The following is a 72,089-nucleotide window of genomic DNA, read 5'->3' as shown; positions in this document are numbered from 1 at the left end:
GAAACATTATCCTGCTTTCACAGTCACTTCCAATCTGCCTTTAATCTGTCACTTCAATCGCCTAATTATTTAGTCAATGACCTGAGGACGCAATCTTACAAAAGAATGAAATGCATGCCATATCATTTTCCCTTTCATTTACGCATGATATCACTGGTTACACGTTATGTTCCCTTGAGCTAAATTTGCAAGTCTTGCTCGTCCACAGATGAATGTCTGTTTTAAGTCTGTGCACGTGTATGTGTGGCACGTGTGTGTTTGAGCGCGTGCATGCACTGTTGAGTTATTTATTGTCCTTGCAATGCATCCTGTACATGCAGCATGTGGATGTGTGCTTCAGTGTGTGTCAACAGTAGCTTGTTTAGAAGCTGCTGAGCTGTGAATGCCGACTGGCGGTAATGCAGTTTGGCCCCCGAGTTGGAGAACCCTTTGGGGAATGAGATTCTGCGGGGGAGTTGTGTTATTGGAAAGGTCATGATTACAGTAGGGGGTCAAAATAACTCGCTGACACTCCTTATACACAAGTGACTGCTACTGGGCCTCAGGGTGTCAAGAACTATATTGAGTATTGATTATATGTCATAGCAATAAAAAGGGAACCTGTTCTTCATTGGTGAAGGTTCTACCTCTAAAATGTGAAGTCAGGACAAAAGGTAAAGAAAAAGATCTTCATTGTCAATAAGGCTGTCATGTTGACATGATAATTTAACACCAAAGTCAGAATAGAAACAAATATGCTGTAAAAATGAGCAAAAAATTACAAACAGGAACTTCTCATCAAATGAGATTATACTCCATGCCTGCTTATTAGGTATCCTTTGTGAGTACCAGGTTTCGCTGCATTTTGACTTCAGAAGTGATTGAACTTTTGGTGGCATATATTTAACAAGCTTCAGGAATTCATCTGAATCTCTGGTCCATACTGAGAGGACAGCATCTCATGTCTTTTCAATGCCTCTATGATTTGAATCTCTTGTTCCACATCCTATGTGGAATAAGAGATTCAACAACAAGTATCAGCTGCACAAGACATGTTTACCTGTCTTGTGCATTGAAAGGAGGTATAGCTTATAACGAGAAGTAATGTTTGAGTTACCCTTTGAGCCTTTCTATCATCTTAAGCATCATAGAGATATGGTGTCTTTTTTAAACCTGAGCTATCGCTTATATAGATCCCAGTAGATTAGCATTTTTTTATACACTCAGATCAGCCCAACTTGCATAGACAATCAGGCTGATGCTCGATTTGAACTTTACTTTTGGAACCCAAAATACATTGTATTACTGCCATGTGATTGGTTGATGAAAATCTTCATAGATACCTCCAAGTCAATAGAAAAAAAAAAAAAAAATATATATATATATATATATATATATATATATATATATATATATATATATATATATATGTAGTTCATATCATTGTAACCTATAATGGCAAAGAAATGCACATAAAACTAGAATACATGAAATCAAGTAGTTTAAAAATCTTTCCATATATGCTGCCATATTTATAACAGTTTAAGATCCTAGCCAATGAGTCTGATAAAGGTTGAGAGCAGAGTCTACCTTTCATCTCTGAGAGCAAGGTCTTTTCTCTATTTGTAGGTTCTTCATTGCCCTTATCAGCTTCCGGATTCTGGAAAGCCAGTATGGTTATTTGCTCCTGACACCCAACACCCTAATAAATCTGGACGGAAATGTCCTTTTAAAAGTGTAAGAAAACATTCCAAAGTCTGGCTGTAGAGCAGCTTTTACTTCCCACCTAGCCTTTTGTTAAAACCAGCATTTAGTACATTTATCCAATGTTGCAAACATCCCAGCAGAGGTCATGAACTCTGGCATCTTGGCGAGCACATTGGCCATGGAGATAAGTGTCACAAAAAAGTAATAGGACTGGCAAATTAAACACTAAAATTTGTCGTTTGTGAGTTGTTATTTTTAGATTTCAAACTCATGTTAGTTAACTACCTGATAAAATGGAAATTTTGAACACAAGTAAATCACTACAGAATAAATCCTTCAAAAATTGTTTGCTTTGAATCCCTGTTTTTATATTCAAACATTTTTTTGTTTCCTCAAAGACATTGTTCATGTTTCACCAGAAGCTGTGTCAAATTGAACATTTAGAAAAATAAGTAACAATAAAAAAAAGTGATTTCATATTTTGTTTTGATTTACAACAAAGCGTGACAGCTGTTATTGACATCCCTGGTTGGTAAATACAACGGTAAGCTGACAAAATCTGTTCTGATGCAGTAACATCGGGGTTGAAAGTGCATAGCAATGGGCATAACTTTTATATCAGAACAAATATTGACTATTTCTTCCGTCTGACTGGCAGAGAACGCGATCAGGCTATAATAACAGATGGTGCTGTAACAGAGAGAGGGAGCATGGCGGGGCAGCAGGGGGTTGGTGGAGAGAGCTGATGTGTGAGCTATTTCAGGAATGCCGGAGAGGAAACGTATTGATCGGGACACTTAGACTTGATAAGAACGTCAGGTTTAAGAGGAGCAAGGCAATCATTAAGTACACAACTGGCCGCTGTTGTTCAAAAAAATATTTGCTGCTCTCCTTCCTTTGCTCTTTTCTATTTTTCTCCCCCACTTTATGTCTCTTTCTTGCCAGAGGTGAAAAGAAAATCTCATCTCCATCAGGCTAAATTGTGGTGGGCAGCGTTATCAGTTCAAAAGACCTGGGGATTTGACAGCTCCCACTCCATGGTGATTAATTACTTCTCAACAGTGGTGGGCTCTCCTCTCCCCTCTCCTTCTGAGTGAGCTGCTCCAGTGGAGGTGCTGGTGGCTGGAGGCAACACACGATAAGTGCTGCCCTTATTACTGGTCTCTCTGGGAGAAGACAACACTGGACTGAAACAGCTTAGTTCACACTCCCTGCACTGCATGGGGACAATAAAGCATAATATGGGCTTTTCATTTACTTGTTAATTTGTTATGGCTTCCTCCATGATTGTAAACTTTTTCTTTCCTTTCCCAATCACTTTACCAGTCAAACATTACAGACTTCAGAGCTCTTCATTATCATCAGCCAAGGAGAGGAAGAAGACTCCTCATCACCTCTCTTATAGACAAAATTAATCACTTATGGACATAATAGAGGAGAAACCATCCATTACACCCAATGTAATCACACAAGAAAAGTAGCTGCAATCAAATGAGAGGCCTCAGTACACATTAGTAAAGTACTTAGCTGTGTACATATTTGTATTACAAGCCTGTGGCAGCCTTTTTCACTGTTATTTTGCATTCTGCTGTGCTCAAGGTTCTGCACACAGCTGGTCCTTGAGGTTCATGTCTCCCTGTAGGCTCCACTGTTTTACTTGTGCGATTGAGTGGCACTTTCCCTGAGGCTGTGACTGTTAGCGTGTGCCTGCATGTGTATTTTTTTTCCTGTATGTTTCACCGTACGTGGCTCCGTGTGCATAAAGGTTTCTGCACATGTGTCTAAATAAGCCTACATTGGAAAGCTTCATTATTGGACCTGTCAGTGCTGTAAGTCTCCCTGAAGGCAACAAGGTATAGATGAGAGGCAGAAAAACACATGGAGGTACTGTGTGCGCACACGGCTGCCACACGCCAGTCCCTGTCAGTGGGCACCCGGGCCATTACAATGCCTTCCAGATGGACACATCTATCTGATTCCTGGGAACAAATAAAAATGAAAATCCTGAAAATGTAAAGTTAATCATGTAGACCATGGACAGTAACTTAGTATCATGATGTTGTGTACTTCATTGTTAACTTTTTGTAGACGTCACTGTTGCATTTCCAGGATCTAGAGCCACTGGTCCAAAAGTATCCATGCCACTTTCATCTTGTCTTATTTTGTAACATTACAACCTCAAACTTTTGTGCTATTATTGGGATTTCCACATTTTTTTCAAAATCAACAGAACATTTCTGAGGTATCAACCAAAATGTTTGCCAAGGTTTCTATTACCAGAACTGTTGAAGTCCTGGTACAGACTTCACTTTTTTTTTTATCTGGGCTTTGGCTTTTTTAAAATTGATTTAATAATTTTGATCAGAATCATCAAAATTATTTCTGTGTTATGTGCCACAAAAATGAGAGCAATAGGAAGTAGGTGAGAAATGTATTTATTTTATTATTATTAATGCCTTCAAAATCGTATCATTTATGTACATTTCTTGACCTGGGTGAAACATTTCAGATATCTGTCCACAATCTTCTGGCCCATTTCTTCTCACAGAACTGGTGAAACTAAGGTTTGTAAGCTGCCTTGCTCATACACATCTTTTGAGTTCTGCACATACATTTTCTACATGACTGAAATCAATGTATAACTACTTTGGTTTTATGCTTACAGTCATTGTCCATTTAGAAGACCCATTTTCACCCAAGTTTTAACTTCTGAGCTGATGTCTTCAGATCTTGCTCCAATATTTCCACATAACGTTCTTTCCTCGTGATTTCATCTAAATCGGTTACATCATCACTTGAGCTTTCTCTAGATGGCATTAATTCTTTAAGTGAACTTCTGATGAACATTTGAATATATTAAAGAATGTCTGATATATTTTTCTGTCATTATTGTGGAACCTATTAAAGATAAATACATTTGTTATTCTTATTCACCTAAAACGAGGAATCTGGACTGATGTAACCTCAGACAGTGGGAAGAAACTATATTTATTAATTGGTGTATGTAAACCTCTGGTTTAACTGTATGTCAAAGTTTTGCACTGTCCCTTTTGAAGTCACAGTCAAAAGTGTGGGACACATTGGTGAGTCACATACAATCCAAATGAAACACATTGCAGTTTCCTCTCGCAATGTGAAGACGTAAAATTGATAAAGAGTTTTGACAAAAACCATTGTAACCCTAATTAACCCTCTGGGATGACAGTAGGTTTTATAGAAAGTACAGTGTGGCATGAGATCTGACGACTACTTTCTTTACTAGATGTTGCCTATCATGTAGATTGTTGGACCTCCACTAATCTCTCTTCCCTTTTCAATTTGAATTGAGAGAATGGGAGTTGTCAGCACAGACATGCGAGCAAGGTGAACCTTTCCTAAACAGCAGACCTTTTCCTGGTACGCAGAATTGGAACAACCCCGTGCTGCACGTCCCTATAATCTCTGGCATTTTGTTTTGATGCGCCACAGCATGAAAATGAGGGAATATGGCAATGTTGTGGCATTTGAAGTCAATATGTATTATAAAATCAATCTAGATGAAGATCTGCCCATCCCTCTAATTAGACGGGGTGACTGGAGATTGATTTTTAATTGCAAAAGTAATTACATGGAGCAGATACCCAGTGACATTTGATTATCTAGGTGATTGATTAAAAGGCCTGGCTGCTGGGGCAGACTGTCAGCCAGCTGAATCCAGACAAAAGAGAAAATTAAAAAAAGTTGTCCCGTTTGTAATCACGAATTCCAAGGGTGAAATTACAAAGCCAAACATCCCCTCAGAGATACCCAGCATCCTTCCATGGTGTGCCTGTTTGCCCTCCTATCTCACCCGCTCTGTCACAGCAAGCACAGCACTCAGGGACATGTTAAAAGGGGATAACAACATGGTGAAAATGAATAGAGCAATCGCTCTCTTACTGGACACATTTAAAAAATTAAATAAAATACAAAATACAAGTTCCGTACAAATAGTTTTCCCCTGTGAAGACTTCTTCAACTTTTAGTATGTATTATTAAGACATGTAGTGTCATTTCAAAGCACAATCAAATAATTATATTACCGTCAGTTGTTAATGCTGCATATGTCAAATATAAGGTAAAACAAAACTGACATTACAATTTGATGCCTTGAAATTGGCTTGTTTCTCTTTAAGAAGCTCCAGCTCTTTCTGTCACTCTGGCTTCAATACTGCGTCACAATAATAACTTTCCATTAAACCCTTTGGAAATCATTCTTAGGAGTGTTGAACTGAGAAATAGTTCATATAATGAGCTCAGCAGACTTGCAGCTTCACTAGGTGTTTGCTAATTGATGCTCTGTGCAGTAGCAGCATCAGTTAGCAACACTCCAGGTATGTTTTTGATGGGGAAATAACATTAATACTTGTCTGTATACAAAAGTGTGCTTATGTCTAAATAAACCAGATCTTTTTTTAAAAAAAAGTTTAACTTTGATTTGTTGGGGACTCTCGAAGAAATATGTTTTATTCTTCTCCTCTACTGTCATTCTTATGGGATCTTCCTTTTAAAAAATGAATGATGACAAGGAAACTGGTGGGGAGGACAGCTGAAATGTTTATGAGACTGACAAAAACTGTTTATGTGGCCATGATGGACAGTGATGTGTGATGACAGTTAAAATTGAAATACACTCATCTTTTCCACTTGCTAGAAATAAGTGATATAAATATATTTATATATATATATATCCCACAGCAAGTGAGAGACATAAATATATTTCACCTGCTGGGTGAGTGGGCGTACTTTGTAGTGTTGTCAACACATACTTCAGGTTAAAATTTTCTACCATTGTCAGTTCTCACTTAACAACAAAAAAACATCATTTATCTCTATTTTCACCCAGTAGCTGACATTTTCCTTTATACTTGTTGATAAAACCATTGCTTCCACGCATGCACACACACCCACACGAATCTAAACACACACACAAAGCAACATGTTCTTTATAACCAGAAGATACATTTATTTCTCACCACAGGATGCCCCCATAAATTATGCTTGCTTAACGTATCATTTAGCAGGCTCTGTTAAGCCATTCCTGTCATTTTAGCGGAAGGTTCACTCTTTGCGCTTACCACGAAGGCAACATTTACGCCTTTAATTTACAGCTCCTTGCCTGGAGGATACTCCTTGGCTTTATGAAGTGGTATTAGGGGGCCTATTTAGTTGTCATGGCAGAGCACTGCTCAGTGTGGTGTGGCCAGAAGAAGCCAGTCCCTGAAAAATGGGAGACAAGGGAGCAAAGGCTGCGATTTCAAATGAGTATTGCTGTCCTTTTAACTCAAAGAGCTCTGTAGCCTGGCAGGAGCAGCTGAGCACAGCCTTTGAAGAGAGGTAAAGAGAGGAAAGGGAGGGAGGGGAAATGAAACGGGATTGGACTGGCCCTACATATTATTCCCCCTCAGGACGTACAGAGTCTATATTGGCTAGAGCGGCACAGCCCCTGGGGTCACAGCTCCCTCTCTGGCACAGAGAAAGGCAGCATTAAGAGGGACTTCCCTCTGTCTGCCTCAGTAAAAGGCCGATGAGTGTCTGCGGGTAAATCATTACACATGTGCCTCCCAGCAACAGGCCTGGGTTCTGTGGGTAAACACAAAGCAGTGGCACTTATTAAATTTCCATGAAGCTTACCGAATTTGTGGGATCGGCGGTGTGAGGCCATGAGGGAGCACATGGCAACACCTGTAGCTTCTCTTCACCACTAAACCCAGTGTGGTTACTGGTCAGCCTCATCCCACTCCCTCTTCTGTCACTCTTGTTTTCCTTAAAAATGAAAGACTTTGCCAAACTGAGTCCTGTAAAATGCAAAACTTATTTCTTACCTTTCAAAGCAACAGCAGAAACATATGGTGTATTTTCAATGTACAAATGCACATTTGAAGATTAAAAGTTGACAGGTCAAAATTGAGAAAGTCTTTCAGATCTTAGTTGAAAATGAAACTAAAAGAAAAATCTGAAATAAAGATCTGCAGGTAGAATTGGCATGTCTTAAAAGACTTCAAATCCGTGTGTATGTATATATATATATATATATATATATATATATATATATATATATATATATATATATATATATATATATATATATATATATATATATATATATATATGAACGCAGTCTGACCTGACATATATATATATATATATATATATATATATATATATATATATATATATATATATATATATATATATATATATATATATATATATATATATATATATGCCATTATTTTGTGTATTTGTCTATTTCTCTCACCAGTTCAGACACGTGATGATGTTTTTTTTCTATTTATCTTTAGGGTAGAATACAAAATTGTATTGTATTCTACCCTAAAGATTACTCGATCGTGAATATTTTTCTTATGTTAAATGATTAAATGATCACGCGTCACACAGAACAATCGCCTTGTATTTATGTGAGGTATAATGGTTACTGACATTTGTGAAAGCATCCATCTTTGCAATACATTTGTTATATGGATATCAACACAATCACTTAAGTACTGATTAAATTATGACATGGTCTTTTTCCAAAGCTTTGCTGACATGTTTTAAATACTCTTTCTGGTAAATAAATGTGAAAGAAAAATGTTTTGTCTAGACCTAGAGTGAGATAAACAAAGCATATTGCTCATGGGAGTAAATAAACAGGTTATGGAACACAGATGTGGTCAGTGCTCCAGACTTACAGTTAAGACAAGCGGGAGCCATTTACAAATACTTTGCTTACACATGCATAAATCACAGTTTATGCTTGTGTTGTTGTGTCTTTTATGTACTAGTCTAAACTGAGACAAAATTCCTAGGTTCTGTTGCCACATGCAGCAAAGGCTTGTGTGATTCAAACGTGCCACTTTGACGCTACAATGAGAAGATATACACAGACATAATTTTGTGATTGCTGGTCAGGACACAACAGACCACAACGTTTTCCAGGTGCAGCTCTCTGCTGAACTGTGTACATTATAGGTTTAGCAAAACTGTGTTTACTTCCACAAGCCTCACTATATAATTCCTTTATTTTGACAAAGATTTGCCCATATTCGAGTAAATAAACTGTATGAGTTTGTTATTCACACGGCCAGGTGATCTTTGTGAAAAATAAAAACACCACTGCTTGTGACATTTTAGAAAACTATTTATATGTATTGATCTTTCTCACATTTTGTCTCATTTTAACTGCAAACATTTGTTTGTGGTTTTTGTGTCATTACATTAAATGTAACAGTAATTTTTCATGAACATGTTTGCGTCAGTCTTGCAAAGATGTAGTATACTAATTTTCATCCATACTACCATAAAACAAGACAAATAGTTGGAGCACTCCCTAAATGAGACAGGCAGGCTCCTACACCTTCATTTGATGAGACATTATCCAAAGAGGAGGATTTACTGAATTGAATCTCACAGTCCCAGTGGAGGTCAACCATGTTCATATTTATGCCATTTTTATTTTTATTTTTTTTTTGCTTTTTAATAAAAAGTTTTGGCACAGCTTTACCCATTATTGTTGATAAATGAGAGAGTTGATTTGAAATTATTTGAAATCCTCAAATAGGTCAAATATTTATCTAAAATTTGGCAAATTATCAAACATTTTTATGTTTGTTTTTTAAAGAAATTTAACAGGTTTGGATGTAATAATAAATGACCATGTTGGTATTCAGTGCGTGATAAGATCATGCAGCGGAAATAAGATTTGGTAACCTTTGTTCAGATAAACAAAGGTTATCTGAACAAACCTTTGTTAAACTGGTTAAAGTTACTTAATGCTTCTAAAACACAAAGTAGGAGTGTAAAATAATACAAAAGTGTTCTAAATGGATGACTACTTTGAATTCCTCTTCCTCCAGAAACACAAAAGGTTTCTTAGATGGTGTTTGTCGTTTGGTGAGATTGCACAATACAGATATTTTAGTAGTTCATGCAGTCAGTTTTATTGTGTTCTGGAGAAAACTGATATCTTAAAGATGCAGTACTTTCACACCTCAAATAATGCAAAGAAAACAAGTTCATATTCATTTAGAAGTAGCAATACTCAGGAAGAGTTCAGAAATCAATATTTGGTGTAATTACCATGAGATTTTTCAATTTTTCAAATTAAGTGGTCTCTTAATTTTGTATTGTATTTGAGCATGGACTGGTGACCCGTCCAGGGTGTACCCCACCTCTCGCCCTTTGACCTCTGGAAATAGACACCAGCACCCCTCTCAATCCCACCATGGATAAACGTGTAAGATAATGAATAGATGGATTTAAATGCAACTCAGAAGGACTGTTATCTGTTATTGGTCAGTTAAATTTGGCGTTGTCTATTTGGTTGTGTAGAAACATTTTCAGATTGTAAATGTGACATAACTATTGTGATGGATGAAAGAACATATGGTACATGTATGCCTTTCTTTAACCTTGTTAATTCATGCCTCAACTTTAAAGATGCTATTTATCCAGAGCAAAAAAAAAAAAACATTTGGGGAACACTAACTTGACTGATATGAAAATGGCAATAAAACACTTTTAAAGGTTCATATTCTTTTTATCTGACAAATCTACCTTTTTGCCAACAAATGCTCCCAGGTGACATCTGTGCTTACGCAGAGATGAATGATGTGATATTCAGCTCAATGTGGCAAATAGCTGATAATGATGTGTGAGAGGTGTGTCAGACAGGAAGGCATGCTGGATTGCCAAGTGCTGTTGGACCCAGGTCAGACTGCGTTCATCTTACTAATGAGATGTCACACAGAGAAGATGAAGCAACCAGAGTGACCAAGCAGTCATCGCGGACTAATCCTGCCGCCCATCACATCCCTGCTTTGAATTATGAAAACAGTCCTAAATTCAGTTTGTAAGGGCTGCCAACTGCCTACAGTAATCTAAAGGTAATTTTTTAGAGAGGTATTTAGACGTGGGGAGCTAGTTATGTCCTATTTGGCTTGGAAGCTATGCCTTTATTGGTTGGGCAATTGCAGCAGGTTATCCAGTGCGCCATCCAGTATTTAGCCCCACTCTGAGGAGATAACTTAAAGGTAAATCAAGACTTGTCTTTTTCTTCTTTACAACTAAATCTGAGAGAAGTGAGATACACTCCTTGGTTCATCCACCCCCTCGGGTTAGTCTCACTTCTCTTAAATTCTCTGCTGCATTGCCAGTGGGCCAGGTTGATCCTCCCCATCATTGAAACTCATTCGGGGGGCATTAAAGTGTAAACCAGATGAAAAAACAAAGAGCTTAGGCAAATCAGATGGCTCAAACAACAACAACAAACACACACTCTGTAATCTGCTTAGGGAAATTAATGAGGGGGAGCCCCTTGGCCAAGGTGGATAATGATCCTGGACCACGGGGATGAGAGGCTGCAGTGGATCAGGCAGAAGGTGAGAACGGGAAGGGGGGATTAGGGATGGACTCCCACCAGAATCAAACAGGACTCTGCCAAAGGGATCTCTCCCCTCCTATACCCAAACTTCAAAAACTCCAGCCTAAGCTGGAAGTAGGTGTCTGTAATCCCCTCTGTGGCTGTAGATCTATGCGGCCAACTCAGGCCTAGCTTTCATCCTGCAGCTTGTTCGGCATGCTCTCCCTCCATGTCCTGGGAACGTAAACTTTTGCACTGTGGCCCCCGTTCAGATAGCAGGGATCTGCTGTCTCATTACCTCTTCATTAGCGTGCAGCATGTTTAGCTGCCAAGAGGATCATACTATGCACAGTGTATAACTGCATTGACTGCTCAAAAGATCTGGCCACTACAGCCAGATGGAGAGATGCATCCTGCTGGAAACACAAACGAGCAGCTCATACTTAGGTGTTTCTTTTTTTGATGAACTTTTGGCGTAGCACATTTTAAAGACTTGATTTATCCTTATCTGTAGTGCTTCAGTGGATCACTCTAAAAAATATTCAGGGATTGTCAGGATACTTGCTCTTTGCTAACATGGTTGTCAAATTTGATCATCAGAACGGAGGGAAAGGATTCTCCTTATATTTATTTAAAATCGTATTTATTAACTTTTGAGAATTAGTGTCAAAACTGTCAGTTACAGCTTTTGAAAATGTTCTGAGGTGTCTTTGAAATATATTGCAAGATGTCTTCGGACTTAGATTTCCGAGCTTTTTCCTTTCTCACAATTCATAGACTGCAGAATGATTCAAAGAGAGGTGTGGAATTGAGAAAATAAGCAGGCTTTGTAGTGCTTAATGGGCCCCAAATCTTTCTGTTTAAGCCCTCCCTAGCATCCAAAGTAGTCACAGTCAGAAGTCAACCTGCATGAAGCTGGGTTTCATCAACCACTCTCCCATCCTCTGGGATGGGCTCTTTGCACCTGCCGCGTCGTTACTGTTACGCTCTGGGCTCGTTGTGCTTCGTCAGGCTCCGGAAGCAAAAAGCCTGAACGTAATCTGTCCCCTTCCTGCGTTTATTGTCGTTAATAAACACACGTAATATACTTGAAAATAAGGTACAAACATTGTCCGTTTGAATGGATGAGAAATGTTTAGATACTTAAATAGCAGATTTTTACAAGAAAAATGTCCGAGAATATCGCCTACTAGCATAAGCTAAAGCTAATGTTAGCCACAAAGTTTAAAGAAAGTAAAACTCACCTTTTTATCTGTGAATGTATAACGAGGCGAACATCTTAAAACCTTTCTCCAGCTTACTTGTTGGGGCTTCGGATTGATGTACATTATTAATTGTTACCTTGGAAAAGCCCTGAAAATACCTGGTGAAAAGTACAATTTTCAATAGATCGGAAACAATTGAGCCATTTTTCCCGAACGTGGAAGCTGAGGTGCAAAGAGCCCATATAGCTGGCATTAAACCTTGCATCAAGAAAAATGTCTTTTTAGTTAAAATGCTTCACTATTTTGCAAAAATATTGACATTCCCTTGACTTTAAAATGTTGCAAGTTGCAACCACAAATTTCAATATGGAGATTTTATGCGTGGGTCAAACACAAAGAGGTCCATTATTGTAAACAAAGAAATGAGCAGCGTGTATTTTGGGATAGGTCTACTCGCTTTACACTTCTTCACACATCTTTACCCATTCTTAGCGCCATACATCATGCCATTTGTCTGACCAGATTTCTTCTGCCACTGAAAGAAAAATATTTATTTTACAGGAAAGAAATCCATTGAGAATATTAGTTTATTTTACAAGCATGTATCCTCACACCATAAATTTACCACCACTATGTTTCACCATGGGATTTGTTGAACTCTCATTGTTCAACATAAAACAAGACATGTATTTAGGCCTGATTCATTTAGTAAATGGGCCTGAATACAAGTACAAGACACCAACTTAGCTCCCTAAAATATCTTAATAAAAAATTTTCATCCGATTTCACCTCTGGAAAGAGAAACCAGAATCTGCTTGAACAGTGGAATAAACCAAACAAAAGCTACAACTATAATTAAAATAATTATATTTTTTTAAATTATTAAAGTTATTGAGCTCCATGTCTAATTTTTCTTTAAATTAAAAATGAATCTGTCATCAGTGTGTCAATTTCATTAAATCTTAAAAAAATACACTAAGTTTGTGATTCTAAGTTCACAAAATGTGACAAAATTAAAAAAGGAATGTGAGTGCCTTTACAAGTTAAATAAAAGATCTATTTTTTTACTTTAAAAAAATTTATGTACATGTGCACATCTGCAGTATGCACATTTACATACTGTATATGTGCAAAGTTTGTACTCCACAAAATATGATGACATTCTGTTATTTTGCTCAGCTGCTTGTGTGATCCTAACATCTAAATTATTCAGTTTCTTATCTGACAGTCATTCCCAATGCAGTGCAAGCAGTATGGTCTCATATGGTGTTGGCCAGGTGTAAAAGCTTGACCTCTCTGTAGGACAGCAGAGTGACTTTCATTAGCACACCCACCGCCTGGTTCCCACTGAGCTCACACATAGATTTAACAAAAAGACTGCATTTAGGATGAAATAATGGGTTATTTAATTTGCTGGCGATAGTTTATTGCCATATAATCACATCTTTAGATTATTATAATAAAGTACTAGTTTTATCAAGTCATTTAAAATAAAAACAATGCCAATCCAACTCTAGCACTGTTTCAGCACTGGTGTTGATAGAAAAACAGAAACCTCTTTGTAGTTGCAAAATCAATGTAGTGAAAAAGGACATATGATAAAAACAGGTAAAGGAATATACAAGAATAATGAGAAAAGAATGGACAATTTAACAACTCAAGTACAATAATTCGATATTATTTTATGGCGGTCATTGATTGTAGATTTCAAGACAAACATTGATAGGTCAAACCCTATTTTCATCGTGGGAGAAGTGCAGGTAGGAAAGGAGAGGAAGTACCTCAGACAACAGATTAGCCTGGGGATGCAACAGCAAAGATATCCACAGGAAGGGACAGAGTAGACTGTACTTCTTGAGGAAGAATAGGTCATTCTACATTAGTAGCAAGATGTTAACGTCATCTTCTACAAGTCTGTTGTGAAGAGTGCTGGGGTAGCAGTATGAGAGCCAGGATTGTAAAAAGGCTAAACTACTCGATAAAAAGGGCTGATTCTATTTTGCACATTGCTCTCAAAAATCTGGAGAGTATTATGCAAAAAATGTTTCCTTTAAAAATTAACAAAATGTTGGATAAACTTGATTTAACAATTTAGCAATGAAATTTGTTTACTGAGGAAAAAAAATATATATATATATATATATATATATATATATATATATATATATATATATATATATATATATATATATAATGGCAACAATTAATAAAGCAGTCAATTTCATAATCAATTGATTATGATTTTTATTCTAACATGTTGAAATCAAAACAAAGGACACTGGTTCTTTGCCAAATTTGAGACTCATCAGGCAAACTTGAAAGAAAAATTGTATTTCTATTTTTTTTTTTTTTGACAATTTATTGAGAGTTTTCATACGTATTAAAGTTATCTAAAGATCTTTTGGGTAATTGGTAAATTTAATTCAGTTCATGGGAAATACTTTAATCCTCACCCAACTTAAGACTGATTGATTGATTGATTGATTGATTGATTGATTGATTGATTGATTGATTGATTGATTGATTGATTGATTGATTGATTGATTGATTGATTCATTCATTCATTCATTCATTCATTCATTCATTCATTCATTCAAAATTTTTTGGCTCTAATGACTGATATGTCTCCACATACGATGTGTTAAATTTTACGTACGTAAAAAGTGGAAAATAAGGAGTTGTCTGTAGTTTCAGCTTGAATGGGCTGAACTGCTGTGCAGTGGCCTCATCAGTGGCCCCCACTGTGGTGCCTCATGAAGACATATGGGCCTAAAGAGCACTTGATGTGGCTGCCATCGCCTTGCTTGTCATCTACAATTTTGCCTGCCCTAATCCCTGCTTTAATTTACTCCACTCCACAAGGCAAGCAGTGACTAACTCTGTCCTCAGGGGTCCTTTAACTTATGCTACCAGTGACAAGGAATATGCAAAGCCACAATTTCTCACCAGGAAGGGTGACAGAGAGCAGTTCCGCTGGGGAGCACACCTCCCGCTTTTGAGTTTCTTTTAATGTCACTCACAAGAGCACTTTGTAGAAGCAAACTATTCTTTGGAGGCCCCTTTATTAACATGTTGATCTGAGGGGTCATTAGGTGAAGATTGTTTGGTGCAGAAGGTGCAGCTATTGATTTGCTGAGAGATAGACTTTGCTGGAAAGTTTGTGACACTGTAAAGAGACCACAGAGACTCCTTCTTCAGACTCAATCCACAATATTTTCTACCTCTTTATCCCCTTTCCCTACCTTATTTTTCCCACTTGTCTAATTTTCTCCAAGAATGCTGTGTGGAAGACAACCCGCTGACGGGCACAAGTAATTGCTATCAGTCTGTCATTAGGTTTTCTTTCTTGCTCTCCCCACTATTTTTTCTGTCTCCCTGCACAGGCCTGTGCTCAGCATTGCTTACAAATAAGACACTTAGGAGACGAGTGGAATTTGCTCCCCAAAAGCTGTGATGTATTGGATTTTTTACGGTCAGAGCAGCTCCACCAAGCGCCTTTTCATTCTCTGTTGTCCTGAGAACCATTTTCTCTGTGTTTGCAATATTCACTCTCTCCCTCTCTGTCCTCTCCTCTTTGCCTTTCAGGGTATCATTTGCAATTTAATGCTTACCTGGGGTGAGCCTTGACAATAGCCTCCACCATGAAATGGCCTAGGCCCTGCCTGCATGCCTAATGAGGTTGATGTTGAGCTATTTAGGTCATTGTCCCTTAACAATATCTACTTAATGCAACTCCATGGGAGTGGATTGTTGGAACGGTTAAAGATTCTATTAAGTCTTTACAAAAGCCATTCCATTCTGCTGTCCACCACATATTACCAGGGGCATTGCTCTGCTTCAGTTTTGCTTTGTGAGAGACTTTTGTCAGAAAGCAGAAAAAAAAGGTGCCATGTTGCTCTGTAGGGCTTGCCCATTGGTATTTGTAGCGTTTTAAGAGTTTATTTTGTAGGTTAAGAGGCAAACACCCGGCAGCTCTTTCATAAACATATGAAATCTAAACTGAGCCTACAAGTTCATATTAATCATCACACAAAATGATCTGCCAACCAGACGGCCAACACCAACTATTAATCAGAGCAGAACCCATGACAGGCTTTGGAATCGGAAGGGAAGGAGTCAGAGGGGGGGCCTCTTTCAGAGAGCACTTGATATGAAAACTGTGTTGTTGTGCTTTGTACCAGCCTGTGGGAGTTTTTAAACAAGCCCATATGGTGGTAGCCACCAGCTTTGGAGAAGACGGGTGGGTTGGGGGGTTGGGTTAGCCAGGGCCAGGATTTCACACAGTCAGTATTGAGTGGGATTGAGGAGGCGAGCTCTTAAGCTGTCTTTTCAGGCACAGCAAAAGCCCTCCATCTGGCCTCCCCTAAAACTCGGGGCGAGTTTACTCAGCTCCCTGTTGGCTGATTGGGCCTCCTGAAGCAGAAGTAACAGCATCAATAGTGTAAACCCTTGCCACTTGAGAGTATTACATTTCTTTTCATGCTTGACTTAATCAAAAGTGGGGAAGTGAAATTTACACCTTTTTGATGTTCTTTTTTCTCTGCTCACTAAGAGGGGCGATCTTAACCCATTTGATCTTCACAAGCACACACTAAATGGCCAAATATGCCAAGCAGACGGAAGCAGACGGTTGGCACTTGCCAGTTTGCGCAGGGTCACTGTTGGAGCACTCCATGTGGTGGGGCAGGCAACCTCACAGAAGGCTCCAGTCTTTACAGAATTCAGCCAATCTTCTGTCTGGAGGCCCGCTGTCTCTTGCTCACTGTCCACAACCAGCCAAAAATCAATCCACCCTCATGGTGATTCTCTCTGCTCTGTCTGAGCCAGTGTGAGGCTTGTGTTGACTGAGCAGCACCAAGTGAACACTGTAACTGGGGCTTTATAACAAAACGGTGAGACAAAAAGCACCAGCCAAGTGTCAGTGCTATGATGAGTATATTTGATGGCATTAGCGTGGCTTTTCTCTGTCACTGTTTGAAACTATTAATCACATCATGCACTCAGTGATGTATTGAGATGTCAGAAATGACACAGAGTTGCCTAAAATTAAGGTTTTATATTTATTACTGAAATAAAACAATATGTAACAACATCAGATCGCTTAGTTGGGTGAACAAATGTTTTGACTGTAGTAACCTCTCTAATCCAAACTCTTACTGGCTCTGGAACGAAGTGAGCTGACCTGGGGATTTGTGAAGATTCCCTCAACAGGAATCTGGAAGAAATGCTTCTAGCCAGTGACAGTTGCTCCAGGAGCCTGGCTTTAATGAGTGTGTGCTGTCTGGCGTCTTTAGCTCATGTTAAGCCCAGGCTAAGGCCAGGATCTGACTGATGGAGCCCTAGGCCTCAGTACTGTGGAGTTGTGTTTGCACCTCTTAATGAAGCTGGGAGCTGACGACACTGCCTGGCCCACTGCCTCTTCTTCCACCCTCCACAGGACCAGTCATGTGTCAGCCAAGACTGCAGCAGGGACCCACTCTATTAGTTCCTGTTTATTTCCAAAGCTTGCAAGCATTTCGAGCTTTAGTCACTGTGTGCAACATTTCCTCCCTCCCTTTTCTTGAATTGCTGATATTCATTTTGATACAATTTTCTTACTTGCTGCTTTGGGCAAGAGATGTAAAAAAGAGAGATAATTAAATGCTTGTGCCCTGTGGAAAACAATGCCTCCCCTTTCTTAGATTACCATTGCAGTGCCTGGGTTGCAGCAAATGTGTGTATGCGTGTGTGTGTGTGTGTGAGTGTGTTAGCATGAAAAGAAGGGGCCCCCATCCAGGCAGCCAAAATCCTACAGAGGAACTTGTCTGGGATTGTGATATTCCAACAGCTCCGCTGCGACAAGATACATAGTTTCCATTCAGCAACAAGCTTCTTATTGGTTACTATAGTTTCACTAATGCCCAATAGAAGGCAATGCCTAATCTCGACAGAATGGGTTAAAAGGTGCCGATGTCCAGAGCCAGAAAACCACATGTTGAGAGTCAAGAGACCTTGCTCCTACAAAGAACAGCTCCCTTAGCTTTGATGTGGCCCTATCAGGGGCAGGAGATTGGAGAGAATGGGTGTCGAACACACAGAGGCACCAACAGAATACCCACTCGTCAAACCCTCACTGACAATAGCAACAACTGAAGTGCAGTTTTGGGACTTGTAAACAGTAAAATAACTCAAGAAGAGAGGTGCTCAACAACATTTTCTTTCCATGTCCACATTTCTGGCCTCCATTCTTATCATTTCTAAAACATCCAAATTTCTTCTAATATTTACAGAGTTTGGAGAAAAAACTCATGGGTTTTTTCATGAGCATAAAAACAGCATTTTTATGCTCTGTTTAACTACCCCAATTTCCAACTGCCTTGGTTAGAAATTGAGTAGTGCAAACAGATTCTTGGATGTGCAGAAAAAGGGATGAGATGTGAGGAGCCGCTGTATCCTGCGATGAAAAATATTTAAGATTCTCATGTCAAGCGGCGTACTGGAGACGCCTGTGGTGAATGCCATGTGAATGTTGGTTGGGGGTGGCTCTCTTCAATAGACTGTCGCTCAATGGCTCTGAGGAGTAATTGAAAAGCTAATATTGTTCGGCATATCCAGGGATTACTCTTTATTGTAGCAACAAGTGCACAACGCGTAGTGTTTATGTTTGGTCAGGCTTTGTTGCAGCCACTAATTGGTGCTGAGTGTAAAAATGTGGGGTGCATATTACCATGGCTGAGTCATGACAACACTAATGGACCCCCACTTAATCACTTTCACCGTGTTATCTTTGGAAGGCATCTTGAATCTAAATCAGACACATAGTCAGGGATGCGATTGATTGGGCATCGTTTCAGGAATGTGATGAAAATGAGCTTTGCAATTATGTGTTTATGTTGGTGATGCTCTAAAATAAGCAGCTCTGAATGGCACATTATCTGCATATGATGTTTATCACACAGACACAGCTGTTTGCAATCCCATTCATTTATTAGACAGACGTTAACACTGCTTTTAAAACAAAGTCACTTAGCAGTGCTCTGTGTCAAATATTGCCATATCTCTGCTCATTGTGCACTTTTATGGCCGATTTTAAATCAATTAAATCTGTAATTTGTAACAACTGCTGAGACTGGTTCATGCCTAAACAAAGGCAATGGGATAACTGCCCTTTAGTAAAGCATCAATGGGCTTACAATGTACTGAATTAGCTAGCATATTAATGACCAGCCGCAATACCCCTCCATTCTCCTCAGCCAAATCTGCTTATGCAAATTGTTCATGAATCCAGTTCAAAGGAACCTCTTTTAAGTGCTGCCGATCCCCATCTACACAGGGGGCCGAGAGAGAGAGAGAAAGTGACATGAGAAAAGTTAGAGACACTTGTCTTTCTTTTCTTTTTAGTTTTTTTTTTTATTTTTTTACTTTGGACAAAGCATGATCCAGTTAGCATGCACCTCTGCTGGTTGTAAGCAAGGTAGGGGTTGCTGAGTCTGTAGGATTGCTCCACAGAAGAGGGGGGCAAGGAGTGGGTTAATCCAACCAATTGTGACTGTGTGTTTAAAATGTGGTGTTCAGCAGGGGGGAGAAGCAGAACCTATCCAAGTTCATGCCCCTGTGTGAAAGAGAGGAGAAAGGCTGTGGGGTTCGAAGTTGAAGGGATAGAATAATCCCCTTCACATTTGTTAAAGGGCCACTGCTCTTTTGTGTTGGCCAAGACAAATTTAAAAGGCGATGTCATAATGGTTCGACTGGAATGATATCTTTGAACACAATAGATGTGGCTTCTTTCCACGTACAACTTAAAGCCCCATTATTCCTATTATAGGCTGAGATGTTTGGAAACATGCGAACACTCTGAATAAGAATAAGTTGTTGTAATACAACCTGTTATAAAATATTGAGCATGATTACACATGTTGGGGTCTCATGAATGATATACTCTGAACAAAAAAGGGGGAAATTATATCACTGGATGTTGTATAATATATGAAAAAAAAATAAAAAATAAAAATAATCATGTCAAAAAATCCTTTTCTGAAATTTCTCATACTTTTATTTATTACATTTATTATAAATTAATACAAAAATAAATACATTTTCCAAATAATGTCTGTTAAAATGCCTGCATTTGTTGACAATGGAGAATTTGGTAACTTCTAAAAATGTCTGATAATAATTAATTAGACCCATCAAAAACTGTAGGTTGGTCCATCCTTGGACCACTTTTATACAACATGTATTGCTCTCAAATTATGGTGTATTACAACTATTCTTCCTACAAGTGTGCTGTTGACTCACACTTTTATATTTCTGTCTCATCACATGACCAATGTTTCTCATGATAACAGTGCAGCAACAGTGCCAATGAGTACATGGGTCAGAATTGTTTCCTGCTTAATGAAAAAATGCACAATTCTAAAGCCAGAAACAAAGTATTTCATTTGCAGTTGGTCAGATTATAATGATGCATCTAAGTTCTGACAGGAGCCATATTTCAGCATTAAAAAGGCTGATACCTGAATTGCTTACTTTTTCACAAGAATATAATGTAAACAAAAAGTGGTAAAACAAATAAATAAATAAAAAAATAGTCGCAGCTTTTTCACTCTATTGAAATGTAATCTGTGTCAATAAGTAGCCATTAGCTATCAGAAGATCTTGAACATTTCACAAGTGATTTTTGTTAAAATAAACAAAAAAAGGCATTTAAATATTTTGACTATGAAGTGAAATATATATATATAAAAAACCCACTTGCCTCTGTTTTGCTACTTCAGCTAACAGCACCATCTAGAAAGGGTAAAAATACTTAAGAGTTGCTCAGAAGAAGAAAAAAAATGAACGCAAAGCCAGTTCTGTCTAACTTATGAGCCCCACCTTCTTCTCTCCATCCATCTTGGCTCTGGGGTTGTTGGACGCCACCCCCTTAGTGAATTTTCTTTCCTTAAAGAAGCTCATAATAGCTGTGTGAAGTCCCTTAAAGGGAGGGCTCCACTAGGTGACAGATTCTTCCTGTCCGTGAAATTCCCCCTGCGATAATTTGTCTTTGTGCTGATGGGCCCGTAGCTCCACGCGACATGGGTTATGGCAGGGAGGGCGGGACTGTCCTCATCACCTGCCATCTCCCTGGTCCTCTTGACACCCCACCCCTCCACCCCCACCTATCCACACTCACACACACTCCATTCTTCTGTCCTCCCTATCCCAAAACCCCCACTTTCATCTCTTCAGCAGGAGCTGTCTCCTCACTGGCAGAGCAACCAAATAATGGAGCTTGTCACTGGCCTTGTTCTTTGTGTTTTTCAAGACCCAAGAAAAATGCGAACACTCTATTGTAGTCATTAGTTTTCCCATCCTTTCTGCCTGGGCCTGTGGGTGGGGGCTTTGACCCGGTTCAAAAGCGACACAGCAAGGAATTCGGCTTTTTAGAGAAAGTGAATTCTTGGTGTCACATGCCTAGTGTGTGTGCATTATACATCATGAATATGCTTGGTCTTGTATGTTACTATTAATATGCTGTCGAGTACGGGTTTCTGTTTTAAATATAAAAACCTGTCTTTGCTTATCAATCACTTGTCTGGCTAACAAGTCCAACAAAGCTTGTTTCAGATTGAAATGGATTTTAATGTTTTGTTTGGTAATTTGTTCAGGAGATGTCAGTAGTGTCTTTTTGACACAACAATTTATTTAAAATGTAACGAAGTAAAGTATTTATAAACTAAAAATTTTTTTTAAAAATCATATTTTTTAGTCTACTTATCATTTTCCCTAACTGGTGTAATGCCTATAGCTGCAAAGTGAAAGAAGATATTTTAATTTAGGATTTGATCTGGACTTTAACTGAACTTTGAATATGCATTTAAACAATTTTAATGTTGATCTGGCTGAATGTTTCGAGTTACTGTCTTGGATGGTCCTCTATTTTTGGATTCATTCATATTCCTACCTGGTTCCCATAGCTGCCAGCACCACTTTTTATTGTGGAGACGGTGTGTTTGGTGTGATGTGCAGCAATATGTTCTGCCATGCATAGAGTTTTGCACATAAACCAAAAGTTCCACTTTAATCTTTTCTGACCAGAGCACTTTGTTCCACGGGTTTGCTGTGCTTCTACATGGCCCATGGCAAACTGCAAACAGGAACTCTTAAGGCTTTCTTTCTTGAAAGACTTACTTCTTGTTGCTTTTCCACAAAGGTTCCCTATGTGAATTGTGCAACGAATAGTTTCCTGTCTACAGATTTTCCCACTTTAATTGGATCTCTTTGCTACTTCTCTGGTTAATGTTGTTCTTGTAGGTTAGCAGTTATGTCATTCTCTATGTGAAAAAATGGTTGAGTATTTTTACTACTTGTCCCTTATTTTTGTTTCTGATTAATTTACTCGTTCTGCAGCTGGTCATGATGTTTAAATTTAAACATCACTTTCCAACTTTGCTTCACTCACTATCCCGGGTTTGTTTGAGGTAGCATTACGTTACAGTTTCCATCTATGCTTTGGCTAAAGCTAACACTTCTGGGCTATTGGATTAATTTGTTTCTTCTATTTCAAGTCACATTTATGGTAATTTACTTGTTTTCCTTTGTAGATTTTGCAGCAAGGCAGGTGTATGGGAGGGGCTGGCCCAGTATTTTCTGCTTAAATGACTAGATGATATCGTCAATTACATCGCTGGGTTCAATTACAGGGTTTTATTTTGTGCATTGTATTGTTTGTTTGTTTGTTTGTTTTTTCTTTAAAGTAACTTTTTGAGTTGCCCTGTATTACATGGTTTATTTTGCTGACCATTTAATTATGTAGATGAGTTTGTAAGTTAGTCTAAGGATCTTATTCTTGTTTCTGTTTAGATTTTGTTGTTTGGTTTGACCTCTTTCATTGTGGTTTAGTCCACTCAAGTGCAGGTTTTTTGCCAATTGACTATAAGAACAGTGAGTTCTTGGAGGCTCAGGATGGATGTCAGAGCCAAAGAAATGTAATAAAATTAATCCGAAGAATCTGGAATCCCATGGCTGATGCTGGTTTTTGTTCATCTTTTTGACCCTTTGACCACACTACATCATTTTTTAAAAAAATGGATCAAATAATAGTTCAGTTATGGAATATGTTCAGTTCAAAGTTAGGTATTTAGTTTTACACCCTGACCCTGTTTTCTATCAACTTTCTTACATTATCTGTAACCTGCCTGGCATGTCGTTTGGTTTTCATGATGCTGTTTGTTCAATAATCCTCTACTAAATTTGTTAGACCTTTGTGGAACAACTGAGTTTGAACAGATTTTCAATTAAAATACAATTTATTACAATAAATTTCTTATTTATTACAATACATGCATGGTGGAGAAGTGGTTAGCTTTGTCTTGCTTCTTATCCCTCAAACCTTTACTGGGTGAGATCAGAAATCTGTGACTTGCATTAAAGAATGAAGGACTATTGACTTGCAATCATCCTGCCTTCCAGTAAGAAGGTCTTGAGTTTGAATCCCACCCTGGACTTTCTCTGCATGCAGAGTGTGTGCATGCTTGGTTGTTTGTCCTTTGTGTCTCTATATTTACCTGTGATGGAGTTGTGACCAATCCAGGGTTTATGGCCTCATGCCCAATCAGTGCTTGAGATGGGCTCCAGCCTCTCAGTGACCCTGCAAGAATAAGTGGGTATTAACAGTAGTTGGATGGATGAACTGTACATTCTGTATATGACAAAAAGCAAACAGTACACAATAAGCAGTAGTCTACTTGTTTTTCAAGCTAATGAAATAGACCAAGAACAACTACTTAAAATACATTTTACAGGTGTTTTTGGATTTTATTTTCTTGTTGCTGTCATTACTTGTCTTCTGTTGTCCTTTCAATGTTTGGTGTAAATCAGAAGATTTGAAAAGGCTGAACAGGTCTGCCAGTGCTGTTATGATATTGTGTGAATGCTTGTAGACACAAACCCATTGGGCCTGATTGAAAGCTCATCAATAGGCAGGGATAGACAAAAAAAGAGGCTGCCCATGCCTTCTGCTTTTGTACTCATTCTAATTTCAGCTGTTATCTGGAATGTACCAGCTGTCCACTGTACACAAAAACTGCTTCCTTTCCCAAACCTGATCCTGGCATTTGCACCAAGTGAAGAGGAGCTGTGGTAGTGCAGGCCTCAAACCCTTAGGGGACAACTGGAAGCTCCTGGGAGGGACATGATGGACAGGAATGGAAGAGTAAAGCAACAGGCAGGCACTCACACAGGGGCCTGCATGCATCTGAAAGGGAGCTGAAAGTGTGTGTACGTATGTGTGTATGCGAGTGCCTGCAGGCGCCTCCATGCATCGGCCTGTAAATGTGTGTCAGACTTCTAAATAGGGCTTCCAGACTTTCAAAGAAATGCTTTTAAAGAAGCACGTGTAAATATAGCCTTGAAAAAACAGTGTCATATTTACTCACAAGTACACACATCCGGGATGTTCAACAATCAGACGCAAACATCAATGAAAGAAACCTTATAGCCTGAGCTTGATAAATAGTGGCAGACTCTTTAAAGTAAAGCTTATCTAAGGATTTTCAGAACGCTTCCATTTATCAAACATGTTACTTATTGAACAGCACAGTCTTTAACACAGAATGTGAACTCATATCTAAGTTTAGTTGGTGTCTATATGTCTGCGGTTATACTTTTCTTACTTTGCCACACTGTAGTTCCCAACTTTTTCAAATGTATCAAATGAAATGCATACAGTGCTTCAAAAAAAGTATTCCCCCTTTGTAGATTTTGACACATTTGGTGGTGTCACATTAAAAGATTTCAATTCTTCAAAAAATAATAATAAAAGACAAAGATAACCTGGATGAATACATAAGAAATTAAATAAAATCTAATGATTTAATTTAAAAATATAATTAAATTTTTTCCAAAGTGATGTAGTTATAGTGTTGCCAGGGTTGCACATTCATTTACTTGGTTATGGGCCAACTTTCCTCGTAGCAGCAGTCATGCTTACTCGACAGCAGAAAATCGCTTCTGTTGTGTCACTAACTTTACAGCTGTCCCTCAGGCCGAGCATGCACAAAGCGACAGTGGAGCAGAAACACGTTCTTTTTAACAGAAGAAATGTCCAGCAGAACTGGGCTCAGTACAAGCAGCCATCTGACAAAAACACAAAATGGAGAAATTTTATATTTTGGATATTTTCTCTCTTTTTTTTTCTTTACAAAACTATTTGTTTTGTTGTGTGCTGTTATTTCAGACATTATGGCATATGACCTTCCATAGCACTCCTTCTTGCTTTTAGCTGTTGAATCTCTGGTTACAGGCCCTGGTCTCACCCATTTTACTAAATGACTTAAGCACACTAATGAATTACCCTGTTAATCAGAATGGGTCCCTCATTTAAGAAAACTGTCCCTCTGACCTCTGTTTCTCCAGGGCTGTTTCATGCAGGTTTATTGCGTATAACAGCAAGTAAATATTACTTCAAGACCTTATTAATTCCTCACATAACCATCTATAAGTAATTAGTCTCACTTACTGCAAGAGTCACAAGTTGTCAATACATGTGCACCGCAAGAATGTGTATATGTGTGCATGTCTGCAGAAACCAGACCTTTCTAATCTATTTAAACCAATGCAGTCACTTCCTCTCACCATCAACCTTATCTGTAGCTTCTGGGGACAAAAATCATTTGAGGTAGGGTAAAATAACAGAAAATAATGGGGAAATATCAAGCGGATCTTTTTTGCTACCCCATTTATTCTGTCTGGTCCAACTGAGCTTTATCATCCCTAACACATCACAACATACCTCCTCTATTTTTATTTTACTTAGATTTTATTTTGCCCACTCAAACTTTTCATTTCCTGACAGATTGAGGCACCCTATTTAGCAGTTTTATTCATCTTTGCCTGCAGGCAGGGACTGACGTTACAGTCAATAAAAATGGGAGCGCGTCGCAGGCACCTCTTCTTCCCCTTCCCTTTGTGTGCAAAGTGGCAGCCGTGAATTTAATCGAGGGAGAATGTTGTGATTACTTAATGGTTTCCCAGGCAGCCATGGACTGGAGAATTAAATTCCGCATCTGCTTTCCAAGGCGTTAATCTCTTCTCCTCACATTCCGCCTGTTATGATGTGCACACAAGAGATAATGTTTAAACCGACTAAAGCAGGGTAAACCAGCGCAGGCTGTTATTGGCTTTATAATTACATAATTAACTTTTTGTTTCTAATCGTTACAGAGGTAATGGCTCCGCTAAAATGGGAGGCATCTGCCAGGCAGAAAAACCAAATCAAAAATCAATAATCCATAGAATGCCATTACAGTAAGTGCTTGGGCTGGAATCACAGAAGAAAGACAGAAAGAAGCTGGAGAAAAAGAGAGCAGGTTTGCCTCATCACTTCTGTCTTTTCTATCCATTTCCTTCTTTTCCAGAGCAGTAAATGAATCTCATTTGAAGACAAGAGTGTTATCTGTGGGAAAGAAAGCCCAGCAGCTGTGTGGAGCAGCAGGGTATCAGGCCCTGCCAGGTGGATGGCAGAAGAGAGAGAGGGCCAAGAGGCACCGTAAATTACACCTGGCCTCCCAGCACTGCTATTGTAGGGCAATTGACCCGCTCCAAATGAATTCCATTTTCTGCAGGTCCCTCCTTATTTCTAATTTACATTGTGATCATATATGTCTGAAAAATGATATCATAAAAAAGATGAATGTACTAATTACCTCTCTTCTTATCTCTCCCTCACCTGGCGCACACCCCTTTTGGACTTACTCCTCGCGGCATGTAAGTATGTCACTTATTTCATTGTGACAGGCGTAATGTATTCACAAAAGTGCACCATAAATACAGACGTTCAGGTTGGCCACCTTGCACTCACGTCGAGGGGCCTCACAATGCCATGGCTGTTCAAATGAATGGCGAATTGACAAACATTTCTGGAGCCAAATTACCTATGGTGTCACTGTGAAATTAGGTTCTTGACCCAGCCTCTGATGCATGCTTATATTTCTACATATTTTCCCCATCGATTTTCATGCATGGCATCCAGCCATTGTGGTGTGAGACGAGGTTCCCTATGAGAAAGGGGTTAGGGATATTTTAATACACCTGTGAAATGAGACTCTGCTCGTCATGAATATGCTAAAGTAGAGCTGTCACAGCAGTCAGAGTGATATCCCCTCACCTCTGCCAGACGAGTTGGGGGGGTATAACAGATCCCCGTATTCAGGAATAGAGGGACCAAGCTTATGCTGCCTGCCAGTGTCATTTTAACAAATAGGCTTATTAACAGTTCAGAGGCCAAGGACAACAGCAAGGTTAAGCAACTCTTCTGACACAAATGGGAGAGTATGAGAGAAATATGGAGTTGGCTGATAGGAGCTGATTGTCTGTGCTCCAGTTTTATGACTACACAGCCTTGGCTGAATGTCTTCCATGTCCAGTGAAAGAGACGACTTCCTTAAGTAATTATGTCTCCTCAACCTGGGATGAACTTGTACTTCTGTCTGTCAACATCTGTTTGCTTAAGTTTTCACTCTAGACAAAAAAACTCCACCATAGTGTGTTTCTCTGCCTTTTTTCTTTTCTTTTCTTTACCCTCTGCATCTGTTAGACTCTTCAGCCACATATGCTCCATCACTTGACTTTGTATTCCATGACACCATGCTTTGGCACTTGACCTCCTGACCTCAGTCTCAGACAGCTATAACCACCCCTCAAAATCCAGAATGACCAGCAGTACAATGGAAATTTGCTGAGGTCACTATCGCTAAACTAGACTGGGAACAATCATTCCAAGAACTTATGTTATTTCTTAAATTGTCAATAACAATCAGTTTTAGAGAATAAATCAATTGCACAATACTTTCAGAACAGTCAGAATTAACTTACCGTAATTTTGTAGATTCAATTTACTCTGTCAAATGAGCTTTGTCAGATGATTGTGGTTATCATGTAAAGTAAGAATGCATTATGTTTAACCAATAAACATTTTAACTAGACTTCTTTTCTCCTAAGACACATTTAAAGAGGAGTAAAGTCTCAAGTGACAAACAAGGCTCACCCAAGAAACACCTCATTTTGTGTCTTGCCATTACCCTTTGGTGTCACATTTGACATTTGTTTTAAGTTTAGCCTTTTCAGGCACAAAGCACTTTCTTGAGCTATAAATGTCTGTGTGAAATGCTTTGCTTAACCTGCTGACACAAGGGAACTACTTAAGCCGTTTTCTCCTTCACCGTCTGTTAGCGCAATGATTCACTTTCCATTTCAAATCAATATTGGGGCATGCAAAAGGTACAAAGAACTTTGTTGCCATAAACCATTAATTAAGGAGAAAAAATCTTAATTCAGACAGTGTGAAAGTTGACTTTCTTCTCAGCACTGTAAATCAAGAGCTGGGAAATTAGTATTACTTATTTTCCTTTCTAGAAGCAAATATGAAAAGACTGGGAATCCCTAATACTTAAAATATTACATCATATAAATATGACAAGACATGTGGAGTGTTAAAAATTATAAAATTGTATATACCCGTATCATCTTATCATCACTTAGCTATAACCTCTGTTTCATTTATTCTCAGTATAAATACAGCTGTTTTTCAAAGCCTCAGAGGTTTGTCAAATAACATTTGTCAAGATACAGAATCATAAAGACCAATGATCTGTTGACAGGACAGATTACCCAAGGCCTCCAGAGATGTGATTCAAAAGTCTGATAAGAAAGCCACAAGAAGCATAGTTTGCAACAAGTCATGTTGAGGACTCTTTGAACATGTGAGCTGGAACATGCAATTGAAACACTGTCCCAACATGAAATCCAGAATTGGCAGCATCATGCGACAAGGATGAGGTAAATGCAATGCAATCCTGTAAGAAAACTTTTATAAAGGTAACAAAATACTTCAGCTGGGTCAAAGGCTTACTGTCCAGAAGGATAACAATGCTCAACATATGGTCTCTGACACAAGAGAATGATTAAGAATAAGGCATATTCATGCACTAGATTATCCTAGTGAGAGTGAAGTTCAAGTGTAAATTAACTTGAAAGGACCTGTACAGGTATGTTTGCAGTCAAGCTGAGGTTTCAAATACTAAGACAACTTTCAAAGAGAACTGTGTAGAATTTCTGAAAATAGAACATCCCAGCCTTTCAGTAAGTGAAACATAAAAAAATGTCATCATAGAAATAGGAATTCCAGGTGCAATGGTCTGAAGCATCTTCAAAGAACCCATAATCTAAAATGTGCGCATGAGCGTCATGAGTGCAGCATGACCCAAGAATCTTATAGAGCAATCTTATGCTTAATGTTCAGCCAGTAACTTACTGCAAGTGATTCACCCTAAGAGAATTAAAAAAGAAATAGGTTATATTGCTGAAAAAGTTTTGAGAACCTGTTGATGGATGATCAGAGGATTTTTAGAAAAACTAACAAGGGGGACTGGAGTGTATGTCTAGTACATCCCAAATCCTCAATTCGGGGTGGAAGTCCTGAGGGTTTGAGGCCACCTGGTCAAAGAGGGGAGTGGCAGTGATAAACGCACCTTGTTTAGGGTCTCGTCATCTGAATGAGACATACAAGGGCTCAAGATGATTGATGAGGGCTGGAGCGTGGGCTGATAAGACATGGCCCATGAATCTGTTCTACATCATCGGCTCCTTTGATCACTGACAGAAGTTCAGAGATGGGCCTGTGCATCTGTCCAAACAAACAAAAGCCTCTTCCCTCTCAAATGCCTCACTTGCTCTGCAACAATGCAACCAGTCCCCACCTTCATTACCCTGCCGCTCAGGTTGACTTTCACTCATACAGAAATGGTAGAGACAAAAGCAAATTGACAGAAAGGCCATGAATCTGAGGGCAAAGCTGACTGTTAAAGCAGGACAGAGAGCGGGAAATGAATTGGGAAAGACATGGAGAGAGAAAGAGAGAGAGCAAAGAATACATGAGGGGCGGCTTGGAGCCTGTGAACCATGGCAGCATGGGTTAAAGCCCCCCAAAAGGAACACTCCTCTGCAATGACAGATTCGGCTGATAAGGGATGATCCATGAAAGCCGATCGGTGTGCTGACAGCAGGAGAGAGGCCTTGGCCCCAGTCGCCAGGGTGCATTACTGTGGGCAAATGCAGCTGTCAGGGCCAAGCGGGCCATCAGCTTTCTACCATGCCACCATGTTGACGTCACACAGACTGGACCCTGTCTATACTGTTTTTTCGATCCCTTTTGGTCATAGAACTCTGCATTCCATCACTGAAACATTCCCAGGCCACAACTTCATTTTGGGGTGTAGTGTATCAGCTGACAGGTGCTGAAATTAACCTATGCCAGCAATTCTGACATACTGACAATGTGCAAAAGAATGCTGGAGTGCACTGAGTGAAGGATTCTGACAGGTAAAGCATTACAGATTAGACTTGGATTTATTCCAGAGAATCACATTGAGCTGCACTTACGAGGCCTCTTTTACTCGTCGAACACTGTAAGACTAAGGAGCTTTAGCACTAGTCTCAAGATAGACAGACAGAAATATGGACAGCATGGAGAATGAGATCCACAGTGTAAAACAGCAGACTTTCATGTACTTTCCCTGCTGAACATGCAGCCGCATGGCACTTACTCTGCCAGCCCCCAAAGAAAATTACCCCATTTACCAAGGGGGCTGAGTAAAAAGACTGCAGCCGATTCCCTCAAGGAAATGAAAGGCAGTAATAAGCTATTTAATTTTTACTTGAAATTATTTAAGGCTCAATGGATATACTCTGAGTCCTTATTGCTATTAAAATGATTATTCTCACCAAATTATTTTAATCCACTTTCAGAAGAGAAAAAAATATTCTACATCCTCATTTAAAGAGCTAAATTGGAGCATCTATTCACTTCATGTGGTCTACATATCAAATTAGAGAGTTAAAAGCCTCTCTTTTATTTTGGCATTCATTTCAAATGATTAGCCCAGTAATGGAGATCCCCACAAACGAATGCAGAATTATTTTACATATAAATTCTGATTTAAATACACTGCCTTGTGACTCATTGGCTTTGCTCTAAGTAGCTTGTTTAAGGCAGAGCTCTTTTCTAAAGAGCATTAGAAACAATCTTGAAGTAAACAGAATTAATATGATATAGAGGATTGTGGGTTTTTATACCCATAGTCCAAATTACATTAAATTGATGTGTGCAAAGTTAACATGCATGACACTGCTAGGGTTTTTTTTTAACTGAATATGAATATCAAAACATGACAAGGACAAAAAGACATTTGTTAAAAACATCAAATAGCTACAGTCAGTCAAAAAGAGCAGTCAGTTTTGCAGAATTCCCCTCATGGCCGTTGCATCTGTATAATAGAAGAGGATATGTAGCTCATCGCTTTGGTCTTTTTCCCTTTTTGATCGTGTATCTCCTACTTCACCTCTGCCCATGTCTAAATCCCGTTTCTCTCTGCCTCTTGCTCCCTTCATTCTGTAGCTCACCTTTCTCCTTGCATTAAAAGCTGAGGAGAATACCTGAAAAGGTTGGTGACCTTTTAATGAAAATGTCAGTATTCCTGTAGTGAAAAAAGAGGCAAAAGCCCAGAACGTAGGCAAGGTTTCGGTGACACCTGAGCTTTCACAAACCCAACTACATCCTTATTGAGACATTAAATGTCGGTTTCTTGTCTCTATAAAAGTCTTTGTTTTTTTATGAAATCAGGGTGAGATCTTCCTGAAGCACTTGTTTCTCTTTTAAGATCTGTAGCCAATCAAAAATACTTTCTTTAACCAATTCTTTTCAAAATGACTGTTGTATTAATGACTAAATCTCATCAACTGAAATCAAAGAAATTCTTAGAGGGCACTTTGAAAAATACATCTTACAGTGATTCCAAATATCCTTCAAATACTTTACGTTAAAAGTCAAGAGATGTGGGAGAGAAAAGGATTAATGATTCCTCTGTGATTTCCAGAGCTCTGGTTCAACCACAACTGGGCTTGACAGATGTACACCTGAGAAAAAGTCACTGGGGCTAATGTGACTTTGATGTCTTTCTCTACAGCTTTTCTTTTCCTACATCTATGCACGTGATTCTGAGTCCACCTTGAGGAATTGAAATACAGATCTTGCAGAGTGGCTCAGTACCAGATGCCAACCAGAGCAGTCATGATCATTTGCTGACTGTATCTCAGCCTTTTGTCACGTTTTGTCTTCTGTCTCTATTTTTAGCATGGCGAAAAGACGTCAAGGCGAAGGTGTGTTTTAAGTAAGTGACAGCCTGACGCCCAGCTTTATTTGATGCTTGCCAGATCAAAGCCTCACTGCAGGGCACGCTAATTTGAAGTCCACCGCAGTGATGATCGCTGTGCATGATTACCCCACAATGGCACTCCTATTAATCACATCACTCTGATTATTCTAATTTGATTTGACTCAGCGATGCCTCTTCTCAATTTTTTCCTCCGTCTCTTTTTCTCATCCTCCCTCTCATCATCGTCATCACAACGTCTCCCAATAAAACTGTCAAGCGGGGCAACTGCTCTCCACAGTAAGTGGATGACATTTAAAAGGCTACAACATGACTGACAGTGTACTCACAGAGGGAGGGAGTGAGAGTGCAGAAGGCGGAAGAAGACGAGGAGAGCTGGAGACAGGGAAGATGAGGAAAAGAGGGGATGCCCAAGTTAATACTTACAAATGACTAATGTCTCCCTCAGCAGGTGCCAGGGCCAGACAAACTGGATAAATATTGAGATCCGTCTGAGTGCAGCAGCACATGAAATGAAACCCAACTGCTTCTCATACAGCTCTAAAAGTGACATGGCTCTGCTGGGTACCTCAGCTCTGTCTATCTAGATAACTCTGCATGATTAATTGCTCTGAAAGTTTAGGAAATACCCAGACATTCAAATACACACAGCTCTGTCCACTGTGTGCTCATTGTTTGAATGTACAATGTCTGTGCTGCCAGTATTTTTGAACATGTACTGTAGCATACAATTAATTAAAAAAAATGCACTATTTAAGAAATCATAATGCATTTCTGCAGGAATAAATGTTTTTCTTAATGCAGTCAGTTACAAATAGTCATGATTTTTATCTTTGTGTTGTTTTTTTCTTGGACGTTAAATATTGCCTTAGTATTCAACTCATGCCATATGAAACTGCTTTATTTTCAACCTGTCTGCTGGTTAAATCAAGCAAATCAGTATTAGTGTCTTTCTCCTGGACAAGTTGCCAATCCACCTCAGGTATGTCATTTGTATACAGCTCTCTGAGACAATATTTAGAACCAACAGGTCTTTGTGTCATCTTTGCATATTCAACAGCTACTTTTTTCTTTTCAAAGCTATAATCACAAAGAAAGAAGAGCTATAAAACGCATAAAAGTTCAACGTAGGTATTGAAATTAAGTTCAAATATATTTCACAATTACTCTTTTCCTGTTAATTTGGATTTCTTATCTATGTGCTAATTCTGCTTCAGCTCTACATGCTCCACCCTGACTGTTAGTCCAGTCAGTGAGAGATATTTTTTTTCTCTCTTTCTTTTTACGTCAAACAAGCTATGTCCCAGGGAGAGGCTGAGACAACACCAAAGCACATCCTCTTTCCACACAATAGAGATCTCCAACTATGCTATGCCCACACAGCAGGCATCCACCACTCTGCAGAGGGCAGGAAGCTGCTCCAGCTGACCCACTGCCTCCTCAAACATACAGTCAGAGGAAATTCCCTTAAACAGCAGGAGTCTGAAAACTAAAAAAAAAATCTTCCTCCTAATGTTGCTGACACAAACTGCTTCAGAGACTCAAATTATTCATTCAGAAATTATTTCACCTTTCTTTACAGGTGCATGTAAAGAAAGGTACCAAACGGTTCCATAGGTGACATAAACAGTTTGTTTTCTAAAAATATCAGCATCTACTTTACAGTTAAACAAAACAATAAATCCAATGTCATTTCATAAACCCTAATATCTAAAGCAATGTTCAAATGTTGTCTATGTCTGCTACATTTCCTCATTTGCTATTGTGAAACAATTGTGTAAGCAGAAGAAACATCGAGTATCTAGACTGGAAATTGATAAAAAAAAAAAAAAAAGACAAAGCCTTAGTAAAACACACACTCTCCATTGTGTTGGTTTAGGAATGAAAAACCCTCCTTTAAATGTTCCATGTCTCTCAATGTCACTGCAAGTTCAACAAGATTAGATACGGGATAGCTTCTGTTGCCTTTTCCTTGCTGAAGGAGATTGTGAATGAAAACAGCAAGGCTGTAAAAGTTGTTTTCTAATCTTTAATATGACATGCTTTCTACACAGTATATAGTGTGAAAAGAAAAACACAAAGAAAAACAAACATGCAGACACATTCACACATCCGAGGCTCCTGATATCTTTAATAGACTCAAAGGGCTGTGCAATTCACACCTTTCGGTCCAGAATGCCCAGACAGATTTGGCCATTTGGCATACAGATGGCACTTCTGCTAAAGTGTGGTGTAATTGGTGCAAAACCATGGCACTGTGTGGCCTACCAGCCAGGGGTACCACATTTTCTGGACAAAGGGCAGTGTGTTTTGGCTCAGTGGTGGGCTGTGAAGAAAACTGTGGTCCATAATGATGCAGCCATATGTTGTGTAACTCCTATACAGCCTGCATGTCTTTGTGCCTGTAGCTGGAGGGTCACACGTCTTTGTGTGCAGTGTGTTATGGTGTGACACTGCCATTATGGATGAGTGGTGACAGCCGGTGGAATGGCCACAGACAGAGGGCTTGTACTTGTTGTGTTAACACTGGCGGGACACAATAATCTGCTACTTGTAAAGCAGGTATCGTCCTGACAAAACCATTATTGTTTTCACATGGTAATGAGCGCTGGGGAGGGACTGGGAAATAGATTTAGAGGAGGCTGGTCCAGGGCCATGGCTCGCCTGAAACAGGGTGTACGTTGGATGGGTGGGTAGGGGGTGTAGGGCAGAAAGGCGCAGGAGAGGGACATTAGGTTTGTTCTCTCGCATCACTGAGCACTGGAGAGTTGTCTTAAATCGCCACAATACAAATTAGCTGGACGAGAGAATGGAAGCCCCCAGAAGAGGAGGAAAGGCAGATGACAAGCATGAGCATTTAAGTCAAACACACAATAGCATTTGGTATACCCCCCCCCCCCTAAATCCACACACACATACACACGCCTTCATGCCCACATCTTCCTCTCTGTGCAGATCAGGGTGGATTAAAAAAGAAACCAGAGTGTTTTTTGGTGTCCTCTAATGATGCAAGCAAGGATGCAAGTCAATAGAGCAATTCATTAACAAATCAAAGTCCCAGGGGTATCTGGGCAGTATGGTGGTGTTTGTGCAAATCTATCCTTCCGAATAGAGACCCATATGCTGGGGGTCAGGGTGACACCCCTCTCCACTGTGTTTACCATTCAGCATACACACTCTGTCGTTAGGGTCAACCACTACCTAACGTGTCCACTGCACACACAACAGAATTTCCATATGGTCCATGAAAATAGATATGCCATTGGACTTCTCTTTCTTCCCACGCCCCAGACTTCAGTATCTTTTGCTACTGTGCATTTTGTGTGTATTCTCTTCAGCTTGTTGAAAGGCTTTTTGGGTCTGAATGGGCTGTGGTTTTCATCTCCTTAGAAATATAGCAAAACAGGACAGTAAAAGAGATGTAGTCCTGGTCACTTGTTTCTCCTTTTTGTGCAGAGCATACGAAAGCCTTAGATTTTACCTTTCTCCCAAGAAGAATTATTTTCTCCTTGTGGTCTAAAAACAAAATCCATAACCTTGGCCAGAACAGTTGGCCTACCATTCTTATACTGAACTGTGGTAGACTAAATTGCTGATGTTGCGAGCCTCTAAAAGAAATAGGACTGTTATCTTTAAGTTAATTATTCTTTGGTAAGCATGTATAACGGTAAATAATTAAACATTTAATGACGAGTCCATTTATATGATTAACTGGCTAGCTATTGTTGATTTTTCTTACTACCATTAAGTGAAGTGGCAAATTTTGTGTGGATTCAAAACATACATCCATTAACGATCACTTAATTAAATAACTCATTCTCCAGATTTTGAGAATTTGAGATTATTTTGGGATAATAATGAGACTGATTTGGATAATGAGGTTAATTATGGCACCTGTATTGAGTGTTCTCTGAAGTTTCTGTCTAGTACATCTAGGGCCATTAGGACTTTTGCTGTACTAGCAATGATATTTCATAAGAAGATGGAGCCAGTACCAATGCCCACTTGTGAGTGGGAAGCCTACTGAGACAGTAGTGACCTACTGAAGAGGATTCCAGCCTGAGGGCACTTCACATGACTCTTTCAAATCCACACAAATAAAGCCCTTTATGGCCTGAAAGTGGCCCCACAGAATGGGTGATACAGAGCCTGCTGAAAAGCCCAACACGATTGTCATGGATATTACACGATGCGAGCAACAACGGACTGAAGAGACAAGTGTTGATCAGGAACAAAACTCGAGCAGACTTTTCCATGAGGAGGGCCAGGGAATGTTGACAGGCCCGTGAATGGTCTGTTTAACCCTTTGAAAGTGAAAAGGGGCTCCCTGAAACAAACACATTCTGATAGACTTTGTACGCACTGGGACACAAAAAGTACACTAAGCTCCTGCAAGGGAACCAGACAGAGGGCAGGAGATGAAAATAAGATTGGAAAGGTGGGAATGTGTTTGTGCCAGAATCCATCAGCCTGACTCTTCTATTTTCTGGCTTCAACGCTTCTCTTTTGAGCTCAACAGAGAGATGATTTAAGCCTTCACTGGGCTCCAGCATCCATTTTGACTGAGTCCATTTACAGTTTTAAAAAGACTGTTTGTTCACAAGACTATGCTGTGGTTTGATGGAGAATGTCAAACCTAACATGAATGATATCCCACTGTCATCAACAGTCATTCATCCAGTTGCCATAAAACTTTATTTCTCTATCAACACCCAGGGGTAAAGCTAAACACAGAATGTATTATCTGATGTCTGTAAGAAAGAAACACACAAACCTTGCTAAAAAGAAAGGTCTTTCTGGTAGGAGATGACATGACAGTTGAGATTGTAGCACTTTAAAAATGAAAACATAAATTTTAATGTCACTTCAAAGAGAAAATCACTGAAAATAAAATGCTTTTCTACATAATTAGACTTAAACTTAGACCTAATACCTTCCAATCTTGTTGATTTAAAATTGGGACATTTGACAGTTATGTGGTTGTTCGCTGCATAAATGCTAATTGATTGGCAGGTGAATGAAGCAAGGATTTGGCAGGGACAACAAAACCAGGTTAGGGATATTGAATTCATGTTGATTCAGTATCCCTGCCAGTAATGGCATCATCTGTGTTTCTCCACTAAGTCAAGTATAGCTAACTAGCATATTTGCTAATACAGAAATCAAAAATGATACTGTCTGTAACTGAAGCAACTGACATAAAATTCCACTAGATCTCTATAGCAATCCAAGTATTGCAGTAATATAAATAAATCATTGTTCAGTAATAATACTGTATATGCTGCATAAATCAATCCACACCTGATGTTTTCTCTTCTAAAGTTTGTATGGTGTTGTCGCCACTGTTTATATCCACTTATTTTTGCAAATTTATGGGGAGCTGGTGCTTTTCTCCAGAGCTCACTGGGCGAGAGGCGGTCACCAGTCCATCACAGGATGGTGTGACGTGTTGTACATTGAAAGGTGTTGAGATACCAATAAGATCTGAAGTCTCTTTTGATCAGATTGGACACTCCCAGTATTGGGAACATAGAGTTGAAAATAACAAAAAATGCTTTGTGGCAAACCTTTTTCTTTAATAGTTGAATCTTGGTTGGTGAATGGGCATTTGGAATGTTACAGTAGCCTGTATTACATATGGTTTTCTTGGAAAGTTTAGTTTCAGCTAATTTCACACCTTCCTGATGCTCTGCGTAAGAAGAAGTCCTAGGCTCTTTGACAACTGTTCTGATTGGTCGTTTTACACTTCTGTGTAAAACCTTGTAAAGAGCAACTGGTCATGGCTGTTTTATAGTGCAATAATATATCTTTATGATAATAACCCCTAATTGTGCTCACTGTGACATCCCAAAATTTTGAAGCCATCTGGAACAGTGCCACCAAAGTTTTATTGCCATAAGATTAAGACGTTCTTGGGAGAGTCCTTTGTTTTGTGATGCCTGTGTGTTACTTTGGTGATGGATAACATTTTCAAAACCTATCAGTTAGGACTAAATCCGCATTTGTTTGTTTCAATTGATTGAGAGTAAGACTGCTTTCTACATAATGATATATTCTAGCATTTCTTCTTATTTTGAACTCTATGTTCAAATACATAAACTTAGCATGTGTTTCCTCTTGCAAACTGCTACAGCGAGTCACCCTCCAAACTCTCTCACTTCTTCAATGTATGTTTCCTTTTTTTTTTCCTCTCTCTGCCATTTTATTTATTATGTCAAGTGTAATTTATCTTTCTGTGTGGGTACCTTAGGAATGCTATTCAAGCCAATGGTAATTTTAGAAATGTTAACTCAGAAAAACATTAATATGTTCAATATTTATTATCCCTGCAAATTGTCAACTCGACATATCCCATGTTCTTATCAAATGTGGAGTGAAAATGTAATTAAGCTTAACATTAGGACAAACTGGACATTGAAAATTATTCATGCTTTCTGTATTAAGACACGCAATATATCTTTGTTTCATTCTAGTTGATAAAAACTCAAGGTTCCATCCAACATACAATGAAATTGCATGTAAGTCATGGCATTTATGTTTGACTCTATGTTCAAAAACCTAAACTTAACATGAGTTTCCTCTTGCAAACTGCTACAGCGAGGCTGTCACCCTCCAAATTCTCTCACGTAGGCTTCTCAGAGAGCACAAAAAAAAAAAAACTTCTTCAGCACAGCTCCTGCATGCTGACGGTAATCCTGAACTTTGGAAACTGCAAGAGAGGAAGAGAAATGTGCTTAGTTCAGCTCCTTCTTGTCACAGGGTGTAGTTTGAGTGGGAGCAGACATGGCTGCCATTGTGGGAGCGTTCTGTGTTGCTGTGTTTGTGTCAGGAAGGCTTTCAGCAGCGAGCGTTGTGACAGTGAGGACGTGTGAGGTGCATTGAGATGTCCTCATTCTAGGAATACTGCCACTGCCGCCATGAGAACAGCCAATTATGCCTCCAGCATGCAAATGTCTTGCAGAGAGAGGGAGAGACAGAAAGAGAAAGAGAGAGCAAAAGACAAAGACACAATGGGGTCTGTGAAGGTTCTATGTGTGCCCTACTCAGTCTGAGACTGTTGTTTAATTGCCATGTTTACCCAGTGACTACATCCCGTGTCATTAGCACACAGTGTAGTGTCATTTGTGTTGTCACACTATACTACAGCACCATGGGGTCATTATTGCTCAACTGGCATGAGCGCACAAAATTGACATATTTTATGTGGGAGATCTGGATACACTTCCTGGAGTTTTTTTTTTTTTTTCTTATTTTATGCACTTTCAAACAGCCATGGGGCCAATTAATTTTTGACCAGTCCATATCCCAGGGACTGTTGTTGCTTTAATGGTGTGGTTTGCAAGCGCTCACATGTCACTGTGTGTCTGATGAGACAGATAACTGCACTGTTTAAAAACATCATAAGAAATGCAATATCAATGCTTTTTTTGCAAAAACAGAAAATGTATCAGTAAAAGTATACTTCAATGTGTGCATTTTAATCTACACATTTGTGATTTTACTAAAATACGACTTAGCAATTTAATGAAAAAAAAACAGCTAATATTAAAGAAAACTTCATTTTGACTAATAAAATTAATATAAATTATTTTATGTTTTTAAGTTATTGCACATTCATAGAAAAAAAAAAAGTCCTTTAAAGTCATGCATTAATAGCAACAAAAATAGCATTAGCAGGAGGTGGGAGAACAAATAAAAAACATGGACTGGGAGGCAAAACAGCTTTCTGTATCCCCGAGTACCTGGTCAACACAGGTGGCAGATTTACAGGAAACAGATTTAATTATGCTCCTGGTAACAATGCTTTGTCCTTACAGCGGCTGACACCACTGTTGACAAAGGCCGCCGCTGCATTCTAATCAGGAAACAAAATGCCGTGGAGCGCCCCAAAGCCCTGCTGGAGAATCATTAGTAAACCACCTTCCAGGAACAAGGGAAAACAGCAGAAGAGAGAACAGTCCCTGACATGCAGTGCAGCGCCATCAGGCAGGCAGAGCTCATTTCCCACCCTGGAGACTGAGGTCCACCAAAGGAGGTGAAGAGAGAAGCTGACCAACTGATAGACAGACAGACAGAACGACAGCCGGGTTGCCGTGCCGAGCCGTCCCACCAGGGCCGAGCATAACAAGGGGGCTGACAGGCTGCAGCTGAGTCCTGCCTAACGAAGGCGGGGACATTAGCGAGGCTCTACGTCTGTCTCATTAAAAGACATCAGCCCACCTTGATTTCCACACACGCTGCCCACTTGTGTGACAGCTCGGCATGCCAGCAGCCAGAGAGGGAGAGTGGCGCCACTGCACCGCGGGCCAGGTGACGGAAGGAGCTGTTGACATTACAGTGTGGGGAGGGACGAGGGTCAAATGTAAGGTTGACCTCTGTCTCGGGGACAGTGATGACCTCGTTAGGGGCCCTTGACAAAAGCGGCACTGGCTGGGTGTCACCGCTGTCACGGTATACACAGGTTGGCTGACACAGTAGCTCCCATTGCCGCAGCTCCCACCGCCTCACTATGACTAGTCGGTACTGCTGACACTGGGGCGCTCACTAATGAGCATCAAAGGGCCTGTCCTTCAACTAGTAATGAGGACAGGTGATGACAATATCACATAATAACAGCGGCTGGAACATGAGTCTGGACAGTAGAGGCCAGAGTAGAATGAGACAGATGAAAATAACATTTTAAAAGGACAGGCCTCTTCAAACATTCAGCGTTGGTGCAATCATTATCATAGAGCAGAAAAAAAATAGGTATTGAAAACATCAATATTTCTGTTAAAATTCTCAATAGATATTTGTGATAAGCAAACACAATCTAAGTTGTGTGAAATAACGTAAAGTGTATCTACAAAACCAAAATGTACTGAACACATTTTTGCTGAAATGGGTTTAATTCTGAATAGGAAAACCTTTTTTGTTTGTAAAAACATCAACACACAAACATAAAAACTGTCTTCAAATTCAGAAGGTTTCTGGAGCTTCTTTCTGTAGTTTTTCAAATGAGTTTAAGTCACAAATTTGACTGGCAGCTTTGTCTGATCTAAAGGAAATCATGGTTGGATTCTTCCTCACTCATGTGATATATGAGACCAGGCGGTGTAATGTTTTTCTTTTTTTTTTTTTTTTGTTTAATCAAACATAAAAAAAATAGTTATGTTTGGTCAGACTATTTTCCCCAAAGGGTTTATTGACTTGGCCAAATTATCTGAAACTACATTTTCAGCATCAGTTTATGTTATTGAGTGGGAGTAGTAGCCGTTTTGGTTGTTGGCATTATTCAATATTTTAATATAAAAGCTACATCTCCTTGCTGAATAAACAAGTCTTTCTCAAGTTCTCTGCCTAATGACTCTTCTTATTTTTCTTATTGACATTTCTGTCAGGACTCTTTTAAGGAAGCCATGGCCAGAGCGGCCTTTTGGAACATAATATGTTTTATGGACTGAAGCCCCAAAAGAGATTTCCTAAACACTTAGAAGTCTAGAAATACACCTGTAACCAATGTCATCAGTATATTTCGCAACAACATTTTTAGGCTTCCTGTTCTGAAAAATCTTTTTCTAGGCTGGTCATATTTTTTAAATTGGCTGAATTTCAACAGACAAGAGGGAGAGAGAATAATTTTGTGGCAATTTATTAAGAATGAATTAAAACTTATGAATACACATGGAGGAGACCATGGGAGGAATCAGAAATCATGTGAAACAGCATCCTCCCTCTCTGTGGAAAACAGGGAACCAGAGAAAACTGAGAGAAGTGCTCAGTATGGAGTGACTGAAAAACACAAATAGGAAACATAGAGAAATAAAACCTGCACAGAGTACTAAGGTAGGTAGGATTAAAAGACAAAAGAAATGCTATCAGGGATAGCTGTGATGATAAAAACATGAAGCAAATGGAAGGGAAGAAAGATCATCAACATAAATTAAAAACTAATACAAATAATTAAGACTAAACATTTTGACAATACTTCAACAGCATAACATTTAAAAAACAGATACAAAAGTAGTACAAAGCCAAAAGTCATGACAAGACATTGAATTAGGCAAAATGAGTCTCGCACTGACGTGGATAAATGAGGCTGATTTCAGCTACTTTAATAGATAAAGAAACATATTCAGCACTTTTACCTTCAGTCTAGTATTCAAAAATATTTTCTAGAGTAACAAAACTTACCATTCTTCTGAAATATACTACACAGAGTCCTAGCAAGGGTTTGTAATTATGCATAACGGTCCCAGTGCAGCAGTATTACACCGCCTGGTCTCATATATTCAGTTCCAGCAGCTCTCCCTGCAGGTCTCCAGAGCTCAGTTTAAGAGGAGGATGAATAGAGTGATGAAGTGCAGGTCACATGTCTGTTTGATCCAGTGATAATGAGGGGGCTGAAGAAATAATCTATCAGCAATAATCCCTGACTCAGGAGACACCTCGGCACTACACATACTTGATCTGACGCGCGCATGCAGATGACAGATGCACACGAAGGCCTGCAACCAACACACACTCCGTGCTGATCACCATATTCAGCAGGCCTTCATTATCAGTTTAATGTGAAGCAGGGGAGTCTGCAACCAAAATGACCAATTATTCAGCATCAAGTGTATCACCCCACTTTCACTCACTGGGATTTATTACCATAAGATACCCGGGTGAGAGTAAACGGCTGTAAACAGAACGCGGACAGGCAGACAGATAATGCTGTTTATTGTGTGGAATAGTACAGGGAGAGAACTGTGCACCGCTGGGACCTCGCTGGATCTTAGTTGAAAAGTGAGCACGTAAAACACACAGGAGAGGTTATCAAGGAAAAGATGCCATACTCGACACCCATAAATCATTTATAATGTGTACCATAACATTTTCCTCTCTTCTTTAGTCACAGTGAAGGGTAGGCTCCCATTTCCTGCTTGGGTCGTGTAAAGATAATCATGTATCCATTTACATTTCCCATAAAGGAATATGGAGATGAGGACGGCGAGTCAGCAGGGGGTTACTCTCGCTCACACACACACACACATATAAATACACTGGGGGATAAACACACGCACGCAAAGACACAGTCGCAAATGTATTTGCCTTGCTATGCTGTCACAATCAGGACATTTTGAACTATCACAGATTTAGATTAGAAGCTGTCAATGTTTTTGTTGCAGCCACTGTTCACAAATGAAAGGCTGAGGCGAAACGAATGAACAAAACAACATCCTAATGATTGTTTATACAGTGGAAACATGAAGCAATTTCGACTGATTATCGGGACAATGTCTGCCAGTGACGCCATTGTTAGTGTACAGGCCAAAATGAGGAAAAAAAAGAGAAAAGTCTTGATTGAGAACAAAGCAGAGACAGCTGAACCCATCATCTTTTATTCATTACATAAATGACATTTTAACAAGAGAAAATTCCTCATTATTGCTTCATTATACTGTATAAGAGCTCTGTTTAGCAGATTGATAAAGTGATAGTGCTTTTATGAATATCAATATGTTTAGACTGGAGTCCTTAGCCAAGGTCAAAGCTGTATGTTATGACAACACAGACCATGACAACACATTGGGGTCAATAGATAAAAGAAGTGTACTCATTTAGATTATCTTTATTCTTTGAGACTTAGGTATTTGCAGATATTAGAATCAACATCAAAGTTTAAACATGGTTTTAGCCTACAATACATTTCCAATGTACACTCTCTCTGACTATGCAAAAACATGTGCCACAAAGATTTATTATTTATTATACCTTTACAATGAAAATTCTTTTTCTTTTTTTTTTTCATTATTCCTTGGGCTTTAAATTTACACTTTCTGTTTAGAGTCACTAAAATATGCACATGTCAATCAAAATAAGGCAAGTGCTCTGTGTCAACAGAGAATAGTTTATTCGAATTGGTCTGGTGGCGGCAAGTGAAGTAGAGCAAACGTCTGAATGCAAAATGAGGTATTTATGAAAAATACGGGCTATGCCGTCCTCCATTTGAAAGAAGCATTATCCGTACTAAAGAAGGACGGTGGGAACGCTGACCTTTTTAAGCTCAGCTATCTGTGTGCACACCTAATGCGAACGTGAACACGTCCCGACACTTGAAGATGTAAACACAACAGAGTACGCAGTTTTTCTCCCTCCTCAGCTCGGGGGATGTTATTTCAAATAATTACCGGTGGCCTCTCCCCGTCCCTGGTGGCGGCTGCTTTTGTGTGAGTTGAGACAACAGTGGGTCACAGTGGAGGGTCTGCTTTAGGAGGAAGTGAAAGTGTTAGCAGCGGCTGGTGGTGGTGGTGTTGTTGAAGGGGGCAATGGAAGATCTGAGACTGGCCTCCTATGGCCCTGGCAACAGCTCTTAATTAACCACCCAGGTATTCCTGAGCCTCACGGCCCACTGCCCGGTTGGCCATATGGCTGGAGCTGCGCCATTGCCGTAATTACCAGGGGAAACACTGCATCAAAAAGAGCTCAGCCAACATAAAGCTTGTGTAAATTATTTTTAATGGTTCCCTTCTGGCAGGAGCGCGTGTTTGTCATCTCAAAAAGAGGGGCTGAGTGTATTATTCGTCCTTGACCCCTCTTTTCCGTGCACTTGCTCCATGCTTGAGAGTGTGACCCATCTACCTAATTCTAGCTGGTGTCTTACAGACACACACAGACACACGCAAACATGCATGGGCAGCCATTAGCGCTGTTACACTGCTAAGCAATGCCCCTTTCCTCCCGCTGCTTGAGTGAGTGCTTATAGCCCACAGAGAAGAAGGCATTTATCTTTATGCCCTTAGCCACTTCAGAGTGACTCATTGGTGTTTTGTTTAATTATCGGTCACTACATCACCTTAAATCTGGCATGTGAGGTTCTAACATACAGGCTAAACATTCTCTATTTTATAAATGTAATATTAAAGAGCAGATGGAGCTCAACATAATTAATTAATTGCTCTCAAAAGTGCAGAGCATGTTTCACATTTCACTAAAAGCCAATTTCGGGCCCTCATCGAAATATCACCTCACAGGCTCACAAAACGAGCAGCCATCTTGAATTCCCATCGGAGAAAATGAAAAGAGAGAAAAAAAGAGAGATCATGATTTGGCCTTCGGTCTGTAATTATCTAATCTGTTGTTCTAATGGTCTTTCATGAACAAGCATCTCTAAAGGGATGAAAATTGTGGTGAAATTGGTTCCATGCCTGTCTTTATTTTCTCCTTTGCCCCTCCAGCCCCCCTCTCCTTTCTGTCTTTTTCTCTTTCGGTTTGGATTGCTAATCATCCCAGGAGGGGTCCAGGAGGGATAAAGTAGCACCTCGTTGCCGTTTTCCGCTTGTGTTATTTTTGAATTGTTCTTGTTCAAGGATGTTGTTGCAGAGAAGGGGAGGGGTGGAGGAGTGGGACGGGAGTGTTCATTGGCCTCTGAGGTGAGTTGACACTGCTGGCTTTCCCCCTGTCTGTTGGCTACTCACAATATGTCAGGAACACAGGACATTTCCATGCCCCAGCTCCCCCTCTGTAAATCTCACGCCAGGCCATTGGTGAGATGTTTTTTTAAGGAAGTGGCTAGCAATCTGGTCAGAGCGACCTCACATCTGCCCTGCTAATGAGAATGCTGGCCTCCTCCCAATTTGCCTCCGTTAACACTGTCCTTACCCACACAGGTCACGTCCTCCAAGGAACTGAATGAACACAATACATATAACACATAGAGAGAGGCATGCAAAGAAAGAGATATGCATACACAAGCATGCAAACGCAACAGACATTCATGGATGGGCACGTATATAATATGGAAATACATACATGCATGTTTACTGATTCACAATTTGGCATGTATTCATATTTCAGTCACCTTAAATATTGACATTAGCTTACACTGAACTGTAAATTACAGCATTAAAGAGCGATATTGTATTATTGTACAGTCTCTGAGGATAAATCCTTATGCTTGCTTTACCTAATGCTTACTGCTTATCATAACCTTAAATATATATATAGAATGGAAAGAAAGTCTGAACTAGAGCAAACAAATAAAATTATACAGTACAGTTTGATTAATCAGATATAAGCCAGATATTTCAATATATATTTAGATATTTTTAATGAAAATCATTTTTCTACTGGAAGGGAAAATATATATGAATTTGAATAATAAAAAAAAAATATTCTAAAAAGTGTATTGTGCACATACATTCAACTCCTTTTACCTGTTTAAAGCTGAATAAAACCTAGTGAAACCGTCAGCTGTCATATTTACTGAACAAATAGAATGTAAATTTAATCTGTGTAAACATTGTGTTCTGACCTTAAGGTTTGGTAGAGAACATTAGTAAACAAAACATTACAAAGACCAAGGAACACAACAAAAGGGTCAGGAATAGGAAAAAGAAGAGAGCAGGGTTAGGTCAAAACAATATCCTGAGTTTTGAACATCTGACTCAGTCCAATTCAATGTCTCATAAGAATGAAAAGAGTTTAGCAAAAACTTAAAATCTACGAACACAGTTACGTATCAACCCAAGGGAAGCATTGATCAAAGAAGCAGCTGGATGTCCTTGGCTTTTCTAAATGCTCTGCAGAGATCCACTGTTCAAATAAGGGACACAGATGAAAAGATATGAGTCAGGTGAGACCAGAAATTAACTACTGACATTCATATGCATGCCATTTTTCAAGTTTTGTAAATCTGAAAAATAATCTTCATTGAAAGATTTGTAGAACTTTTTAAAAACTATGCATCACTTTTCTTCTACTGTTGGTCCATCACAATACATTCCATTATAATAATGATGTTTAATGTTTTCACATCACAACAAGTGAAAATGATTAGGAACAGAAACAATTTTTCTAGGCACTGCATAAAATGAGCAAAACTAACAGCCTATTTAATACAAAAAGTAAACTTGGAGGGAAAGTGGCAACCACACATATAGAAATCAGTTACTTCCTTGTCTAAACTCCGACTTAATGACTTGATGGAAGCTGAGAACCACACTTGGTGCAGCACAGTGGAAATAAAAGCATAATTGCTATCATAGATCTAACACATAGTGCAAATAATACAAGCATGCATTCATCCATTTAACTGCACCATCAGCTCACTCTCTTAATGACATCTGAGTCATTACCTGAATTTATTTTATGGTGTTTTCTGAAAGCCTTCAAAGATGAATCATATTACCATGCCATATTGCCAAACACGCTCTTTATGTTGAGTTGAAGGAAAGCCAGTTTAACGTACCTGCATGCAATGCGAAATGGCTCGAAATCACTTGATTGTCAGTTATTACACTTCAACCACAGAGATGGAGGCAGAGGCAGCTTTTAAACAACTTTAATGAACGTCACATTGTGAGACATGGAATGAGATATCCCAGAATTCCAGCTACTCTAAAAGGCCTAAAATAGCAGCTACATAAATTAAGTTAAAGACACAAAGGCCTGAAACCGTGGAATTGTAGAGCTTCTACCCAGGCAAACAAAAAACTCAGTTATAACATTAAAACTTTTTAAAAATGTTTGTACATTTAAAGTATCATATAATTACAATATACTTTTCAAATTTGAAAAATAAAATACCAAGGTATTACAATATGCATATTTTCATGCTATGAAAAGGGAGACATAGATATTGCTTGATACATATGTTTTGTTGTTCATTAACTGGCTCATTTATGCATAATCAATAGTCTTCAGGTTGAAGATATCACATTCATTTGGTGTAATTTTTGGCCAATTTTTTTCTGTAAGTGTCTCATGGTATTCTGTGTGACAACTGAAACTGTGTGAATGCTAGCCTGGTGAAACACCAGTCCCTTGTTTGATGAAGCTTCTGTTAAAGTATGGGCGCTGTAAAAAACCCTGTTGGGAGAAAAGCAATGACATATATGACAGCAATAATATGTCTAATTCATTCCTCTTCCTCCAACATTAATTGCTCAATATTAGGAAGCATGACCAACACGACTGAATGGCTTCATTCAATTCCTCAGCTGCCTTTGCCAAGCTACAACTCAATATAGGCAGACTACAAAAACAGCCCAGGAAATTGATGGCATAATTCACAACTCCTCCTTCTATTTGCTGACTGGTCCAGTTAAAATTCAACTGGAGAAATCAAGATTAATGGGAGAATTCCTAGATGAAGCACTGAAGAGCGATGAGAACTGAACCGAACTATCCAAGAAGGCAATGACCAGGAAACCTGAATGCAGATGGTGTAGTTTGCATCCACAGACATTCTCATATTCCTTTAATTGGTTAATAAAAAAACCCTGCTACCTCAGTGAGTTTAGTCTTCTTCTTCCTCCTGTAAAGCCATTTGAGTTTTATATTCCTTCTCAGTGAAGTCATAATTATCACAATATTGTCTTAATTATTAAGCTGCTAAATAACAACACAAAATTACTCCAATATCCTGTATTTCTGATATATAAGAGCTATTCTCAGCCACTTAACTGCATCATCAATAATGTAATAATGTTAAAAGACAGGCACATATTCCATGATAACAATAAGTGTTATCATGTTATAATCTGAAAACTTTATTGTTCTATAAAGATGTTATGTTTCTACAATATATTATCATGTTAGTGTGATGTTTATATTATAAGACTGGGAAATGTATTTTGTCATAAACGTATTTAGTGTAATTTCTTGATGTTATATCAAGAAATGTGAACATTACCCAGATTACCTTCCAGGCAGTGAGAAGTTGCAATAACAAAAAAGTATATTGTATTGATATGAAAGCATATTGAAAGCATATTGTCAGAATAATTAGGCCTTTTTGTTGCAACATTGCTCCATTTCTCTTTTGCCTTTCTGGCAACTACAAGCTTCAGTACAAAAAAGATTACAGTTTGTAAAACAACAATTTAAGGTTTCATTTCAACTTAATGTGTTTTTCTGCCTCTCTTAGGTAGATAAAAGTGTCATTGCACTGCTATCTAAATGCTGAAATAGAATTTTTATTATTATTTCATTCCTGAGTTTCCAATGGAGGGACACTGCAAAAACAATTCGGTGATGGGAAACTGGTGAAAAAATGGAAAAGAAAATATTGAAGGCAATAATTTTCACCTTCAGCCACTGCAACAACTCAGCCACCATTTAAGTTTAATTTTTGAGACAACTGAAATTACAGTGCATTGTCAAAAATGCAGTGCTTTGTCTTATACTAACCACTTCATGTGTCTTGAACAAATGACTGGAGACGGTGTCCTGAGTGAAAACAATTTTCTCTTCAAACTGCTTCTCACAACACAATAGCTTGGAAAGGGGAGGAAAAAGATTGAATTATGCAAGAAGGAAAGTGGTTCAGCAAAGTGGAAACTGAGTCCGTTGATATATTTATTCCCAAACTTTGTTTTCTCCCAGTGTCCAGCTTGTTAGGTTTATGACTTATAGTGCAGCAGTGGTTAGAAAAAATTCTTGAAATAAGCAGCCTGTGGAGGAACATTACCCACATTGGCAAAGACCTTACACACATGCTCACTTACTGCTGGAGCAATGACACTCCTCTGATATCTAATTAGTACTTGAATCGACTAGTTCTCAGTAGAACAACTTGAGGATTTCAAGCATGAACAAAATGTCAGCGGCTCTAATGGCCTTTTTATACCCTGATAACCACTGCTGCCTGTTTCTTTCCATCTTTGCTTCGTCTGACACTATAGAAAAGTGCCTCCCGTCCTCCTCCCAAAGCTGAGGATGTGTTTTCTGGCACCTAGGAAGTATAACTATGTCATATGTCAAGTTTGTGGATTGCCAACTGAAGAACTGCAAACTGACAGTTTTGGTCAAGTGTAACGTTTATGTAAAAAGCAGCTAGACATCACCTATGTATTCCACAGTCTGTCTTCATCTGTGAGAAACATCAAGTATCCAGCCACACTGAGCTAGTTCAGCTTACTATGGGGTGAGTTTGTGTTCACACATTTATGTGTGTCTGTATGAATGAACAGAAGCAGAATAAGGTACCAGACTATCAACTTCGTTGTTACATCCCGACTGGCCTAATTAAGAAATATGGAAAAGGTCTAGGAACTGTGAAGAGTAGTCTATTGACCTTCTCATCACCATACAAGGGAAAGAGATGGGTTAGCTGTGGGTAAGGCAACCAATGTGAGTAAGGGAAAAAGGGACGTTTATAACAAGAACAATCAAGTGGCACTTGGAGCAGACGACTAGAAGATCCCTTTAATAATTGGTTTCATTAAAGCTCTTTTAAAGTGCAACCTCCTCTCAGATAAGCCAAGGAAATGTCCATTTGCTCATCTCCTTGTCATGGTAATTTAGCCAAGCTAAATGATGCTTGCGGAAGCTCTCAGACCTCTATTCATGGGCTAGACGATTGAAGTGCCATTTAACTCTTAGCTTTCTGCAATCATGACCATGTAGAGGGACACAGATAGTGAGATTTGTGTGTGGAGGGCTACGGTTGTTGAAAACGGAGAAGCAGAAATCAGAATCACAGAAAAAAGATTATAAAATTATGGAATACGGTTATCAAATATTTAAGTGATCAAGTACTTTATCAAATTTTCCCTTGACTAATTTAGGTGGTAAGTCAGGTAAGCCAACTTTTTCTGAATTCACTTATAATGACATGAAAGAAGTTGTAAAGCTCTAACAGATTTCTTCTGGTTTTCATTTTTTGTTTTGAAAACTTTAAAAAAATGACCAAGCAAAGTTATTCCAGGAACCCGTCACCAACCACAGATGAGTAGTAAACGTCTGGTTGGTTGGGTGGAGTGCAATGACATACATTTTAGTACAACACAAATGAGTATTTTCATATGTTAAAAAGGCCTACTCAAAGTCCAAATGTACACAGATTTTCTCCATCCCATCTGACTGAGTCTGAGCTATTTTGCAAATATTCATTAGCAATAATACCAGTCTCTAGATATGTAAAACTGCAAGATACACACCCATATGTGCTGTTTTGTGTTGGTCTGTTACCTAGAATTCCTATATAATGTGTGGGTATTAATGCTTGTTTGTAGTTCTCTAATTGGATTAGGAAAATAAATTACGTGATAAATTCAAGTTCATTCCTTTGTTGTAAATCAGTATTTCAGTACAACTTTATGTGCAAGTGCTTCCAATACATCTGTGAATTTAATCCAAATGACAAAACAATCAAAAATAAAACAATTGCAGCCACTTTTAATATTTTACTGTCGTTCAGGCTGTTCCCCCAGAAAGTTGATTTGTAAATGCCTTTATCTGTGAAGATCACATGAAAATAAATACGGGAAAACATTGCAATACATCTTTGGGTCCGAAACTAATTTCCAACAACAAAACCAGCTACAAAAAACAAACAAAATAAAAGTCTGACATGTTTTGATTTATTTATTTTTTTTTGTTTTCCTCACTCAGACAAGTGAGATCTGTCTCAGCAGAGAAGCTGCAGCACATTTTGTCTGTAGCTGATCACAACGACAACAAGACAATGGCCGTGTAAACATTTCATCACCAAAGAGAGACAGCAAAATCACCACGGGTTTGTGATGATAGGTGATCGATGCTTTGAAACACAGCAGCGGGTATTGTCATATGCCAGAGAGCTGTGAGCTTTGCAAAGCTAAATGATCAGTGCCTCTCTGATATGTTATTTGCTAACAGGCTCATTTGGATAAATCAGTGTGAAAAAATATTGGCCTCAATAATACTAGTTGTGTATTTTTTTTTTTTCTGGCTGTCTTCTTTTGCCAGCAGCCATTATAAAAAAGTGCTCTCTCTGCACTAAAAGCTGGGAAAATAAGCCTCTTTTAAATGGTGCATATTTAATATTTATCAGCTTTCTATTAGAATATATGCATGCTCAAATTGTCCGCCTATGTGATCTATCGCTCTGCTAAATTGTGGTGCCACATAGCACTGAGGGGGGAAATTCATTACTGCTCAGGGCAATTTCCTCCCAAAACAAAAACATTTCATTCCAACGGAAAAGCCAAATTAATACTGGCTTTGCATGAACTCGATTTTATTTGCAAAAGAACTGCCACTTTCTCACTCACTTCATCCGCAGAATGAAAGATGTAAGTTGAGACTGGAGTAAAATGAGTTTTGTGCGTGCGCACACACATCCAATTTCACTCTCTTTCTCTAAGTCACACACAGATACCCCCTTTTTTCGCTTTGTCTTCACCCCACAAAGTCTACCTCTGCACCGAGCATATATGAATACACATCCAAGCATTTCATTCTACTTTACTGAGAGCCCTTTGTTTTCCACCTAGCCTTGCATTTCTGGCATCAAAGGGGCCTCTAGACTAAGAGTTGACTCTGTATCTGCCTGTTTGACGTCACTACATTGTTGTGTCAAGTTATCACACATCAGTGGTGTGTTTATCTCGTTTGATAAGGAAAACCAAAGACACCAGAACAACCATGAGAAGACAATAAAAGGTAACTAAAAAAGGCTGTCCTCTGATAAAAACATGGAAGCTGGATATTGCATATGCACCTATTGTAAATGAAGAGCTATGTAGAGAAAACACACATACAGCTACTATTAATCGATGAGATAATTAGCAGCCAGACCATTAAAGCGACAGTTATTTCTGAACATAAAGATTTTCAAATTAAGAAAGAGATTCTTTTACTTGTTTCACCTTTTATGAAATACTGAGAACCATTTGAAAATAAAAATAAAAAATTGGAAAGAGCTTCTCATACTTAGCTCATTCTGTGATTATCACTAAGATGACTATCAACACTTGATTTTAGCTATTTTGTTACACAGCTGGTAGTTGTAAATACAATTCATGATGAATAACTGTAAGTTTTTTTTTTTTGTTTTTTTTTCTGAAAATAAACTGTCTTCTTTGATGATATTAATAACACACTTTGTGGAAAGTACATTTCACAAATGTCTAGCAATACTTTAGATTTAATGGACACTGTTTCCATCTGCTGGTTTAGTAAAATTATGTTAAGTCATATTTTCCAATATAATGTGCTGAGTCTTTTTAAATACTCATCACTGCAATAACTGAATTCATTCAAACTAATTAATTTGAATTTGTTAGGTTTTAGGTGAAGCTGCCTGGTTTTTATGGATGTTATGGACTCCTTTGTGGATGTAAGGAATTTCTAATCCAAAGTATGAGGTTTTAGAACAGAAAGCTTTGCATTATGTAAACCAAGATAAAACATATGGGTTTAAACCAGGGCTGCATATACAATTAAGTGGCACACATAATAATGTCGTTATGAGGTCTATTGCTCAATTTGTTCATTTTGAGTTGCCACAGTCTTATGCATTGATTCCCAAGTTCGGCATTCCAAAAGTAACGTCATCACTCTTCCCCACCTTCTGGTGGTGTTTTGCTTATTTTGAGCTCAATGATTTTGTTGTCAAAGCTTTTTTTTTTTTTTTTTTTTTTTTTTTTTGTTTTTGATGTGGAGAAACATGAAAATTAAAATAGTAACTGTGAGAAACAACCCAAAGCACAGTTAAAATTGAAATTTTTAAAGTGATAAGGCAGTACATGTCCTGTAGGACACAGAAGGATACATTTTATTTTTGTAATTCAAGCAGCCATGTTGACAGCTCCCAATTTTCATGCTGATTTTATTATATTTAGAACCCCATAATGTTACGTCCTGTGAGCCAGGTTCCTCCTCAGAATTAATATTACTGGCATTTCTTCTTAAACTAAATTTGTAAGTACAGGCTTACACAATATATTGTGTGCTGGCTTCGCTCATCATGTCACTTGATTTATTCCCATCCTCTTAATGAAGTATTTGTTTATGGTTCAAACATAAAAGCAATCATTATCATAATGCATGACAGTTAGACTCACATGCTGCTATTTATTTGGCCATAAAGACTTGGAGGAGAGTCATCGGAAGCAGCGGTTTACTCCACATGCCAGGAAGGTCAGGGACACGGAGGGTGGCAGAAACATGCAAGGAGGGCTGACAGCTGATTTGTTCAGTAGCTTTGAATAGCTGATGAATCTGTGAAGCCCAGAGTCCTGTTAAAATTTTAATAAACACGGCGGAGGCCTATTGACTGGAAGTGAAATATGCACATCGTTCCCGGTCCTGGCCGGCCCAGAATGGGGCAATCATGTTTGACAATGTGCAGTGAAAACCTTTCAATCAGAGTGAAGTCTTATTTAGCTGAATATTAAACACAGCTCTATTCTGCATGTGTCAAGTAAATTTATAAAGCTAAGGAATATTATTGCCACCAATTGACTTGCAACTCTCATCTCCATAAACATGATTCAGTGATGCATCTTAATACAATACACTTTTCACTATGAAAGGCTGCACGATGGAGCTGCTGTTTGCAATCTTGCATTGCAGTAACAAGGTCCAGGGTTTGAATCTTGTCCAAGGCCTTTTATTTGTGAAGTTTGTATGCTCCCCTCGTTTATACGGAGGCTTTTTAGGGGTAACCCGAGATTCCTCCCACAGACTAAAGCATCCATGGAAAGTTAATTTAAGAGTTCAGCTTCCCCTCTAGTGTGAATAAGTGTATGCATGCCCTGTGTTGGACTGTGTACCTGTCTAAGATGTAACCTGCCTTTTACTCATTGACCATTTGAGATAAGCACCGTTCACCATGCGAATCAGCAATAGTTAAGAAAGTATAGAAAAATAATGGGTTAACGGTACCTATAATGAAAGAGTAGTGTGTTAATCACTTCTGTAAATCAGAGTCTATAAGGCCCACACTTGTCTACAAGTATGTCAGATGATATTTATTTGCTTATGTTTTGCTTGAAAGACAAATTAAAGTGTCATCTAAAGAAACGACAGATTGGACACGACTGCATTACTAAAATGACATTGATCCAACTTAAAACTTTCTCTTTTCGCATGCTAATTTCTTCTTCATAGATCTGCTCTTGTCTGTTGGAATCTGCCAACTGTCATTTGCTTGCTTTCTGACACACCTCAACAAAACTTGATGTAAATATGTGTTGAGGAATTCTATTTTTATTTGACTGGCTTAAGCAACATAAAGGAATTATCCCACATAGCTGTGAAGACAACTTATTCAGGGGAGAAGTGAAATGCTGTGACTGATGATGTGAAGCAAACACAATAAAACAGATTTTTTTAAAATTTTTGTGAGTGGTGTGATGATCTATTTTCTTGGCTGTCATATTGAATAAATATATATATATATATATATATATATATATATATATATATATATATATATATATATATATATATATATATATATACATATGTAAACACTTGCAAATATTTGCAAATCAGTATTTCAGAATGAACTACAAAGTGGCTTGACATTGTTTTACTGTAATAAATAGAAGTGGTCCAGTTTACAATGTCCAAAGTCCATTGTCTCGAGTCTGTGATTGTTTACTTTGTGTCCCTTATAGCAATTACATTCTTGTTCTTATTTTTGCAACATTTCATCATGACCACCAACATAATAATTCTTAAGATTATTTATTGTGCGCTTTCTTTTTTCAAAAAGTTGCTTTCACTGGCATTCCCTAAGCAGCATCACTGATCCAGGCAATCGATGCATTTGCATACATATTTAACTTCCCTCTAATACCCATCACATATGTTAGTGTAAACAAACTCACACATATATGGATTGCACATACTGTACCGACATATGTAGGCACACAATAGGAGGCAGACAGTTACTGCATCTGTCAACACACTCCACTGCTGCCACTGACCAAATATTTGAAGTAGCCTTCTCAAGGCCGTGTTTGGGTCAAGCCAAGTTGCATTTCTAAGTAATTTATATCATGCTTTACTCTGAGGTATTGCACAATCTCATTATCATTAAATTTTTGCATATTTAACAACAGTTTTTAATTAGAAGTTATTTCATTATTCATGCACATAATTTAGGGCAAGCTCAGGCTGCATGCTATTTATGATGAAGATTAGAAAAGAGATGAGGTAGGGAAGAAACAAACATGCAGATTTTCTTTCTGAAATGGAAAATTCCGGGTTGTAGTCTAACTGGCAAGTGATTGCACACACAACTCTAGTAATGGCTCTTTTAATTTAGCTAATAGCTATCATGTTGGGTACCTTTATGCATTTGCTAAATTTTTAGCTCTGGGAGTTGTCTTCCGATGCTTGAGCTGTAAGTAGCGTGGTGTGCTTTGGCTTTCGACGTAGCAGCTTTTGCTGCAGCTAGGCTTGATGTATTATTAAAATTGGAAATGGACTCTAGGGACTTCATCTAGTTATATGCTTTCATTTGCCGAATAAACCAAACGCTGTTTTCATCTTTGCTCATGATTGTTAATGGCGCTGCTGATGAGAGGGGTGTGTGTGTTTTCTGCTGCTCTCGTACATCAGCACAGGCCTGTTATTATGCAGGCCAAATAGCCAAGCTGCTGATTTTGTTTTAGGTTTTCAATTAGTCATTTGACTAAGCACATCTGTTACTGGCAAAAGCCCAGAGCGTGGACAATTCACTGTCACCTGCTTGGGAGCTGAAAGAGCACAGAAACAGCAGGACTGCCAAGGCCCCTTGGTGGTGAGAATCACTTCAGAGCTCCTCAGGGGTGTGTCTTTGGTCCCTTCACATTTTACAGCCAAGTCTTCAGTGTAAAGTTGCTTCCAAAACACCCACAACCTGTCTCTCCTCTGTCTTCTGCTCTGTTAAAGCCGCTGCCTTTAGAGAATTTAGTGTTTAAATCCTCTTTTTTCCAGGCGTACTCATCCAACCACGACTAAAGTGTTGGTTTTGAGGTTTTCAGACCACATTTGCAACTCATCCCACAGCTGATGACTGCCTGTGTACGCATCTCTGTATAGTTTCTATTTGCTTTTCATTGTGCCTTAATGATTTATGTATAGCCGTCTGCTTATTTTTTCTCTCCCCATGAGTACCAAAATTGATGAATACACAATGTGCCGTTCTTTGAAGGGCTGTGAGTGCAAGCTGTTTAAATGTAGACCAGTCCAAACAAACAGCCTACTTCCTGAACTGTGTCTACCACAAATAAAAGAGGTGTGCGGTTTAACCCTGTTCACACTAGAATGTGAACACATTCACATGAATGCACATGATTTTCTTTGAAAAATACCAGAAATGTAATCTTATATGTGTCATGCCAGATGTTAAATATTAAACACAATAACCAGTACAACACAAACACATGAAAATCATGAACAGATTCTTTGCCAAGCAAAAACATACATCTTAGACTGTTATTTTGCCAGTTGGGAATGAAATTATAGTTTCTTAATTTGCTCAATATTTGAACTAATGATGGGGTTAGGGATTAGTTGTTGACAATAGAAAGAAGTCTGGTTTTATAGCCAGTTATAGTAAAAATAAAAATGGACCCTCTGTCAATTCTAGGATTTTAAATCTCATTGTCCAGACTCCCAGTCCCGACCCACATTCAGACGACTCAAGGGTTTCTGGTGTTCTAGGTATCTGTGTACCACTGTCTGTGATTTTCCTCAGTAGAACACTTAATCAGGTGTTGTATTGATCAGTGGTGCTCCTTGTCAGTGTTTGCGACATGGCCTGCTCAGACAAAGATCAACGAGCAGCTTTATAGAATTAGTCTTTAGCAATTTAAACATCCCAACAAATCAAATATGAAAGGCTGAAGACCATCTCTAGGGGCAGCTCACTGAAAGCAGACAGTGTACTTTTTTTTTTTTAACAATTACTATTTATTGAATTTGTCTCTGAATAACTTTTACCTAAGCTTGGTTGCTCCTACATCACTTTAATGCAATTTAACTTATTTGTTTTGTTAATTTCTGAATAGGAATGATCAATTATTGAGTCAAAGACAATGACCAAATTAAGGTTTGAATTTTTAAAATTTTTATTGCAAATTAAGCTCAACCATCAAAACGTAGATGCTTGAAATAACAAATGCAGGAATAAAAATGCAGTTTCTTTTGAGTGTTAGTACTGCCAACATCTTAGGATGCCCAGAGATTCCAGTGAAGTAGCATTTATTTCTAAAGATTTACATACAATCTGTCTTCATTTCTCTTGTTGAACTCAACTTTATATTACAAATATAAAATAAATAATAATTGCATTTGCCAGGTGTATTTACTTCCCTAAAAGTTCACCCTTGCAAAACAAGTATTTTTTTTAAAGACTTTAAGACTTGACATGATAATTGAACATGTCCCTGCAACATGGTGGTAAGAAATAAGGTCCAAAACTTTTTGGGACAACAAGATATGTGTCTACATCTGCAGAGCACAAAACCTGTTAACACTTCATTATCTTCATTATCACATCATTTTGTTTAGTTGGCCTCTGTGGTAATTAAAATTAACAGACTTAGAAAGCTCTGTTACATTTTACAATGTAACAGAGCTTTCTAAAACAGCGAGGTGAGATTTACTCAGTTGAGCTGAACAAAAGCACTACGTCACTTCAAAAGTCAGCCTAGCTGTTTCATTGTGATCAGCGATTTTCCTGAAGGACTGAGTTCGTCCTGTATCTTTATCACATTAAGTCCCAGGCTGTTTGGGGAGCTGAGACAGTAATCAAGGCCCAAAAGAGCTTCTACCAATTTTTGATTGTCAGAGTTCAGGGAGGGTTCAGTCAGTAGCCCTGTCGTCTCTGCCTGATCCAAGAGGAACTCCCACGGGGCTTTAATAAAACATTTTGCTCATTGTGGAAAGTAATGACCAACAATGTAAACTTGTGACTTGACAACAGATGTTGGCATGCTTAGTGGAAACAAGGTGCTGTAAAATTAATTTCATTTGAATTATTTACTGCATGCATTACGTGCTTGAGGAAGTAGGTGGGGGGTGGAGGGGGTGGCTGGCAACAACAACAGAAGCGCATTCAATTAAAGGTGAAATAGTGGGATAGAGGGTGGGGGAGAAATGGAAAAGAGAGCAATCACATGTGTTCTCCCCCTAAAATCAAATCAGAATCACAGCTACGCTGACATCGTCTCTGTGATTTATATTTAATATGGTTTATTATTTCATATTGTCACTTCAAAGGTTGTGCCAGGAAAACTTGCTGGAGATGTTTTCCAAATTAAATTATGGCAAATTAATATCTGGAGAACAAGTGAGAGGGCACTGTTGTTTTCTTTCAAGTGACTAAAGGGAGAAGGGAAAAAATGTTGTCACATGAAATCAAAACCATAATGATACTAAATAGAAGTATGTCACCACACCAGCCTCATCTAAACACATCATCATGCATGGATACAGAAACGGCGAACAGAAGGGAGTAAGAGAAATTTGGAGCTGTGTAAGAGAGGAAAACAAGATGGCTAATGAGGTGTGAAAGGAAATCAAACTTTGTTGGATTTATTGCCTGAAAAATTTGGGACGCAAACAAAATTTTAAAACTATGAACATATAATCAGTTGTTGCTTTATTAAGCTTTGTTCTTTTAAAGTTCATAAATGAATCAGCCTCAAAGTCCAATAATCAATTTACAGAATGACTTCCATAACTTTCCATTGGGGGATATTTTAGGTTTTAGTTCCAGAATCTCTCCGAAAGAAAGATTTTATTCAATTCACTTCAGTTTATTTAAATAGCACCAATTTGCAACATGCCATCTGAACTCATAATAAAATAAAATTTAATTAAAATCACACATGAATAAAGTGATTCACATGATAAGTCATTAAAAAACATGGCAGCGGCGGTGGATGTAAACCGTTTCAAGAAATATATTGACAATTCAGCCACACCGTTGGCGCTCATCATCTATCAGTCATCAGAGGAGACATTGTTGTCTTATTCCGGTGGGATTAGCTACGCATGCGGCATGTTGGGAAATTTTAGTCGCAGATTTTACAGAAGGGCCATATATTTAACACGTTCAAATAACACACAACTTTTCATGAATTGTGTGTTACTGTGAGACCTGTGGTGGAGCCAGTTGCACATTGTTCCTAGTGTCTCTGTCATCATTTTCGCCAGTAGTTACATTCAGCTGTTTGTCACGGGACTTTTGTGACTTGGAGAAAAGTGTTTCCATTGCAGTAAGATCCAATAAGACCAAAACAGACACAAGTCTATTATCTGAGGCCATAAAAATACAATTTGTAACTTTTACCAATGGTGTTTCATTTTCATGATGAGCTCTTAAGGTTCAACAAGGTCATTAGTGTTTAGATTCTGACACACTTTATTTGCAACTATTTCCCAAAGGAAGATTAGATATTGGTATGTAATTTGATTAAAGGTTTAATTAAAACTACCTTAAATGTCCGCGGTACATGTCCATTTACTGAGCATATATTAATCACATATAAAATGGGGTCAGTACACAAAGGGAACACTTCTTTAAATAATTTTATTTTGACTTGGTCAAACATGTATGTGGAAGTTTTAGATTAAGATAATCTGTTTGATAGCTCAGATAGGTCAATTGAATCAAAACAGTCGAAACACAGATCAGGGTTCTACAGTAACATTCAGTGCTGCCTCTCTTACTGAGGATGAAGTAATAATGTTCAGGAGAATGCCAACAATTCTATTTATTTAGAATCCCATAAAGTCATTACTGCTGAGAGGTAGGGGAATGGATGGCTCAACAGAGCTACTGTATAACTCTGTGTGAGGTTTAGCAAATCTTTCAAGGATTATTGATGTTCTCCTCTATTAATGATGAATCATTTGGTGTTCTAGCTTGGTGAACGGCCTTTTTATGCAGCAGTATACTGTTTTTCCAGGGAGAGTCACTTTTTTTTTCTTCAATTTCCTAGTTTTCTGCTTTAAAGTGCACAGCTCTAAATTAAGCCAGGGAGCCAACTTACTATGGATAATTACCTACTCTTTTTTTTAAAGGGGCTACATTGTCTAATGCCACATGCAATGAGGAAGTCACAAACAAGAGAATCACTTTGTAAAGTGCTACAGATTAAATTATTGCCCTCTGCTGTGTTTCTCTAAGGCACCAAAGACATTAAAAGTGAAACAGATTATTTCAAAGTTGTTACAGCAGAGTATGATAAAGACATTTAATAAAATTGCTAGTCAGATTTTTAGTGCTCGGTTAAAATAAGATGTGAACACCTTGCTGTGGACAAAATGCCTGAAAGGTCCCTCAGAAACTGGAATCACATGAACTGTGAGCTGGAGCTTGTGTGAGACTTTACATGTGTGAGACTGTGATGAAATGTTTATTTTTAGCTTAGTAACAGTTGTTCTCCTCATTGAAATGTGGCTTTCTAGTGGGAAGATTTGACCCTTCATATAAAATAAAATTGCATAAATGCTGTAATTTGTGTGCCAAGTCTTTACAGCCATCTTTTTTGGTTTCCATGGAAAAACAAACAAAAAAAAAACTTTTCAGTAGTCTGTGAAGCTACACAAGTAGTGCCAAGTGGGCTGTACTTTGTGTCATATCAGCAGGCAACAAGCAGTATGACGCCATGTGAGCCAGGGTGATGCTTCACCTGGATTTCCTTCAACACCCTGTCCCCTCAGGCGGCTGCTACAGCCGCACGTAGCTAATGTTAGCACTCAGCAGAGTGGAAAATAACAGCAGGGCCTATTGATATAAATATATTTCCTGCAGTATTTGCCCCCCACATAGCCCCCAAACCTTCTCACCCTTACAAGTTATTCATCTGTGTGTTTATTTTTTTTTTTGCAGACCCAGTCTATTCTGTGCAAAGGTTGCCTTTGTTTGTGATGGTCCTGCAGAACAGCTCAGCTGAGTAAGAAGTGCTGGGATACAGGAAGTGGGGTTGCTCTTTAACCCAGGTCTTGTGATAAATGGAGATACTTAACAATAGTGTATCCTGCGACCTGGACATGGAGCTGTTGACAATGGCTTGTCCTCACTGTCCATGCCCACATCTATTAGAGAGGCCTGTAGCTCCATCCAGCTCCATCGTGATGCGTGCCGTTAACGTTGCTTTGTTTGTTTGCATAGACCTGAAAAAATACAGGTCCAGAAGATATCACAGCGAATTCACAGGGGAAAAGGAGGGTTGCCTTTGCCCTGAAGTCTAAACTGCCTAAGGTGTAAACATTTTTATAGATTTTTTTCTTTCAAAACCTGCTCTTTTCAGCTTAAATGTAACGTTTTTTTCCATAAAGCCACAAACACAGTAACCACAATTTGCTCCAAAAGTACATCAGTAGATAATGTTGGTGTGTTCAAAATATTTTCTGTGCTGGCCACATTCATGACCACATTAACATCAGTAACCAGCAAGAATAAATGTACAGATTAATGACTGGTTATTTTGAAACATAAACCTATTGTGAGTTTTAAATGCATTGTTTCTGTTTGTAAGCAAGCACATTTCATTTTGACCAGAACTAACTGTTCTTCAGCCTCTTTACGTCTCCATGAGCTTGGCCAAACAAAATATGGCAACCAAGGCTGACAGTAACTAAATTCACAGATAATTAATTGGATTACATCACCTGTTGTTGCTTAAGAGGGGAAAGTGGATAGAATTTTTATTTATTTATTTATTTTTTACTTTTGAGTTTTCATATTTTGGATTAATTCATTGACAAAATGAACTGTGATTTCTTTTGACGTCTGTGGTTATATTGTGTTTAGTTACCCCTTGTTTGGGTAAATGGTCTAATTAGCCAGATATATATATATATACAGTTCTCCATAATTTTTTTTAAGTCACTAATGTTTAATCTGTACAGTCAGCTGATTTGTCTGAAGTTTTTTTTTTTTTTGACTGAATCAACCTTGTTATATGAGAGCTCAACATTTATTTTTTTGAAATTTTATTTTTTGTGTGAAATAAGAAATATTATTCTTCCAATAATCCAATACTCCTGATTTTCAACTTATTCATCACATGACCATTTTTTGCTAGTATGCAGAATTTGCACTTTTAAAGATCACTGCACCTCCCTTCTGTTACATTTACCCGTTTGCACAATTGTTTTGTTATTCATTTGTAACTGTAGCTGTGTTGTTAAAAGTGATAGCTTATGTGACAGAAATCCTTAAAATTTCACACCACAGAATGACTGAAAGAATGGCCCAAAACAAAACCAGCTGTGTCACTGCTGAACACTGCCCAGGCAGTACTTATAATGCCCAGGCACAGAAGCCACAATCCCATTATCCAAACTGTTTTGAGTTTCTCTCACAAACACTTAGAGATTATTACCAAAGAATCTGACAGAGCACAGGGTTTGTCCTAGGGATTTAGATTTCACCACAACATCCATCTGTCAGCAAACCACCTCCATTATCCTTTGAATCACAAGCATGACTCAGCCGAGCACAGCTCCACATGTTTGCAGTAGTACAATAGGCCACTGACCCAAACCACTTTACAGTATCTGTTGGCTGAAGTATGCAAAAGTTTAAGAAACTTTGTCAGCTTATTAGTGGTTTGCCACAGTTATCAAGATCACATCACTTCAAGTTCCTCAGAGACGATCAGATTGACTAATGTGGCCCCTTGTTTGGTCACAGTAGGAATGACAGTCACATGTATCCAATAGAGATGCAGCTTATTGGGCCCAAACTTTAGTAGAGTATAGTAACTTAGCAGTAGCTCATCTGGACAGAATGTGAAAAAACAGAGACCTACATAAATTTAGAATTCAGAATTTCCAGAAGATGTATTTGATATTTTTATCTAGGATATTCTAAGCTTGGAACATTGTATCATAAGTCAAAGCTCACTTTAAACCTTTCCAAAACTTTACCTCTCACCTGCCTGGTGCATTTGTAGATCTTCAGGATGCTATTTGTCCATTCAGGTGCTTTAGCAGAGCTCTGCCTTCACAGAACAGTTGTATTTATACTGATTTAAATTGACACACGGGCAGTCTATGTTTTCAAACTGATTTACTTCTTAATTACATTAGTTGATGTGGAAATGATTTTGGTTTGTCAGAACAAAAGGAGCTTAATACAAATGCAAGAAACATTTTGGTGTTCTCTTTAAAAAAGAAAACAAAATTGAGTCTTATTTTCCTTCAATTTCACAATAATACACTACTCTGATTAATTAAATAGAATCCCTATAAAATATATTCTTGCTTGATATAAATTGTAATAAAGCAATTTATATCAAGCATAAGGAGTTTGAATTCTGTTGCATAGTTCTATGTTTTTCCATTAGTCTGGTCTAATAAAAGAGCAACATACACAGTGATACTGTGGATTAATCCCCCTAATCAGCATATGGATCAGAAAGATTTCCCTCCACACAAGTCGGGACAGCCGTGCCTATTCAAAACACATTAAGCAAAGTGTGACAATGTCACGGTAGCAGATGTTCTTTACATTTCTCCCCATTCCTTACCCATTTCCTAGTCTCTGAACCACCAAAACCTCTTTCTCTCCTTTCAGTCTTCCCTCTCCCCGGCAGCACACAAACCAGCACAACACAAAGAGAAACAAGATGAATTAATACCAAGAGGGGTCCCAGTGGTATTGAGGGTGGATTGTTTTTTTGTTCTAGTTGAAAATATTTCTCACTTTTTAGTGGAGCGCGCTCAGCTCCCACATGTATTGTCTGGCTGTGATCATGTGTCAGAGCTGTACAAGTGGGATGTGGGGCCGGGTGCCCGGCAGGCTTGTCTGAAGCAGACGGCTTGTTTGCGTGTACTTAACAGTTCTTCACAGCTGTGTTCTCTCCAAATGTAACAGGAGAAGACCTCATCCATCAGAAAGAGGCATTCTCCCTTTCTCCCCTCGTTTCTTACTCCTGTCTTCTTCCTTCTCCTCCCCCATTTTTTTTTTTTTGTTCAAGTGCCTCCATTGCGAAAATGTCAGCAAACAGGCAAGAGGTCGCGTCACAGGTCAGCTAGTGAATCGGCGTGTTAGCCAGTTTTTCTCTCTTTTCAAGTGGGTGTGCATTTCTCAAGAAGTTGCCCCTGAACAAGTCATGCAGACTCAACACATGAAAAGAGGGGGTGAAATTGATTGTGCCTCTGACAACACAGTTGCGACTTGTCTGAAATTTACTTCTCGAATTCAAACCTCACAAATAAATAGGTAAGGTTTTAACACATGGCTGAAAGCTTGCCAAATGTTTCACATTTTGAATTTATGAGGTCTTGTTTAAGACTTTGCATGGAACATAAATTGAAGAATATTTCTTTTAGTGAACAAGCGTGTCAGAACTGAAAACTGTGTGTACTTGGACAAAAATATACCTCATCCTGTGTTGTGTTAAATCTGACCTGTCTTCCTTTTAAAAAAAAGAAAAAAATCGTACTCCCAGGTTAATGGCTGCCAACTGTCACGCCGTTTCCGTGCACATCATATTGTCGTTAGTCACCAGCCTTACATCGTAACCTTTATGCCTCTGATTAACCCCGAGGGCCTGAGAGGAGGTGGGAGCCAAAGTTTCCAAAGACAAGGAACTTACTTTGGAGAAAACCTTATTTTTAACACAGAGAGGCCCTTCCTCTGGCCTGACTCAGTGCACAGCCTGTAAATGTTTTCACTTTGATTTTAACACACGTTACAATAAATTAAGGGACATTAATCAAAGTTCCTTTGTTGCCACCTGACAAGAGCCACTTTATGCATAAATTACTGCAGCTAACAATTACTTTCAGTCGGAACACATGCCATTTGAAGATGGAGACAAGGATTTACATTGTGAGAGTGATGAATAGAAATATGTCTACATTTTAAACCTTAAGCTGATGTTGATGTTTAGGGTTATTAAATAAACAAGTAATGTGCTCTGTTATTCTTCTGCATTTCCAATATCAAATTTGAAGAACAAAACAAAACAAAGATGAATTTAAGTTTTAGAGAAAGACATTGCAGGAAAATAAGCAGCATGCAGCAGTTATAATCAATCTACAGTACCTCTTAAAATTTAATTTCTGATGTAAAAAAGTGAGAGCTCATTTCATAGCTTCTTCAGATTTTAATTATTTAAGGTGTCCTTTATCAAAATAAAATTTTTCTATTGTAGTTGAACACTGGGACATTTTAAAATTATTTTTGTAGGATTTCTTCAAAAGTCTGCTTAAAATGTCCCTGGAAAATACTTGAAGTTTTGATAAGATCAAGATTTAGCTGCTTGGCTAGGTCTCCTAAAGGTATGTGTGGTGCAAAAACAGAACTTTAGATCACCAAAAACAGCACAATACTCATGGTGAAGCATGGTGCAGGAGTATCATGGGTTAATGTGTGGGAAAATTATGAGCAAGTTAATTCCAGATCATAACTTCTTAGGCTCCAGCTGAAGATGAAAAGGATTTTTCAGCACCAAAACAACCCAAAAAAACATGTTCAAATTGTCAAAAGACTGACTTCACTAGAAGAAGATAAAAGTTTTGGAATGGTCTACCCAGAACCCAAGCCAAAATCTGATTCAAAATATGTGGAGTGATCTGAAGAGGGCAGCGCACAGGAGTTTCTGTTGCAGTTAGAAAGATTTGGAGATGTTTTTGGCAACACTAGGCAAATATTGTCTACTCAAGATGGGTCGTGGTGTTGGACTTCTACCGACAAAGTTTTAGAGCTGCAACAAGAAATGGTTGCTTCAAGTTCAAGTTTAGGAGAATGCACACTTGTACGTCATAGAAAAGATGGAAAAAGCTGTGAAATGATTTATCTTGATCTCCTGTCTCGCACCACAAAAACCTGGCATCTTAACAGTAGTGTACAGATGTTTTCTTCCCACTGTTCATGTGCTACACACACAGCTGGTCTGCCTCATAAGCATACATTATGTTCCAAGTGTTAGCAAATTTTGATGTAGCCTATAGAAAATTTTTAACTCAACAAAGGTCATAAAAAAGATGGAATTGTAGTTAATTCAGTATATATTAACTACTTTGTGTGCTTTGCCATTTCAGTTGGCACATTTCCAAATCCAAAGAGTAACTTTACAAATCTTGATGACAGACATGGCTAAATAAAATAAAAAAAATAAAAGTTGAACATAAAGAAGATTCTCTAACAAAGACAAAAGATATATACATTTAGAGCTCCCACCAAACTATGGAACTCATGAAATGACGTGCAACCAAGCACATATTCATGTATTGCCTTTGCTTAGGCTTGTCTTCTGGGAACAGACTAATTGCACTGGAACAGAAATAGAGCTGAGAAATCTGACTTTGCTCCTGGAGAAGCGCCCCCAACCCATAACCCACCTACCAACCCCCTGCTGCTTCTACTTTTCAGATTTTTTTTTCTGCCTGTTGGAACAAAAGTACAGAAGCAGAGTGAAAATGTCACATTTTGAACTCTCCAGAGAGTCCTAAGTCAATTCAGCTGTGAAATCTGAAATAGCTGGGGCTGCATGCATGTGTGCGTGTATGTGTAATTCCTTTTATATCTATAATTCCTGTGACACCCATTCATCTAAACAAGTCACCATCATGAGTAAGGTGTGATATCTCCAACTTTAGTGACAATAAAACAGCAGCCTGCTTTGCACGGCCTGTCGGGTTGTAACACTGCTATCAGAGAGAATTTTACAACATGCCGAGAGAGTGCGTGACTTCCAGCAGGCACACGAGAACTGCACCCTTGTTTTCTCCAGCTGGTGTGTTTGCATGTTTTCTGTGCTCCACATGCCTCACAGATGCACATAAAGAACTGGAGAAAAGAAGGCCTGCTGTCCACTCTGGCTAATATAAACGCTGATCATATTCTTATAGAAATTATATGCATATTCATGTACTGGAAAACACACAAAAAACAATAAAGAAAATGTCTGTGCTATCAGACAGTTTTCTGTTGAATATTGTAAGCTTTTTCTTTCTTTTTAGAAAGAAGGTTATTAAATAAAGAAACAGCCAAGAGGATCATGGTACAACAGGAAGCAGAGAAAACTAACACTGGACCTCAACCTGAACACACCATCCCCAAGGTGAATTAGTACAGTGGCAGCATCATGCTGTGGGGATCAGGGACAGGAAAGCTAACCTGTGTTGAAGAAAAAATGGATCCACCTAATTCTGACATAAAAGCAGTTGGACTTTAAGAGATCTGAAACTAAAATCTCTGTTCAATAGTTTAGATCACACGTCAAACTCAAGGCGGACGGGTCAAATCCAGCCCACCATATAACTTTTGATGAGTTTGATACCCCTGGTTTAGATCAAAGAATATTCATATTAGAATATCCTCATCAAATTCTGGGACTAGTCATCACTGAGAACCTGTGCAGCTAAACAATGGATGTTTATGCTCATACTATCCATTCAATCCAACTGAACTTAGTTATCTAGCAAATATTTCACTTTCCAAATGTGCAAAGCTGGAAGAGACATTCCCAAAAAAAACTTGCAGTTGTCAAAGTAGACAAAAGTGGTTCTACACTGTGCAAACTCATGGGCTGAATACAAATGTACATCACACTTTTGTTTTTAGATTTTTATCTGTCAAAGCTTTTGAAAAACATATATTCTTTTCCTCCCACTCCATATTTATGCACTACTCTGTGTTGGTAAATCACGTAAAGTTTCCAGATGTAATGTAAAAATTGTGCAAACGTTCGAGAAGTAGAACCAATTTTGTAAGGCCCTGTAGTTCAGTTACATCAGGACTGTGATTGATACAGACTCTGACTTAAAACTCTCACACCGTGAAATGCTGTTTGCAGCAGGGAGGGTGAGGCAGCACCACTTTCCCTCAAGTGCACAATCACCTCTCTTCAGAACTTAAAAAATATGAGATGAAGGAGGAGTTTAGAAAACAGGGACAAAATTGCAGCGTGGGTGACAGCCCCAGAACTTTTGAGAGTCAGAGTCTTAGCACCAAAGTTCCCTGTCAGCCCATTAGAGATGTGAAACTGGCATCTTGGGCCTATTGAAACCATATGTGCGAAGGAATTTCTTTGCTGGTAAGAGATTCCAAAAACCGTCCCAGAGCAAAAGACTTTGGTGTTAGTCTAATTTAAGCAGTATGCTGGAGAGAGTCTGCCCCACTTTGATCATGTGGAGATCGTTTGGTACAAATTGAAGTAACCCTCACTCAGATTCTGGTGGATCACAACCATGGATTTGTTGAATTTAACGCTTCATTGAATGCAGTCTGTACATGAAAAGAAAGTTGCTCTTCGGAATCTGATAGTGTTTTTTTCGCCTAGCCGCCAGGTCCACTTCTTTTATTACTTTTAAACTCAATCCACGCCGAGTCCGTAGCACTTTAACAAGACGAGGGCCCTGGCCTGGAGGAGATCATGTTCTGAGGGAGACAGCCTGAAATCACCTGGTATATGTAATAGAGAACATATTGCACATAACCCCCTAAGTGTGGACTATCATGGATCAGACTGAATGTAATGGATGTAGAAATTCTACATCTTTTCATACACTTTATCTTTGTCAGTTGTTTTTGGGATGTTTGACCTAAAGTTGGAAATCTTTATGCTCACTTACTTACAGCTGCTATCAGGAAATTCTCATTCTACTCTCACAGAGCAGATCTCTGTTTCCCAATCTGAAGCCCAAATGTAAAATCTAAAGTCCAAAGAATTGAGAATCTTGTGGGAGGAATTATAACTAGTTGCCAAACATCACTTCTCTCTGTGGAGTCTTTTGATTGACACTGGATCTTTTCCTGAACACCATTTTTTTTTTAGAATAGCACCTTGCTGTGTCCATATGGGCTCACTGTCACACATTGAGGGCATAGGGCAGCTCATCTGTGCTATTGATTTTTTTCCATTGGCTCCACTCCTCATTTGGTAAACAAAAACAGGCTGTAAATGAAATATGTCATGAAAATGTCTCTCAACATGTTTGACAAGCAAACAAGATGTTTGCTTGTTTTGAATTGCATCAAAAGAGACACCATTTATTTTTTCTTATGAAGCGATGAGGTAATGCAATTAGCTGATCTATCTTTGCTAGGATTTTTTTTAGAAGTTTGTATAATCTGGAAGTACTGGTGTGACTTGCAAGTTTAATCAACCAGTTTGAACTGGGCTCATGTGGTCATGGATACAAAAAAGATTTTTAAAGACGATACGAACAACAGAAAGATAGGAGATCATATATATATATATATATATATATATATATATATATATATATATATATATATATATATATATGGATTTATGCCCCATGTGCACAGAGGCACGCCTCTCCTGGGATCAGGCAGGAACTGATTGATCGCACAAGGGGTTGGGGTCTAGTTTGTATTGAGAATGGTATTTGTTCTGTCCTGATTATCCTGAATATACATGTCTGTGCACTGGAGAATGAAAGAACCTGCAGACCAGTTTATGATAGTCAGGTTGACTCATGTTTCACTTATTTTGAAAGCGATCCATAATGGATACACATACAAATGCTGAATTAATTATGTACTGTACCTCAGTGGTCTAAATGTAATTGTAAACTGGTACAAAATTACTTTTAAAGTTGTTTGGTTAACCTTAATCTGCATTGTTTTAATTGGATTTTATGGTATTAACCAAGTTCCTCTGTTCAAATTGTTTCCAATAGTATTATTTATTATTATTATTATTATTATTTTTATCATCATCAGTAGTAGTAGTAGCAATGCCCGTCTTTTTTAACTTGTGGAAGGCACTTTCTGTTTCGCTCACTTGTAAGTAAAAGACCCTTCAAAGAAAGATTGAAGTCTGAAAAAAGGCAAATACAATAAACTTGCATAACATTTAATTTGAACTAAACATTACGCATAAAATCTAAACCGTCTATAAAAAATGTTAAATGCTAAATGTTGTTTTTTTTTCTTTTAAAAGGCTAAACTAGACTTAAACTACAGATAATGTAAAGAAATTCTTTTCTTAGTAATGTTCATAAATGTACCCTGTAACCCGGTCGTGAGTTGTTTTTTTTTTTTTTTTTTTTTTTTTTAGAAACGTTTCTGGCCTGTGCTATTTGTTTCACATTCATGGTTTTACAGACTCCCACTAAAAGCTGTCTTAATTGAAGGGTACAGTGGCCTTGACGCTCAGTAGACACAAGGCCTAGCCAAATACATGTGGGGCGACACTTGCAGTTACAAACACAATACCTCTGGTGAAAAGAAGGCAGTCCTGTGGCTCATATGTGGGAGAGATATAGACGGATGATGAGATAAATCTCCCACTTATGGTTAGTGTACACAAGTGTTGTTTTTGAGCTGCACAAACAATGCTGCACCACAAACAATAGAGGAGTCTGCAGGCATTCAGCAGAGGCTGTTAAAGCAAGCGCCTGGATCCTTACAGTCACCGCCTGCCTCCCGTGCAGGCGTTGTGCAGTTGGCCAGGCCACAGGCACCATGCAAGAACAAGAGCAAGCTCATAAACCCAAAGCTGTTACTGAAAAGAGAGTTGGTTTGATGTGAGGGACGGTCATGAAGAATATATTTGCACTGGGTCAGGACTCAACATATAAGCATGGCTCTTGAGGTTGGAGCTGCTGGGTGTAGTGGCTCCTGCTAGGCTTTCCGGTTAAAGCAGTGGGCTGCTCTTAATGGATTTGTGATGATGTATTTCTGAATTCTTGCCTAAGACCCTTGACTGGGAGTCGGCTTGGGATGTTTATCTCAGCGAACATCTTGGCCCAGCTTCAGGGTTTGGGGATCCGATTTCACCTGCCCATGGGGGAAATCCACCAGGACTTGAGTAACTGGGGATTAGTAGGGATGACCCTGAGAGCAGCACGGCAACATTTGAGACCACTAAAGAGAGAAAATTTGTTTGACCTTCAGGCATGGACAAGGTGAAAACTAAGTAAGATTATTAGATTAGCAGAAGTGCAACATAACAC

The 72,089-nt window shown here is 38.6% G+C and overlaps 1 long non-coding RNA gene across 1 annotated transcript; it reads left to right on the top strand.

Moving 5' to 3' along the window:
* The first annotated feature begins 26,484 nt into the window (after positions 1-26,484).
* On the top strand, positions 26,485-33,169 carry LOC129364285 (uncharacterized). The gene is made up of 3 exons (XR_008606423.1): positions 26,485-26,541; positions 26,652-26,858; positions 32,435-33,169. It is a non-coding gene; the product is annotated as an uncharacterized LOC129364285 (long non-coding RNA).
* Positions 33,170-72,089: the final 38,920 nt, after the last annotated feature.

The sequence above is a fragment of the Poeciliopsis prolifica genome, unplaced genomic scaffold, assembly GCF_027474105.1.
Source record: "Poeciliopsis prolifica strain line A6 unplaced genomic scaffold, Auburn_PproV2 SCAFFOLD011, whole genome shotgun sequence".
In the NCBI taxonomy this organism is placed as follows: Eukaryota; Metazoa; Chordata; class Actinopteri; order Cyprinodontiformes; family Poeciliidae; genus Poeciliopsis; species Poeciliopsis prolifica.
Note: the sequence above shows the minus strand (reverse complement) of the source record. Positions and strands in the feature narration are given on the sequence as shown.